The 71,523-nt window shown below is 46.4% G+C and overlaps 1 protein-coding gene across 2 annotated transcripts; it reads right to left on the bottom strand.

Annotated features, from left to right (window-relative positions):
* Positions 1-52,365: 52,365 nt before the first annotated feature.
* CXCL12 (C-X-C motif chemokine ligand 12) lies at positions 52,366-71,125 on the bottom strand. 2 transcript variants are annotated; one of them, XM_063338531.1, is made up of 5 exons: positions 70,967-71,125; positions 65,531-65,648; positions 62,027-62,113; positions 58,257-58,354; positions 52,366-56,456 (listed from the first exon to the last, which is right to left on the bottom strand). In XM_063338531.1, exons 1-5 carry the CDS (start codon positions 71,025-71,027, stop codon positions 56,425-56,427), a joined length of 396 nt encoding a protein of 131 aa, XP_063194601.1. In that variant the 5' UTR covers positions 71,028-71,125; the 3' UTR covers positions 52,366-56,424. The 2 variants fall into 2 exon arrangements, with proteins under 2 accessions (XP_063194601.1, XP_063194602.1); XM_063338532.1 differs by lacking the exon at positions 58,257-58,354.
* Between the last annotated feature and the right edge of the window lie 398 nt (positions 71,126-71,523).

The raw sequence follows: 71,523 nt of genomic DNA, 5'->3' as shown, positions 1-71,523 counted from the left end.
CAATACAGTGATGCTGAATCACAAAGCACCAGACTTCGCACTCCACCCTTCTCTCAGGGCTGTCGGGTATGGGAAAACAGAGGTGTACTGAAATGCTTACTTACATGCAGAGCGTTCAAAGACCCATGCTTTTAAAATTCATCATGCAGGGAATATTCCTGAAACCGGGGGCCGGTAGGCTGCTTATTTTCCAGGTTATTTTTGCAACCGTGAAGATTTTCAGGTAAGCTAAAACTGCTCTGCAGGCAGCAGAAGTGATGATGGCTGCTTTCCCACGGCTGCCTTAGCTGGGCAGGCAGGAGCACCAGGGGAGGACGGAGACACCTGCCTGTGTGCCCCGGCTGGGCAGGCAGCTGCCAACAAAAAGCACGGCTGACAACCCAGTCCTGCTCGTTCTTCCCTGGGGAGGGCTTTAACAAGATGCCTCACCTTCCCTTCCTTGCCCAGTGTCACAATGCTCATAGAAACTTAATAACTTTGAGTCACCGTCCCTTCTCTCCTGTCTGCTAAGAGGTTTGAAAGTCATTAGGGAGGGACTGAAAAGCAGATGGATAGGTATGCCAATCCTGCAAGCCTGGCTTCCTTAGGAAACTAAGTTAAGAAATGTAAACTGCTATTCTCAGTGGTACTCTAATTCTGGCAGCTGAGATTTTTAAAAAAACAGTGTTACAAGACTTGAGTGCTGGCAACTCTGCAGCAAGCAACCTATCCAAAAACCTCATCCTTTTTTTTTTTTTTTTTTCTTCTGAATCACAGGTGTTCGGAGACACCTCCACTTCTGGGTGCCAAACTTGTGACAACTTAAAGCTTATCAAGCCTTGAACATCGAGCACAAGGATCACACAACTCGTCCCCCTCGTGCTCCCCACAGCCAGAGGTTCGCCCCATGCATTTGCAGCACAAGCCCCAGCTCCTGCCCCCGCAGCCCCGGCACTGTCAGGCTCATGGTCTCCTGGAGCTGCTGGCCAGCCCTGCCAGGCACCAACACGTGGATGGGGAGCACCAGCTGCACTGCCCAGCAGCAGATATGCCTCTTCCAAATAGCGGCTGGTACCGTTTAAAAAAACCTTCTAGCACAGAGTGAACTCCTGAAAACACTCTGTGCTGGCTGCCCTTCTAACACCCATGTAGCCACCCCGCAGTGCCGCTAGGATGCACGCTGTAGCGCAACACTTCTCCTATGGAAAAAGAGTACATAGGTATAGGATAATTCTACTGCCTTTGTTTCTACCTTATCTCTTTTTCTCCAACTTCTGAACATCACAAATGGAGTCTGGGCCAGCCTGCAGCTCGCCAGAGCACTTGCTGGTGTTCCAGGACCTGGACCTGGTGCTTGGGCGCCTGGGAGTTACCTCACTGTTCCCTCCGGAACAGCCCCAGCTGACAGGGTGTGAATACCCTCGCCCTAACCAGAGGAGAGCACTGTCATAGAAGTGCTTGTGTTGCTGCCAAGTTTTTGGGGGGATAAATGAGGCCTTTTGCCTATGACCCCCAGCACTCTGGATGTCCTCTATCTGCCAGGGAAGCTGCTAGCAGGGTCCTTCAAACAATGCCTTGTCCTCCTGTTCCTCTGAGGCTTGCATGACACGACTGACCTCCTCCTGCTTTGGGTGCTCCCTCGACATTGGAGACCTCGTGCACAGCACAGGCATTGCCATGTTTCAGCCCCTCCTCAGGTGGTGAACCCCCTCGAGATGGTGCACTGAGTGCAAAAGCTCTAGGCCCCTCATCAAAGTGACACCCTGAGTGCCGTGGTGTTCCCTGGGCACAGTGCTTGTGCTCCGGGTACCAGAGGCCATCTGGCATACGTCTACCTGGGCACACTCGTGGCGGAGAGCAGCACTCACTCATATAGGTGCTCCTGGCAACAGCCAAAATAAAGCAACAGCAAAACTTTGCTGGCAAAGCCCAAGGTTTAAAAGTCTTTAGCAGAGGGACTAAGCATTCCCACTCTCCTTTTATGCCCAGGAAACTTATTAGGAGCACATAGACCATACAGTCAGTTAAGGTCACAGTATTCGCAGGGAAAAAGGAGACGGGGATGGGGGGAGGAAAGAGAATGAGAGACTGTGGAGAGAAAATGGTTTCAGGAGTCACTACGATCTGCGATGCATTGATTAAAGATACTCAATAAAAAGACACATGTTCCATTTGTACAGAAAAATTCAGTGAATTAATGCAAAAAAAAAAAAATTGCAATGCCCCAGAAAATTACTCTTTTAGAGTTCTAGACTGATATATCTGGTAAAATCTTTGTCATTAAACCTCGTGTGTCCTCTTTGTGTGTTTCCCACTACTGAGTGTTTTCACTCTGAGAGCAGCAAATGGGAGTGCTGGATAAGTTATATGAATGGATTCCTTCCCAGACTCACTGATATTGCCTGAAACTGAGGAATGCACAACACCAATCTCCAAAGCAGGATAGGAACATCTGTCCAAAACCATAGTTGGGATAGCTATGGCTTAGCTATGGTTTATGGTTTTGGATGACAATAGTTTGGATAGCAGAATTAAGGAGGCTGAATAACTTGTTTTCTGACTCTGCCAGCATGGTTTACAACTTTCTGCATCTGCAAAGGGCACCATAATATTGCTAAGAGCCAATATCCCACACTTAAAACCTTTATAGGATACCACTTCTGTACCACTATGTCAAAAATCTCTTCCTGACCAGAAACCTTACAGAACTGAGCAGATTTTTTTTCCAGTAAGTAGCCTTCAAAGTACAGCTGAAAATAATTAAGTTTCTTGAGAGAAAAAGCAATTAATCTTGCCATATTCAGCTGAAAACCTAACTTATTTGCATTCGTAGACACATTTTTTCCTAGCTTTACAACTGAAAAAAATTTGCCCTAGGCAGAGGCTTTATACAAATTCTCCAAATAACTGAGCCTTCTGTTTTCTTGAAAGACTTCCAGCTGGCCATAATGCAGGTCACCTCCATGGTGGGTGCAGCACATTTCTCTCCAGTGGCAACTCCAGACTCCTGGCCACTGCAGGATCAGGCTCATCGCTCGGTAGTAATTTGAAAAGGCGGGTGTCATTTACTGTGTCCTACCCACCGCTCCCTAGAGCACTTGGGACTGCCCAGCGACTGCAGGGCTGGCCTGACCCGAGCTGTCTCCGGAGACGTAAGGAGGCAGGAGCACAAAGCCATGCAGCCCAGGGGAAGGGGGTACTAATAAGTTATACAAATGATCCGTTGCTGCCTCCCTGAAATTTTAGAAGAGTAAAGGGAAGGTCTGGGAAGAGAAAAGTAAACACCCTCACCACTCCTTCTGCTGAGTCTTACTGGGAGAGCTTACCATAACAACAAACTAGGGTAACTTAGGGGTAAAACCTGTCCCTGGCACTTCAGGCACATTGCTCATGCCCAAGGTTCCCAAGGTCAACTCTTTGCACCACGCACAGGTGAATTAGTCTCCTGTGGTCTCATATCTTGTGGTTCTGATGCCTTCAGAGCAAAAGCTGTCTGTGGTTATGGGATAAACCAGACTTGTTGGGACATCTTGGTAGAGACTTCTGCTTCCCTCCACTTGCCTGTCCTTTGCACAGGCGCAGGGTGATAGTGGTACCCCACTGCATCACCTATCACCTCCCAGTGACAGCCAAGAAGCTCTGCCCCCAAGAAATGGCCTGATCCTGCCTCTGGGCTTAGCTCTGCCCAGCCCTGTCGTTTCCCCTGTGCGAGGCACCCATCCCCATCCCTCGCAGACACTGCTCACACACCCTCTCCTTGGGGAACACACTGCCCCAGCAGGGAAACAAAAAGACCATTTCAAAGTATTTTCTTTTCCTTAAAGCGCCGAGTCCTGAGAAATCGCAGCTGCTCCTGCCTTTGTGTCAGGGCATGCTCCGACGCCAGTCGCTGCCATTTAAGGCACAGGAGAAGTCCCTGGTGTGAGGCCGTCCTCATAGAGCCCTGACGGACAGCTAAACCTCTGTGGCAGCACCTATGAACAGTGAAAGAGAAACAAGCGTAGGAATTCCCTGGGGTGGAGAGGTGGTGTTTATCCAAGATCTCTGAGGGAAGCAAAGTGTGAAACAGCAGAGGCATTGGCAGGCCCTTTGAAACAGCAGAGAATAGACAGCTCACAAGTCCCCGTTGCCAAGCTGGGCTATTGCCTCCGCATCTGCCTGTGGAGAGGCTGCTGCAGACACGGAGATAGCCCTGCCTTCCCAGGAACAAGGCCTTGGAAGGGGGTTCTTCTGCTCTGGCTCCCATGCAAGATGGACCATGAAAACCACAGGGACATGTGTGAGGATTAAAGGCTCCGCTGGGGCAATTCGACACCAGTACCTGTGCTATCTGCACCTGCCTACCTCTGCACACAGAGGTACATGGTAAAGTCTGCTGGGACCTGTGTGAATCTGAGGCCATTGCATCTGAAGTTCAATATAGTGCTTCCCCCTCCCGTGTTTTACCCTTGTGGAATTTCACTCTTTTGCCCTAGTTTCTTCCCCCTCTGACCCATTCCTCGGCCTCTGAAAAAATCATAGCTGTGCTTTCTCACACGTTCACCAAATCACATCACACCTTCCTCAAGCCTGTACTCCAGACTCTCAGCCTGACCTCCAGGAGGTCCTCGTGGAAGCCTGCTTTGAAGTCCTGCCTGCAGACAACCCCGTGACTTATACAGGATATTTATGGTGCAGATATCCCTAGTGCGCCTATATTGTCAGTGGACTCTAAAGCTAAGCTCCACAGGTACCCTCAGTATCTGAGAAGCACTGTGACCACAGGCAGTCACAACCATCAAAGAACTTGGTGGTCAAGCTACTAATGGGGCACGCATAACATCATATCTGACTTTGTCATAAATCCTCCTCCACAGCCATAGAGAGACCAAGGATCTAACGTACCTTGCTAAGACTGGACAGGACAGGAGATAAGTATCTTGGTACTTTTGAGGTAGCATGAGCAAAAACGAGGTTGAGATCCTTCTTGCCCCATTTAAAGGCAACCAAGCCTGACTCGAGTTTTGCACAGCCATGCAAGTGTCCTCCTGCAATCCTGCCTGCTGGAGTCATCAAAAATCACATTGCTGACTTATAGCACCCACCTCAGCAATCCAGCAGCCAGCTAGTTAATGCAGGAAAACTCGCAACTCAGAGGCTTCCAGGAAGTGCCAAGTGTCTTGCAGGCTGTGTGGCTGCTCCTGGGGGGTGATCTATGCTCCACCATGACCCTGGCCTTTTCCGTTCCACGCTGCTGCGCTTTCAAGTTGCCTTAGGAGGTCCTTCATGCTGGCCTTTGAAGAGAGTGCCATGCTGCCCAGGTGGGATCTGCTCCCTGGCAGCTATGGAGCAGCATATCAGAGGCAAACAGCAGATCCTACTGTGCGAGGCTCTGCTCTCACTGCGTTTCATGGTAGATCAAGCTGTCACCTACAGGCTGACAGGCTAAAGCTGTTTATTGTGGTATTTTACAAAAGACTGGATTTTGTTAGGTGCATTAATAGCACTTATAAGTACAGAGCCCAGATAAGAGATACGTAAGGATTTGCCCACTGCTCCTAGGGAACCATTCCAAAATCTCTCTAGGTAAAATATTTTGCACTGCCAGCTGATATCTTTCATTCTCTCCCTTCCCTCCAGGGGAAGAGATTTTCTGGCAGTATCTGCCTTGATTTTCTGAATATTTTTCCTTATTAGAGACTGAGGCCCACTGGAAACACAGAGCATCTACTTACCTGGGCTTGGACTGGTAATATTACAAGTTGAATATGGTCATGATACCCATGAGCAAAATGTTTGCACTTTCTTTTTCTGCAAAGCTACCCATGGGAAACTGAGCGATGGGAAGCTCTCGGGGCACTGGTAGTTTGTTACACATCTCTAAACTCCATCGGCCAACAGAACCACAGGAAAATGGGAGCAGATGAGATAAGCAGGGATCCCTCTCAACTTGTTTCACCAAAATGTATTTGGACAAGGCAGTTTTGGTCAGGACTTGCAGACTAAGAATGGGAACTAAGTTTCTTCCTGAGAGCCTAAAAAGCCCAGGAGAAACACCATTACCAGCAGCAAGCTGCAGAGACCTGCTGCACATCTCCTTGAATTTAATCCCATCTAAATCCTGGTGTGCAGAAAACAATGGGAGTTTGTCACTATTAGGGCTTAAATCTCTAGCTGCTGACGTTAAAAGCCAGGAAGAAAGTTTTTGACATAACCTCTGAACTCCAAAGGGCTAAAGTTCAACTTGGATCAAAGGGGGGGTCTCTAAAGAGCTGCATGCTACACAAGAAGGGTAACATAAGGATGCCATGTACAAATTGCATTGCCTCTCAGGAATGCCTTGCTTTTTGTTATTGCTTTTGTCCTCAAATAGCAGCATCCAAAGCAGAGTGTTGCATTAAAATACTAACAGAGACTTTGCCAACTCCAACTTAATGGCCGTTTCAGAAATCCCCTCCCGTCTTGGGACGGGCAGGATTTAAAAGGGATTGTAAATGAAGTGGTGGTTACAAAAGTGGGAAGTCCCAGAGACCTGGGACTTGTCATAATTGACTTAGTCCTGAGCACATACTGGGAGGGCAAAGCCACCGGGTGGGCGAATGGATACGGCAGCTTCAATTGAACTGTTTGTGGCACCACCTGAATCCTCTTCCTAACACTCTAACCCCTTAACTCAACTGCTGGCTTCTTCAACACCCATGGGAACCCCCCAGAACTCAGCCGTGTGACAAGCAAGAAGGATGCACTGAACACAGTGTAAGATCCTTCTTTCCAATCCAATATCCTGTTCCAAAATGAAAGGATGGAAATGAGATTTTGATTCTTACTGAATTACTGAAACTGTGTAAAGCTTGGGCATTTATTTGAAACACTGAGAAACCTGAAAGTGGACAGTGAGCTCTAGAAATCCTGATTTCTGTGTGTTCGGGGGTTGTTAAAATATTAGTATGTTCTCAGCGTCATCAAGAAACATCAGTGGCTGCAGAAGCATCCCAGTGTGCAAGGAGCTGTACAGCTAGGGTTGGGGCTAAAAGGCTGTCACATTTATTTGTTCCTTGAGCTAATTGTTGCCTTTGAACCTAAGCCATATTATTATCTTGGAACACCACAGGCCTGTCATTCCCAACAGGACAGAATGCAAAACCAGATCAAAACAGTCATGCTTTACCCTGCAGTTTCCATCTTCTGAGTATTTTACCAGCCAGGGGTTTCTAGAAACAACATTTTTAGATCCCACCACTCCCCTGGAAATGTGCTCCATGAATGAATTACCAAAAGAGGAAGGAGGTTTGGATACCTGCGTAGCAGAAGGACAAAATTTGCACGCTCCAGGCTTCTCTGGGGATCATGATACGCTGCCTGCCAGGTGGCTCTGCACAGGGCCAGCTGGGGGACAACATTATTAGCTCCATCCGGTTCAGGGCCAGCTCTCCAGGATCCCAGCTGGCTATTGCTACATTGCTGCACTGCACTGAGGTCCTGGGGAGGTTTATTAGTGCTAGAACTGATCCAGCTGTGTGTACTCCCGCCTCGGCATCACTGGCACAGGTTCTGTGCAGTCCCAAAGATCCCTCCAAAGACAGTTGACAGCTAACTATGTACACATGGACAATTTATACACATTATGATGCATACATTATGTTATTTGTATAATAGCGTAAGTAAAATCAAGTGAAATGAAGTGCAGTTTAATGTGTCATTATTTTTAAAATATGACTCAGAAAACCCAAAAGACAGGTAATACTTGTATTCCTTTGTTCATATGTATACATTCCCTACCCAGATCAGGATTTAGAAATCAGGGCACCGCAACACATGCTTAAATTAACCTTAGATACCATTCAAGAAATGTGCTAGCGTTGCCAGGAGATCTTGCCCTCAGGTTATCATCACCGCATGGTACCCCCGGCTGGTGGCTCTGCGTACCAGGAAGGGTTGTAAAATATCTTTTGAGAGTAATACACATAGTAATAGCACTGTCCTTATGGCAGATATGGTCAAATAAAGCACATATAAAAACACATTTTTATACATCCTTTTTAAATCAAGCAAGCCTAGTTTAATCTCATTTAAAAATTGCTGCATATTTGGGAATGAAATTTCTTTTCAGGTGAGTTGTGACCAACAGATTAAGCATTTATTTGTCTTGCTTTCCTTTAGGTATAGAACCATAGAATGGTTCGGGTTGGAAGGGACCTTAAAGCCCACGTAGTTCCAACCCCCCTGCCCTGGGCAGGGACACCTCCCACCAGACCAGTTTGCTCAAAGCCTCATCCAGCCTGGCCTTGAACACTTCCAGGGAAGGGAAGTCCTTTGCTTCAGAATTGTTCTAGGGAACTGGCCATTTATAATCATGCTTGAATTGCTTGAAAAGTGGGGACCCTGTTTGCTGTCTACTCCCAACACTGGCCCAGAACTTTGTGCCAATTTATATTGAAATATAAAAAGTGAAATATAAAAATATGCATGTTACACCAAAAAAGCGAGTAAGGCTATCTAAGTTACAAAATGCAAATATACATAAGGGAAAAGAAAAATTAGTAACTACTCCCTTAATAAAAATAAATGGAATAAATGTGTCCTGACTTTGTTGTATTGATTTTAGTAGAGCTGCAGTAGGAGGGACCTCGCTCAGCCTCTCCTGCCTGCAGCTCTCCTGGACTTAACTGGTACAGGTGAACAGCTGAACAGAGGTTTGGGTTGATCTAGTAAGAAATTCTTCATTAGGATTACAAATGTGTATGAACTTGCTCGTGTCTCAGGAAGAAAGAACAGATGAAAAGTGCTTGAGAGGGGCAAGACAAAAGATAGTGTCAAAGTGCAGTAAGTAACTGGGGGCCTCATTAATGCATCTGGTAGGTCATATAGCATTACCTGCAAAATGTGGAGTTTTACAAAAAATCTTATATAAAATATAAGAAGACAACAGCAGAAAAACGTGTTGTCCATATTTATACACTATTTGTTTACACAATTTTTTTGGTACTCCATATCTAAACACTACGGAGACAGTGGCAGCCATAGGTGAGTGCATTTACTGTAAAAATAAGCAGAATGCAATGAAAACTGTAGGGAGGGTGTGTTCATGAGGGCACAGAGGACCCTCATGGAGCACGGAGTACACATGGAAGGTACAGAAGCTCAGGTGGCATCTCAGGGCGGTTGGAGTAGGCTCCTCTCTACTGCCTGGGAAACCTCAGGGAGACACGTGGGTGCACGCACATTGCAGACCACGCAGAACAGGCTGGAGGCATCGTGCCCGAGCGACAGGCACCTCCAGCTTCCCCTCAAACAGGCAGTGCGTGCGTGCTCAGAGGCCATCAGCCTGAGGCCTCTGTCCTTCAGACAGCCTGGCTGGGGACACCCTCCTGGCTGGACTGCTGGAAATCTCAGATACGGGCAGGTTCCTCTGCTCCTGCACAGGTAGATTTTCAGGTGGGAAAAAGGGGGTGTATCCAGGAAACTAAGATGCAGGTTAGACAAACGTCTCTCATGAATGGTTAGAGCTGATCTCTCCAGAAAATGCAGGGAGTGTCTAAACTGCATCTGAAGTGCATAGTGCAGACACATAGTGCATCTGAATTGTTTTATTTTGTTATAAATGAAAGGCTACACAAACTATCTGAGAGGAATCCCCCACTTCTATGCAGCATTACCACCACGCTTTTAATTTACTACTGGATGAAAATGAAACTACGTTCTGAGCACTCATTTGCCATGTTTAGTTTCCCCCAGCATGTTTTGGCACACATGACAGTGTATAGGGTGGTTGGCTATGGTTTTACAACAGGCTTTTTGCATTGCTTTCACAAACAGTCTCCTGATGCCTTGCAGAACAGAGGCGGGGAAACTCTGAACTAGACGATGCTTTGAGGTCCCTTCCCATCTTGCTTTTTATGAGCCCATCAATCTGTCACAACTGCTCAAATGCTTCATTTATTAACATGGAGTGCAGACTTTTGGCTGGGGTCAGTGCCCCACCATTTCAGGAGCTGCAGAAACACCTGGCAGCTAATGGGGTCAAACCTTGCTCCCTCCCTATTAGTATTACCCAGATTGGCAAGGCACAATAGCAGCCTCACGGTGTGACAGCCCTGTCCTTCCCCACCCAGACTGCAGCTGGATCCACTGGAGACAGGCATTCAGCTTTGGAGAGGCTTGCAAGACAAAGGTGCTCCCAGATGGAGTGGAAGGCAGCAGTTTTCATACTGCTTTCGCTGCACGAACTTCTTCATCATGCCCATGGCGAAGGCTGACCACCAAGTTCAAATCCAGAAGGAAATCCCTATTGTGGGCATTTGGCCTTTGCTTCTCAAGCAACTCGCTACGAGCTTGGGGTGTATCTCAAATGCTTCATTTGCCACTTGGCCATGAAGTCTTCTACTGCTTTCCCTGCTTCCCCTTGCTAGTGGAGAAGCCATAGAGCAAAACGGCAATGGAGCTGCATCTCCCCACTTGCCCTAAAATGGGCTGAACAGTCAGAGATGCCACAGCAGAAGTTTATCCTTCCCCTGTTGTGCTTTGCATGTTTCCCAATGAGCCTGCTGACAATGATGGAGACAGGGTTCCAGTGTTCACCTTCAATTCTAAGCAGCTTCAAAAAGAAGTACTATATGGAAAAGAGCCCCTTCCCTTCTGATCATTCATGATTTTGCCTCCCTTGCTTGGCACAAGTTATAATCTTTTTGAGACTTTATTAATAAAATATCAATTAGGACATTTGGGCCTCTGATGGCTGAAGCACTTAAAGCAAGCTATCCCTGTAAAGTCTTGAAATGGGCAGCTTTCCATTGCTTGAGTGGATGAAGTAATTGAACAGAGGAGTTATATTAAATCCAGACACATTGAGTATTTAATGCCAATTAAGTCCTACTGACAAGGGAGGGATATGCTAGAGATCTGGCTTATGTCATGCCCTTCCTTTATCCCTTTTTGACAAGATGAAGGTGGAATGACCTCAAATAATGGCATTGCCCTGCTGTTACTTTTGCTATAGCTGGCACATCATATTTTTTTGTTATTGATGGTTCACAGCTTTCATGTGTTGCAATCAAGGAGTTTTAAGGCTTTTCCCACCATCAGTATTGAATACAGCTTCCAGCTATCCCTTGCTATTTAATTCCAGATGGATCGAATCTTTCGTACCGCCTGCAGGCACATTACTAGCTAATGAGTTGCACTGGTCTGAGATCATCGCTACAAACATTATTTCCTTGGTAAATATTTTTGGTTCAGACCTGAGAAACGGCAGAGGTACATGCAGTCAAGATTTATAATCTGGCAAGGCGCTTGAAAGTTGAGTCGCAAATAACAATGGTTACATTTGTATTCTCTGTTTACAGTTTTCTTCCTGCAAATATGTTGAGGCTTAAATCAAACAATCAGCCCTGCCACAATGCTGGCAAATTCCCATTGCTAACTGCACAGAGATGCACGTCTCAGGGACTTCCATTACTTTCGCTGTTCCAGTATCTCAGCCCTTCGCACTCACGAATGCACTAATCCTAGCAACCACCCTGGCAAAGTGCAATTGTTTCTCTATCACTAATGCAAATGCTGCTGAAGAAGAAAGGGACAGGAGTGCCAAAAATACTTGGAGCCTAAAAATGCATCCAAATGCCTAGTGAGATTTTTCAGAAGCTCCTACATCCAGCCTAGGGCTGGATGCAGTCACAGGGAGGGTGTGCAGCTCTCGGCTCCTTTCCCATCGTCAGACCTTCATCATCAGTACTGGAAACTGGTCACTTGGGGGTGGGGGAGGCACAAAGTCCTTTCAACCATTCTTCCCAGTAAACCTGCACCTGCTTTTGATGCATGCCGAGGCATTCTTATAGATCCTATCAGGCAAGACCCTATTTCTCCAGCTCCTTTGAAAAGCTGAACTAAAGCCCCCAGTCCTCGGAGGCCTTTAAATACCTCGTGAAAAAATTGACGTCTTGCCCACGGTTGCTCAGAGATACTATGACAGAAACAGGAGCCCAGCTCGGGTCCCCTGACTCTCAGCTGGCTGACCAAACGCTGCTGGCAGCCACCCGCTGGCTTCAAGCCAAAGAGAGAGTCTCCAGTTCAAGGTATGTTTTTGTTACTATGCAATTCTATCTACATTTTGTATAAAGTCCCGATTCTTTTACTCAAAGAAATTATCTCAGCGGAGTCACTAGGCTAGAACCTGATCACAGTTAACCCAGAATCACTCCAGCAATGCTAAGGGTTATTCCAGTTTTAATCTGAAGACACATTTTGTGTTTGTATGGTATTACATCAGATTTACACGACTTTTCCAAGACCAGATCCCAGCCTGAAGAGACTAATCCAGAACAGTGGCAGGCCATTGTCAAAAAAGAGCTGAAAAAAATTAAAGCAAATAATTATGAAAACTGATTTAATAAACAAAACAATAAGAAACATGCCCCATCCAAAACTTCTTATGAAACACAGGTTTAATTGAATGCATACATAGGAAAACACTGGTTTTCATGTAATTATAGCACATACAGGAAGAACCAGATGATCTCAGGAACTAGAACAAGAGAAATGGGACAAAATTGCTTCACACAAATTTGTACGCATAGAGAATAGGCTCAAGAATTGCACCTTTAGTGGACAGCCCATCACTGGGAACTAACAATGCTCTGCAGCTCTCAGACACAGGATGTCTGAAAGTCACCACTACAATATTGACAGAGGAAAGGAAAAGTTTGCTGAGGTGAGATATTTCCACGTGAAGAGGGAAATATTCACGCCAGAAAGCAAAGGTCTAATCAGAACTCATCTGCACACTTCTGGTCATCCAGAATCCAGTACAGACAGGAGCTACAAAGATGCTCAGAAAATTGGACTCTGTCCTGTGCAAGAGAGCTAAAGTAGCCTGCCTGGTTCCCAAAGCCTAGTGAAACAGAGGTGAAGACACAGTGTGGTTACACCTTCCAATAGTACTGGGTGACAGTGGGCAGAAACTGTGTAGAAGGAAGAGCCAAACAGCAATACTGGTACAAGAGCTAATAAGCATAATTCTATTTTTACTAGAAATGAGAAGCAGTGGTATCCAGGACCAGGAATTCGAAATGTAACAAAATTGGAAAAGAAATCTCCTTTTAGACTGAGTTTTATATATTCAAGCAAATGCTGGCGTTACAGTGCACATGCCTGTGACAGAAGCACAGTGGAGTGAATGAGTCATCTGGCCCCACCAGCACTGTGCTCCTACCACATTCTCACATCAACCCTTTGAAATACCAAATGTTGCTCCTACTAGAGGTTTTGTCACATCAAAGCCATCAGCACTTCCCTATCCATAGAAAAGTAACATTTTTGAGGGTTCAGATTACATCTCTGAGGACTTCCCATCCCACAAAAATGTTAATTCTTGTGACTTTTCCTTCCTCTTAGTTCCTTTCCTCCTTTCATTTTTGTCTCAAGATTAAAAGAGAGGCTAAAATATCCACGCTTCCCATAGGATAGACATTCAGTGCTTTCACATGTCTCTCATTAAGGTTTGTGCACACTAACGCAGCTCTGAATACTGCTAATAGTCTGGCAGGAACGACAACAGGTCACTGAGAGCTGTCTCTGTCTGGTGGTTGTGGACTTGTCCAGGACAGGGACAGAAGGAAAAGATCCTTCTACTCTCTTCTTATCTAACCTTGCAGTGTGTCAGATAAGGGAGTAAAGTAGGATTTGCTCAACCTGACCTTTTTGAAGGGGAGTTTGCTCCTCTAGCCCATCACAGTACAGCTCCTTAAGAAGTTCGGCTCTGCTCCACCAGTGCTAGGCAGTGGCTGAAACTCATCCAGGAGGTGACACCTGGAAAACTCCTCCAACCTTTTATGAGAACAAGTGCTCACTTTCAAGTCAGACCCTACACTTAGAGGCAGGAAGGATGGAGCTGAAAGCTTAGGTGTTGGCACCTGCAAGGAGGGTTGGAAAACATCACTTTGACAAAAAGATCTTTTCTTGGCTGCTTTTACTCCCCTGCCCTCATTCAAGAGGCAACAGTAGAGTTGAACATCCCCTGAGCCTTTACATCAAATGCCAAGTGCTTTTCATCACTTCTCTACCCACTAGATACCAGAGCCCTGCCTACTGCAAAGGAATTATCTATCCCCTGGAATGGATCTGCATTCTAATGTTATGGGGCTGCTGGGACTATTCTGGGATTATGAAGGGATTATTCTACCTCTAGCTGTTTTATTAAATATCAAGTGATTGCCAGGGAAACCCTAAGGAACGGAATAATACTGGCCCACAGTTTTGAATTTCACGTGGCTCTGAGTCAATTGCTCTAACATGTAAATGAAGTAAGAAATGGATTAAAACCATTAAATCTAAACCTGGGATATTCTAGTAGAAGCTACGCTTCCCTGATCCAGCAGAAAGCCTGTTTGCTCAACAATTTCATTAACACAAAAAAGTTACCTTTCCTAGAATTAGTGGAGGTATTTCCCAAGCTGCCACTTCCATCAACATGACCTTTCTTGGGAGGTCTTGCAGAATTGACTCTGGACAGACCATGAGTGCTCCGTGGGTGTAATTCCAGGGGACAACCAATTACGATGGCATATGGCAGAAAGTGATATACAGCAGTCCAGTTGGTCCAACAAAGCTGTGGGAGAGCCAGATCCTCCCAACCCTACTTATCCTTCTGATGTCCTGCAGATCACCACTGAGCCACAGACTTCCACTAGAAAAAAAACAGTTTACATGTTACTATAAACCCCTTTTGGTTGTTTTTTTTTTCTTAAATGTAGCAAATGACACTTTTTTTTCAGCTTCTCAAAAGTCACATTCTTAATGCTGGGTACAAAAAAATAAATTATTAGAAGGAATTAGTATTCATCTTCAATTTTGAGTGAAGCTAACCATATTTATATATCAATAACAATCTCCAATATTTCCACTTGGTATTCATTAACTTCCCTAAAATCTACAGAGCTATATTCCTTTTAGATTTTTTTTCTTCCTTTTCCTGTTAATTCTTTTACCAGTACAGACTCTCATCTTGCAAAAGAAGTCCATGTATACCAGCCTTGGAACAATGTTCAGGCCATAACGGTCTGTTTGACAAGGGCTCTTTGCAGGATCACAGTCCTCAGCTGCAGTGTCTTCGTGGTAGATCTGGAAATGATTTGGGAAGAGGCTAGGAGAGAGGTGACAAAGTTTGCTGATGACACAGGGTTTCTCACAGACTGAGAAGAGGTGCAGGAGGATCCCAGGTTACTGAGCAAGAGATGAACAAGGTGAGTTTTATTTGCAAACTCAATCCTAATAAGTACAAAGTAATGTTCATGGAAAATAAATACCTCTAATTCCCCATACACAATGACGGGCTGTAAGTTAGGTATTGACACTCCTAGAAAAGAAATCTTGGAGTCATTACGCAGTCTGTGGAAACAGCTGCCTGCTCGGTAGTGATCAAGAAAACGTGATAAGCCTTCGGGTGCAGTTCCACGTTACATCCAGCAAATCTGAACAGGCTGGCTGCTGAAAGGGCAGTTGCCCCCTTCCCCTTGCTGTGTGCTCCCTCCCTCTCCTTTGCACCTCCCTGACACTTGTCTGCCTCCTCAGCAAGCAAACTTACCCAGGAGAAGCCCAGCTATTTGTACCATTTGTACCAGTTGTACCAAACTTACCCGGAAGAAGGAACAGCTGTTTGTACCAGAGGTGTTACAAATTATGAAGTTGAAATGCAACATGTTTTACAGGAATATGTTGAACGAGGTGTCCTCGCTGTGTACTTGAGGGCTGCAGTGGGGACGTGCCCAACGTGGCCTGTACATAATGTGGGTGCTTAAGTCCCTGGAGCAACACCCCTCTCCTTCACCCCTGCCTTCACCAGGCTCCTGATTTTGTGATTTCTGTTGCAGACTAACCCCTGGTGTCGCATGCCCCATCACAGTTTCTGTCCTGGGTTCCCACATGGTGGCCCCTCTGCACTAATGGGGACATTTGGCTCGTGGGGGGCCACGGCAGCCCAAGAAGTAGGAGACAGTGGTTTGCATGCCCAGGGCAGGGGCAGGAGGGCTTGTGCAGCCATGGAGGGTTTGCCTGCAACGGGACTGCAGCCTGGCAGTGCCTCCTAGCTCCTCTGTAATCAGATTTGGCAAAACGATGGGATTAGCTCCTGTCAATAACCTTTGGTCCAAACCTGATGTATCCCCATCAGGAATACACACCAGCATCCCGTCCCACTTCCCTATCTTCTGGGACCCATCTTCCCCGTTAGCTTGAGCACTCTGTGCCCATCCCATCCTCCCTCCCCTGCTCCGTGGCTCTGCTCTCCAGCCTGCTCTGAACCTCTGCGCCCTGCCAGGCTTTCCAACGTTTTCCTCCTGCGGTCACTACCCTGACGCATGCTGGAGTGGGTGCTGCCAGCTACAGAGCAGGTAATCCACCTGCCAGTCCATAAAATACAGTCCATTACACGGAGAGAGCAGAGGTCTGAAGTTAATCCATCTGCAGAAGGCGCGGTGTGCCACAGGATTACTGCTCCCCTGCATGGAGAAGGCAGCTGCTCTCTTCTCCAGATGACTATCCCTCCTGGGATGCTTTGGTCTTGAGAAAACTCAAACCAGACCCAATAAAGGCAGTTATACTAGTGCTGGCCAGGCAGCCTCCGTCATCTTGCAAATTACTGCCACACAGGCAGGGAAGGAGGGAAAGCAGGTAGGGTGGAAATGGTTTTGGCATGTCTCCCAACTTCAGTGAATCACTGAGCCAACTGGCAGTGGTATTATTAATTATTCAGTATTACTAAATATTTTGTTCATTATTACGTATAACAGTAACACTCTGTACTTCACATGAGGAATTTCATTTTTCTCTCATAGTGCTGAAAGGGACCTTGAGAAATCATCTAGTCTTTTCTCCTGCCCAAGGCAAGACCAGCTTCATCTAAAGCCTTCCTGACAGATGTCACATTAGTTTGTCACATCCCATTCCCTTTCTCAGGGTCTGTCCTTCGAAGTTTTTGACCTTCGTGATGCTATGGAGAAAGGTAATTGTGGATTCTGCCAAGATTTTAACACCGACAGGCAGGGCAGTGCCTGATGTGACATCAACTGTAATCTCTGGCAGCCTGCAGTAAGCGCATCCCCTGCACCTCCCCTGATTCGAGGGCTGGGAGAACGGTGTCCCTGGCAGCTACTGGGAGCCCAGTGAAGCCAGCCTGAACTAAGGAAAAGGTGTGAATTTGGATAGGCTCTATTAAACTGCATTAAGGTGAATCCACTTAGGGAAGAACAGTGCTACTGGAATTCTGCAGCTGCAGACAGCTGTGTGCCCTGACAGATGTGCACACTGCAAGCTGCTGTGTACCCTGAGGCAGCTGTGCGCCCTGAGACAGCTGTGCGCCTCGAGATAGCTGTGCCCCGGGCAGAGCCGCGTGCCATGCAGCCAGCTGTGTGCCATGCAGCCAGCTGTGTGCCATGCGAGCAGGGGGACGGCCTGCGGACAACTCTGCATGCTGCAGACAGCTGTGTGCCGTGAGGACAGCTGTGTGCCATACAGACAGCTGTGCTCCCTGCAGACAGCTGTGCGCACTGCAAGCAGCCAGGCTGCGGAGAAGCCTTCTGCTCACCACCGCCTTGCAGTGTGCCAGAGCACAGGCAAGCCAACAAAGTTGCCTGGCAAAGTCCTCTCCACCTCATTTCTGTCAGAATGAGCTGGGTTAGCAAGGTCCGATTATCAAATACCATATCAGACTAATAGCATGAGGTCATTTGGATGGAAATAGTTTAAGGAGCAGTCTCTGAAACTGCTCTGGCTGCAGATCAGGGAGGATGGTGACGTCTGGCAGAGATATCCCTGTGAAACAGTGCTTCTGCACAGGCTGAATAAGAGCATTTCAGACTAATATCCTCTTGCATGCAAGGGACACGCTCTCTGCACATCAAGGAATTTTAGTAGCACTCAAGGGCTTGAAGAGTGTTTCAAACACTTGAAGAGTGTTTCAAAAACCCATCAGCGGCACCCATTGAAAACTGCAGGTATCCTCACAAGTGCTGCTGCACACATGGTTTTGAACTGTGCATACTTGCTCCCAGTTGCTCTTCTAGCCATCTCTACTGAGCTCTGGGGCTTGGGAAGGGCAGGGAGGGGGAAAGTCATCATCTAGATCTTGCTTTCTGTTAAACTGTGTTTTTCACTTGGCTACCAGGAAGATCTTGTACCTGTTACTGGGCAGTGGCACTGATGCTGCTGGAGCTCTGGCCCAGGCAAGCATCTGTAACTATGCTCAAGATGACCCTTCAAGCCAAATTTTCTGTCAATCTCCATTCAGCCTTTACATTAGCCTTATAAGCTGTCACAGCCCAGGCAAATGAAAGGAAAGAAAACAGACCCAACCATTTTCTAGTCAGGGTAATGGCTCAGACAATGTTTATTTTGACCTGCTTTTCTCCCTGCCTTTCAGGGTCTTCTTAGCCCCCATAGGAGCTTGAAAATATGCCGTTTGCTAATGCAATCACTGACTCATCAGAAGTGTCTCTGTTGCTGAACTTGCACAAGGAAATGGCTTGCACAGAAGAGCCACAGAGATTCCTGTTAGCCAAATGTGCGCTGGGCTCATGGCCCTAAGCTAGCCAAAGCTGGAGACTATGTGTTTAAAAGGAAGAGGATTTGCAATCACTGTAAAATAATGAGCAGATATCCTCTCCTTTGAGACAAGACCCGGGATTTATTTACCCCCTGTAGATAGACGTTGAGAGAGAAAGCCAGCAATAATGTCAAGGAGCCATAAATATCCCTATTCAGTGAACTAAGCAAAAGGAGGGTTGCAGAGATGGGGGATGCTTTAACTGGAAATACACGGATCTCTCACGTGGCCAGTAATATCTTAAGCATGCTTGTTTCTTGCCACACATGCTCTGAAAGGGAGGGAATGATAGCGGGACTTCTGCAGATCAGGAGGATGAGATTCACATATGCATCGACTGGCTGCGGTACAGCTTCTGCAGGGATACTTACAGCCACAGACAAACCAATCAGTCATTTTTCAATACCGGAATAAAACTGGAGCGCACTGATCCACACGTCGGTCCTCTCAGTCTCCAAGGAGCTAACGAAGGGGCTAGTTTGTAATCTAGCAACGGACTGTTTGCAACAGCAAAGCAAAGAGGAGCCAAACAAGTCCAACTGAAAGAGGAAAAATCCCCATACTTTTAAATTTTCATTTGTAATTCTTTTCTGGGGAGAAGAAATAAAAGGTTTCTGGCATGCTTTGAATATTCATGTTCAGTGTGAAACACCCGACAGCTTTATCTGAAATCAGTCAATCGCCCTCCCACACAAAACCCACCAGAGCCCACTTAAAGTGTGGTAATGTCCTCTTACCACTCTGTTATCCTTTATTTGTACCTTTTAAAAGTCTTTCATTGTGATGCTTTTATGGCACAGCACTTTCTCAAGATAGTCTCTGGATCACAGATGCAGTAACAGCCACACAACCCAAATGTGATGCTGCGACAACTCCAACACCAAAGGTGCCATCACCATGCTCCAGCCAACTGTAGATTGTCTGTCAACAGATCCTGTAGTTGCTGCCACTACTTAAAGTCAAAGGTCTCAAAATTATGTGATTCCACAAAGAACTCAGCTTGCAGCTTTTTTCTGAGGAATTTTATACAGTCCTTGCATTGTAAAGGAAAAGCTTAGAAACATGAATTTAAAAGGCGCCAGAAGAGAAGATGCGGATAGACATATCCACCACTGTTTGCATTGCTGTTGTATAAGGTGTTGTGAGATACTGAAGGTCTGTCATAATTTCTGAGTACCTGCAGACAGCAGGACGGCATGCACCAGAGATCACTGTGCAGTGCTTAAGGATGGAAAACAGCTAGACGTCTTTCCTCTACGAGCCTGGACTGCAAAAATCTGTTCTTTGATTTCTGTCCTTTGCATTGCTTACAAATACTGATGAAAGGTATTGGCCCACACAGCCAGACTCCTCCTCATTCCCCGGACTTCTCTGTAGAGACATTAATAGAGGCAGGGAACAGGCTATTATTAATAACACACTTCATCAGTTTTCTGCACTTTCCTTTATTATCTAGCTACCTGTAACTACAGATATGTCTCTTACGTTACCTGCAAAAAAGTTATTAGGAAAATCATGAAGTCAAACTGACAGAAGTGAGGAAGTATCAAATCTTGTCTGACGGGTGGACTTATTCATTAGGATACAACCTTTCATTTCCAATTACTTCAGTCGCTGTTTCTCTGCCTCCCCTCCCCACACGCATATTAATTCTGATTTAAAATATATCCCTTTTGAATCCCTGTGAGGCCTCACGCGCCTGAGGTGAGCTGATGGGTCCGTGGTGCTCTGCACGGTGGGGAGAGGTCCTCCTCACAGCAGCAGCTCCGAGTGCTCCCTGCAGCTTGGAGAGACTGCCCATCTGCGCTCCACAGCCGTTTGATGGTCTCTCTGCCTGAATTTTTAACTTTTTAGTTATTCAGGTCCCTGGCCCTGGAGGGGGTGAGGAAAGTAAGACAGGGGAGGGCACGCGATATCTGCCAAATTTCCACGGGGAAAAAAACTCAACCTAGCTTAGATATCCAGCTGTGGGGAGAGGATCACAGCTGTGCTGCTGCTGATGCAGAGTTGAGTGAGTGTCCCTGCAGGGGAAGGCTGAGGTTCCCCCTCCCCTCTGCCTTTCCTGCTCGGTAGTTTAGGCAGCTCCCCCCACGATGTACCCTCTCCTGGGGTCCTCCCCAGGTGCCTGGCTCCCCCCGAACTGCTGCTGGGAACCCAGGTCTCCACCAGCACTTGTGGATGCTGCTGGGCAGCTGGGCTCACAGCTCCTGTTTCCCTCCCGCAAAAGTAGCTGGAAGCCTCTAGGAATGGGCTTGAGCAGCTCTCCCACAGTCTGAACACATCTCAGCATCTGGGCTGGGTTTAGTCCCTTGATCAAGTGCTTGCTGGGTCACTGACATGCCCTTGGGAAACGCTATCTTTAGATGTATTGTAAAGCGCACCTGAATTTGCTGTTTGCAGCTCTGTAGTGCATGTGACGCGTTATTGTACAAATTCAAATCTGTCTGCTTTTTCAATAGACCCTTCTCACGGTTATACTTGTGCAAATCTGGAGTAGCTCTTCTAATGTCACTTAAATTACTCTCAGTTTATACAGTGGGATCAAAATTTATTCCGCAAGGTTTTGCACTAGATCCAGTTACAAATGATGGAAATGCTGAATGCAAGAAACAATCCATTAAACATGAGAAGAATTTTACAAAGAGAGACCTTTTTAATGGGAAATAAGTGGAGTTCTAGATTATTTATTAGGAATGCTTTTAGATGTAGTCGAAGTTTTACTGCACTGGCAGTAAAGGGATTCAAACAAAACATACAAAAGCACTGTGAACCCAAGAAAAAACTGTAGCATATTAACAATAAATTAGACTGTTTAATGTGAGAAAGCTTAATAATGTTGGAATCCTTCCCTGTATACCTTTAAAAATCACACTGGATGACAAATCTCTGCCTACCCGCTGTGTGTGTATGGAGAAGAGGGAAGGAAGGGAAAATGTCCATGGGAATGGCAGGGATACCTGACACATGGGGAAAACAAGGTTATACAGAGGTGAAGCCGAATTCAGGAAGGAGAGGTCAGTAGAAAACTTTAAAAATCAGGGTAGTTTTCATGGCTCACCACAGACCTGTGGCCAGTGCTACGCTGCCCAGATGACACAGAAGTCACTTTCTGACCTTAAAAGCTAAAAATCTCTCAGTATTCCTCCCACCACCATGTAGTAGCTCCACCTTTTCAGTCCCTTTCCAGCCTCTACCAACAACCAACTTTTCCTTGCCAGCATTCACAGCTAAAAGTTTTCCATGCTGCTTTCCCCTGCAAAGGTCTTCTTCAGAAATATAAACCTAATATTGTAGAAATAAAGCCAGACAGGACCACGGTTCTCTTCCTGGTTTGGTGCAGACAGCCCTTGACGGACTCAGCATTCCCACCAATCCCTCTGGGATGAGCTGGCTTTTAGCCACATCCAGCCTGGTGAAACCCTCTGCACTTCTTGGGGCTGCTGTGAAAACCGATACGTAGCTGCTCAGCACCAAGGTCTGCTTTGTCCTCTTCCATCTAAAATTGGAAGCCTGTTTCCCCTAGCCTGGAGGCAAATGGTGGAGTGCTGTGAATGGGGCATCCCCCAAATCCTAGAGTCTCCAGACCTCAACCGAGAAAAGTGAGCTGGCAGAAAAGCAGCCAAGTGTCCACTGTCCCCGAGTTGTGGCAAAATCAAAGCCGATAAGCATCATGCTCGGTGCATACTCTACATGAGATGATGTTACAAATGTCTAGTTTCAGAAAGTTTAAGATTTACAAGTTTTCACAAAATAATGCCAGAAATATCCAAAGACTTGTCACGAATACAGAGATATTTTATTATTTTTTTATAAAAAACCACCATATTTAAATGCTTTTAATTTTAAACACAGACAGAAAGGTCCCTTAAAGCTTTCGTATGTACTTACCCAAATTTTTTCGGTAAGTATAATAAGTTTGGAGAGGAAATATTTTGTTTTCCTGCTAAATTCCAGGAGTCCCATTTTAATGGCATTTTTCAATTCAGCCAAATATACGTAGTTGTTAGTATGGCCTCTGTAATCTACTCAAGCCATCTAGCTATCTGACATGATGGATGGAAAGCAAGAATACTGTATTTACTTTCCCATTGAAGGGTAAGGGCCAAATTTTGCTCCCATTCACAGCACTGCAAATCCAGCCTACCCCTTGTTATGTTCCTCTTGCTGTACTTGAGAGTGGAATTTGGCCCTTAGGGTTAACGAATGCCAAAGGCAAATCATTTGCTTTGCTAATAAACCAACTAGCTTCCCTTCTTCACAGCTACACAAACAGCAATGACTTCATTACACTTTCAGATAGCTGCATTTTTCTAGAGAAAGAAAATATAATTAAGCATTGTGATTGTAATCGTGCCCTGGAATAGCTCAGCGCTTTTCATTAAATTACCTGTATCTGACACACTTTAAATCGGATTATTCCATTACTGGGCGCTGTGTAGACAAGAGGCCTCTGCCTAAGATCAGGGTTAAGTCAGAAAGTTTCCTAACAAAGACTACTTTATATCTGAAAGCCATATGTATACATATATACACGCATGTGTGTGTATATATATGGCTTCTGAAATATATATATATATATGTATATAAAAGACTGCTTTTGGGTATCATTCATCAAAACAAATTTAGCTGAAAGATTTTTTCTGGAAACTTACATTTTTCTGTTCTTTCACCTTTGCTATATATATTACTTTTCCACCCAAACGAAAGTACACATGCAAACAAAAAAATGGACCAGTTTCAAATCTCTTGATGCAATACATCTTTATTTTGTTGGGCAAGATATATCCCAGTACACTCAGCTAAATCCACGGTCGAGCTTTTCTCAAATACATTATTAAGACGTAGCATTTGGCAGTAAAAATCACTTTTAGACATACAAGACAGTCTTTCTGAATTTCACTGAAGTCTAAGATTGCTTACCACACATGGTATTAAGATCCGAATAATATTTATAGCTAAATATTACTGAGAGCTCCATGCTCCAAATCCCTTTTGGGAAGCATCTTAGCTTAAGTGTCTGATCATTATGAATTCCTGAGCCATTGAAAACCTTCACGCTGCCCTCGCCAGAGCTGACTGCTTTCCAGAGCTCTCTGAAATAAACCCAGTTTTCATAAAGGGACTTTTCAGAGGACAGTTCATATTCTTTAATGAGAGAATCGTTAACTAAGAGAAGGCAGTTCCTTCTATAGGGAAAAATTTCAGAAGCTGGTTTTAACATTTTACTTAGGTGAGAAACTCCAAAATGAAATAGTTCAAAAGTCCTGAAACATTCTTAATTGAATGATACCTGTTCAGAGAAAAAATCATTTTTCTTTTTGAAAATAAATTTTCAGACCGTCTTTTCTTTAAAAACGTATAAACACATTTTAGGTCTTAAAAAATCAAAAGCAAAATGGAATTTTCTGAGTCCTTTTACAAGTAACGCTTAAGCAATCCCCAATTTGTCTTTACTTATTTCATTTTAGAATAGAAATGTTTTTGACATCTCATGCTGAATTCCCCATAAGACACAAAAGCCAGATCCTAACTCATTCATGGACTTAGATCGAACAGTATATGGTTTCTAATGAATGAAATCTAGCTTTTGGCACTGATTCACCAAGAATACTCGAGTGACACAGTGTAATACTAGAAGTTACTTCCTTGAGCTATTTTTTCCTCCGCTAGCACTAGGTATTTTCCTCAAAGAAAACCTCTTTTAATGGAATGCACGCCTGTCTAATCTCATATGTGTTTAAACAGGCAAAGCGCATCTCATTTTCTTACTAACTGAAGACTGTTTTTCTGTCACTTGATCTGTTTTTCGATAGAGCGATTAAAAAACCACCACAGATTCTTCATGAAAAAAACTCTCATTCGACTGCTTGCCATGATTATACAGTAGGATCCATCCCTTCAGACAGCGGGGAAAAAAAAAAAAAGGATGCCCAGAGACGGGCGCACTGTTTTGCAAGTCTTCACTGCTCTGGATGGATCGGTGCTCAGCACAGCCCTGTGCCAGCGGCACCCACGTCCCTTCCCTCAGCAAAGCTCCCTGGGGCACAGCTGGAGGGGGGGCTCTGGGAGCCCAGCTGTGCTCCACGGCTCTGAATGTGGCCTCTGCGCGGCAGTCGACCTCCAGGTACATCCTCGCCTCAGAGGGCTGTCTGAAGATCACAGGCGTTGGAAGTGTTCAAGTTACGGTCCCCCTCCCTTGCCCTGGGCATTTAGCAGTGCTCAAGGTGTCGAGTGTTATTTCTGGCAGAAGGGGAAAAAAACCAGCGCTGTTTTGAGTTACATTTTTTGCTGCATTTTGCCCATTTGCAAAGAACAAGCGAAACCTCTTTCGCTGAACACGGCAGGATGGAGTCTCTCCACTCACAGCTCCACTCTCCTTCCAAGCCGACCTGTGCATAGGTGGTCCTGCCTTTTTGGCTATTCTCCAGGCCACGACCCAAAGCTTAGGTATTGAGATATATCCTTGTTTTGTTCACTCTCAGCTTCTCTCATTCATTCTATGCTCATGCACGTTATATCCACACAACGAAAAGGGCCAGGAGGACCTAACCACGTTGGTGCAAGCTGTGCACTTCAAACAGCACGGCAACACCGAGTAGGTGTACAAAATAATTTCCCCCTGATATTTGCAGAATTTGCCTATGCCCATATAAGAAAGGTGGCAATCCCTGGTATAGAGGCAGGAATCCTGTCTCCAGGACTTATCAGTACGTTTCTTCAATAAGGCTTTTGTTGCTCAATGTACCCTGCTCACAGGCCCTCTGGTGAAGTTACCAACATGTGTAAGTTACACAGACGGTTACATTCTTCTCCAGACGGCATCACCAAGCTAAACCTGGGCAGCAAGTATGCCTCCATTTCATAAGGGCTGCCTGCAGAGCTCAACCCACGGATCAGGGTGATGCCTTCGCTCCACATGTGTGTGGATTCAGTCCTCGCTGCTGATTACTCATCTAGTAGCATCATATTTGTAGCTGGCCTCGATCCAGCAAAGTACTTAACCACATGCCTAGCTTTAAGTAGACAAGTGACTATTGCTTGTATTACAATTTCAGGCTAAGCACATGCCTCAGTGTTTTGCTGAATTAAAGTCACAGGCAACACTTAGGAGACTCCTATATTTGCTCTCTGCTTTACCCACTGTAACCCCTGCCTCAGATGCTGGCATATGTTCATCTGTTACGGATGCCTGCAGTTTACAGAAAGACCATGAAAGGGCTGTATTTACCCAATGGACTCATGAATGACCAGATTATTTATTCCCTGGAAATGATCCCTCAGAGGTGAAAACAGAAAGGTCAGGTATGGATATGAATTTTTCAAGCGAGCTCTATTGCCCTTGCAATAGTATATGCCTCCTGATTGGCCCTGCTCTCAAGACGAGCAGCATTTTCCAGGTTGGAATAATAAAATGATTCTCTGTAAAGAAATTCCTGTGCTTAATGACCTTCTTGAAGCTTCCACACCTAGAGCAACAGACATGTCCTGCTATCATCAACAGAAGGATCCTGGTGACCTTCTTTTTATGGTGTGGCTGAGAGAGCAGAACAGAATTGTAATTGCAATTCCATGCTCCTGACAGCTTCCAGATTTCATGTTGCAAAATATTTTTTAGCCATAATTTGTTTTATCTTCACGTCATCCTTGGGAAAGCAAATCTCTGTTTGGCTCTGTGCTGGGGTTAGTATCACTCTTCTCTGAGCAGACCCACCCACGCAAAATCTGCTGTAAATTGCACCCTCATGAGCAGAGCTTGGCTGAGGGGAACTAAAGAGCAAAGTTTTCTGGACTCCAGGAAGGGCCTGATGCAAGGCAGTAACTAAATTTGGTTCTCCATCTACCTCCAGGATACTCTGCCCCTGCCAAGAGGCATCTCAAGGCTCTCCCTGTGGATGTGAGAGCAATTAAACACCCATTCGCTCCCTGGGAGCATTTCCCAACAAAGACTGGACAAGGTAATGTAGCATGCCAGCCACACTCCTTCCTAGAAGGGCAGTGGAAAGGATCACGTGTTGACCATGGTTGACTGAGAGCCAAATCCCAAATGAATCCAGCTAAGGGATGGAAACTGTTAGACCTACGCAGCCCTAGCATGAGATCTCACAGACCAAGTCCAGCTGCTGTTAGCGCCCTTAAGTGTGTCACTATCAGCAGTGTAAACATTACCGGATCCTGAGCATCGGGATTTTGCCTTCCTGCCTTTTCCCGAGCAGCCCAATATCTCTGTTCTCAAGCTGGCTGGTGGACCCTCCATCACCTCTGTCTGCCCCGTAATCCTTTTCTACCTGGAAGTGTGAAGAGTCTTCTACAAAGTACATTCGGTGGTTAGGCACTTCCCTGGCTGGCAAAGGCAGGAGAGCCAAAGAAGAAAATAATTGCCCTCTGTTACCTCTCAATAGGAAAGCATTCACGGGGTCAACAGCTCCTGTCTCTCCAGCATCTAATATCCTTAATACAGACAACTCTTTCAGTGATGTTTCTCAGGTGTTCCCCGTCTGCACCAAAATTCAAGTCCTTCACACGTGAAGTGTTAGGAAACCTTCTGGATTTATTTTAGAAGCAGTCATTTATCAGGTCACTTCTTGAAAGGAAAGGCTGTTTTTACATAGACTAGCTACTCAAGTATTTGTCCATATATACAGGGATATATGCATACATAGTGCACTATAAAAAAATCAGGACTATTTTCAGATGTGTCTAAACTGATTACAGTCCTAAGTGTGTAGGAGCTCTGCAGCCTTGAGGTTTGAGGGCAATGCCTGCAGGCACTGCTGGGACCAGCTAGATGAGGGGCTGATGGTAGGGCAGGAACCACACACAGTCTTAAAGCCCAAGAGGCACAAACCTATCCAGGACCTTGTAAAAAAGCTCAAATCCGTTTCCACACTTCAGGTGCCACTGGAATGTAAATATACAGTAACCATCATAGAGTAAAATGCAGGTCATGGCGATGTGAATGGGATCTCCTGAGAAAATCCCAGCTTCCCAAGGAAAGAAAAAGAGATTTGTCTAATCCGTATGACCTCTTGAATGAAAGCAGCTCTGCCTTAAGTCAGGAAATGTCATTCTGATTTGATTCCGGACAATACAAGCAGAAGCATCATGGAGCTGTCTCTACATATCTTTGCAGTGCATTGTGCGTGACTGTATAGATATAGATATAGATATAGATACAGCTGATGTATACGGGCATCTATGCGTGTCTGTCTCTACATATGTCTGTATGTATGTAAATGAATGGGGATATTTCGCAGCAGGTCTGTCTGGAATAAATCTTTCTCTTCCAGGAACCATTTGGATCTCATCCACTGTCTAAATGAAGACAAAAGCGATTTCTTCTCAGAATTCAGATAAAAGAGGTATTCAGACCTTAGGGGGAAAGAAACCCCATGACTTTTAATAGAATTCAAACGGTGACTTAGAGATGACAGCAAGCATGCAAAAATGAATGATATTGTCCCAGGCTAGGGTTGAGGGACAATGGCTGGGAGCCAGCGAGGAGGCGCTTACAGCTTGCAGGGCTGCTGCACCTCTGCAGGAGATGGAGAGGGCTCCAGAGCAGCCACACCGGTGCTGGAGATGGCTGTGAAAAGTGTGATTTAAGTTCTGATGCTCATTCCGTTTGTTTACCATCAGCACAAAAATTAAATGAGGTGCAACAGCAAGGCATCGTAAAAATACCAGTGACGAGGCTCCTAATTTTTCTTCCAAGCAGGCATCTGGATTAGCATGTGTCTCTGCAGAGCGCAAAGCCACACTGCTTGTGCGTGGGGACTGGGTAATCCCAATACAACTGGCTAGTGACCAGGAATGATGCGGGAATGATTAGAAAACATCTGCTCCCCTGTCGTATCCTGCACTATCTGCATTCCATCTGGTTTGGCTGGACATAACTTTTACTGTAAATGTCTTGTGAATTGGTCCCTTTGGGAGTCAGCTTGGTTTTAAAAGTATATGACAAGTGATGGAGGGAAAATGGATAAATAAATCTGTTGTGGTGATTGCGTTCCGAATTACTAGCACTTCTTGAACCCTTTGGAGGGAAAACATTTCTTTGCTGAGTTACCTTACTGAATGAAATAATTTCATCTGTTTGGGGAATTAAGATTTTTTTATCTCAAATAATGCAAAAGGTCGTTCTTCATTGGGCCTATAAACTGGATCATTCTTTTGGCAGCAGCTGCTGCTGAGCTATTAATGTCACTGGTAACATGAGAAAATAAAGAAATAGAAATGTCCTCAAAAAAGCTAGGAGAACTACAGACATGGATGTAAATTAATGTGTGTGAAGATGTAATCTCATCTCCTGCAGCCCAGCCCAGGATTTATACTCCAGTATTCTCAGTGTCCAAGGGTAACAGTCTCACCTGAAACAGGCAGGTCTGCTGCCCAAGCCTCGGGGGATGCCTTAGTGCAACCAAGCCAGCCTGAGCAGTGCCCTGGGATGCCCACCTTGCACTTTGTAAATCCAGGGGCTCTAACTTGTGCCTGCAAGAGCCCAGGGCTCCTCAGAGCCAGCCCCTGGCCCAGGAGTGCAGGGAACAGGGATGAGCTGACAGCACCGCAAGGCAACTCAAGGTAGAGACAGGGGAGGAAGCAGGAGGCAAAGAGGGGAGGTGAGACTGCTGGGTCTGCAGTCCCAGACCCTGGGGTGGGCTGGGTGGCCGTGCCTCCAGAGGTCTGGCTCTAAGGACGGCGTGGGGAAAGCCCACCAGAGATCAGGGAGCGGGAGGGCTGGAGTGCCACTTGTTTTCCCAGCACAGCAGCACATCTGCTGTGTGAGTTTTAGCAGCAAGCCGTGTATCAGAGCTAATCCCATTAGCCCTCCTCCTTTCCCTATCTTCTCCAAAAGCATGTGTTCGGAGAGGACAGACCCTGCATGGATCAAGTACTTTCCTGCCTCCCTTGCTGCTAGGTAGCTGGGCATGAACACAGCTGCGTGAACTTTCAGATTTCAGAGTTTTATTCTGAATAATATTCTGAATAATCTGAATAATATTTCAGACTATTATTCTGAAATAAACTGTTAGGTAAATACTCCATTCCTTTCCCTTGCCCAGGCAGATGATCAGTCTTCTTCAGATGTTTATGCCTGCCTGACTGCCGAGTTTTCCCTTGGGAAGTCTGCGCTGATCTGGGAGCTGTACCTTAGCCCAAGGTGATTTCTAAAGAACAGTCCAGAAAAGCTATGTGATTTCTTCAGTGCTGACTGTTGCCTTAGCTCAAGATTGTGTCTACACCTTAGGTTTTTCTGTTTGGAATCAAGACCAAAAATATAGGGAGGCTCAAATACGTGCTTTTTTCTAGCTAGGTAAAAAGATAAAATGAATGGGAATGCTAAATCCATTCTAAATCTCATATTCAATCCAAACCAAAAATGCCCCATTTGATGAATTGCAAAACCAAACATTTCCAAATAAAAGTTAATCCTTTTGGGAAAGTGAACAAGGAATGTTGCCACATATTCAAAATTTTCTGTGCATTTTTTTAATTGGAAACTTTCCCTCATCTGAAGAAAACTCCTGACTTAATTTTGTTCCCACCGTAAACCTAAAATTTGCCGAATTTAACAGGCTCACCAAAAATCCGTGACACCCCAGCACCCATTCAGAAGCTAACTCCTCCAGCCGCGTCTTCGTTTCTCTCATAAATGTCACCATCTCACACACTTCACAGTGCTATCGGGGAGTGAAATTCAAGAGTGAATACTTCAGTGGCTTACAAGAGGTGATTATCCCAGGCTATCTGTGCTCTTCAGAAGTCACGCTTCCTCAGCTCGCTATCTCGCCAGCTGGGCTGGAAGTCAGGCTGGCTCTGGCGAGCCCCTCCAAGCATCAGCCCCCGGGCGCGAGCAGCAGCCCCAGCTGCCTGCACTCTCACACATAAGAAAATTTTTCTGAATCAACTTTGCTTCTCTCTGTGTTATCAGGAAGCGGGAATGTTTGTGATTATGTCTGGCGAAAACTAGTGCTGGGGGAATAGTGAGGAGTAGGCAGTCTGGGTTTGTTGCAGATAAGCAGGAGGAGTTGTAGTGATTAACCAATGTTTATCCAAGTTATTCCAACTTCTACGGTGAGCAAAATGAAGCTGCAAATCTCTTGAGCCCCGACTTCCTCTAGAGGTTTGGGATTGGTCTGGAAATGCCACAAGAGAAACCCAGTCTTGGCTAAAACCGAAAACACGTATGAAAATATCCTTCATCTTTCTACAAAACTTAGACTCCACAGGTCATAGTCGCGTGGATGCTGGTTAGAGGGCCCCGGCGCGCTAACACCAGCCTTGTTTGTGTGAGTAAGGAAAGCAGCAACAGATATTGAGAAAATGCAGAGGAGGGAAGACAGAAAACTGAGCATTTTGAACCTTAGCTGACTTATAGGAGTAAATTCAGTAGGGAAGAACCTCAGGCTTGCCAAATTGCCTGAGACATCTGGGCCAATCTCCCAGCTCCGGTTATATTCAAAACCAGGTGCTCCTAAGGAAGAGAGAAACTGCCCGCTGGGGAAGTTGCTTACTAATTTACTTTATTAGCAGTTGTCTGCCAATATGTTTTATAACTTTCCCCAAACTCTTGTTTTTGAAACTGTATTAATACCATTGCGAATATTCCCATGGCTTTGAGGAACGTCCTATTTCACTCTGAACCTCTCTAATCTCCAGGCATCAAAAGCCTCGTATTTATTTGCAATGTGTGGAGAAGCCATTCCTCTAGTTGCATTCAAATGTTATGACTCAGCTTCACGGAGTATCCGTGCACGTCCAGGATATTCCTGCATTAGGAGACACAGCAACAGAAGCTCTGTGATGATCTGGCTTCTATACATCCCCGATAGTACTGTCTACTTCCATAACGTCTCTAGTTTTTTATCTCCAGTGTAAAGCAAGTCCCACTATTTTCAGTATCTTCTTGCACAGCATGTTTTCCTAGGCTGTAATCTCTCTTCCTGCGGCTAATCACACTTCTGATTCCAGAGCTTCCTTTTGGGATAGGGTCCCCACTGATACAAGCAATAGCATTATGCTATTGACTGGATTATTCTCCTATCAACAGTGCTGAAAGGAGCAATCCAACAGGCTCTGCAAATCAAGCAGCCCTTTCTTGGCACTGTGTTGGTACTATCTGCATGATAGCTTTCCTTTCACCAGAAGAAATACGTTTTGGCCTAAAAGCTTTCCCGCTGTAACTATGGGAGAGAGGAGTGTGAAGCCAGTGTAGCAAAACCCTTGGCACAGGCAAAATTATCAACTAAAAGTGTGCTTTCCCTTTTGGTAGTCTTGCTCCATTCAGAAATGGCTTGAAGGCCTTGGAGGAGACCTCAGAGAATACTAGTTTTTTGTAGCAAAGGTAACTCGGCAGCTCTGTATCCCCACAACAGCTTTGGTCAGGAATATGATTTTTCCACCTGTGGATGAGCTGTGCAACCATCGATGTGAATGAGATTATGTCAAAATAAAGACGCCTTCCTTAGGCCCAGTGTATCCCCATCTGTCTACTGGAATGAACAATCCAGCTAGAAGGTGCATTTCAACAAGGAAAGCCACGTCCAGCAATTGCGTGAGATGTGAACTGCTTCCACGTTCTCTTAAAGCAACACCGTTGTATGTAGACAAATCCTGTGCTAAAAAAGGTTTGGTTTATTTCCGTGTTTGGGAGGGTAATGATGGGCAGAGGGATTGGTTGCATGATGCTTGCTGTTTAAACTAGATTTTGACTTTGGGCAAAAATGGATGTGAGTTTCCTTCTCCCCTGCATCCTCTCTCTCCAATATTTCTTTCGTTTTTATTTTACTGCTTTAGGGTTGTTTTTTCTTTTTGAAAACTGAAATACCAAACCTGAAACTCTATTTAAAACACTTTTTAAAAAGCACACTCATTTTTTCGTTCCCTTTCCACGAATCTTCTTGAAAAACAGAAGAGGGGAAGAAGACTGCAAAATTTTTTTACAAAACCAGTTGATATTTTTATGATACATGATTGACGTTTCCCTGCAGATCCAATGGAATATTTCAAAGACAACAGACAGAGAGGAGAGGGGGGAGCTCTGAAATATTTTCTAACCATTCAGCAAAGGAACGAGGAGGTCCCAGATCGCGTCATCCCTACATCGTCTATCCACAAGTTACCCCTGACCTGAACTCATCAAACACAGGGAGCAGGGGTGGGGAGTGCAGACCCTGCCAAAGCTGAGTGGTCTCACTTGCCAATCCCTGCATAACTTAACCCTTGCCTTCTGGGGTCACCTACCAGAAATACATGAATAAGTAAAATAAAATAATTTGCAGGGGAAGAAGGAATAGTCTTAAATCAAAGCAGAATTTTGCAGTAAGGAAAAAGAGCACTTCTAGCCTGGGAATCGACGTGCTGAAATCAGGCAAAAAAGATTAGGTTAGAGACTGGAAGCAGGATTTGCGTTCTACCCTTGGCTGCAGCTTTTGCTGTGGCCGGTGAAACCCCTCCGAAGGCTGTTTCCAGCCGGCTGGAAGGCGGGCGAAGCCCATGCCGAGGGCGGGGGCTCCCCTGCCGCGGGCAACTGACTCCTTTCAGGTGGCACACCAAGCCAGAGGTCCCCTCACAGGCAGCCACAGCTGGTGGGGTACAGAGTCCACATGCCAGATGAGAGAAGGGGGTTGCAGACAATGTGTGTATCACCCACCCATTCGCGCTGTCACCTCCGTCTGGCTCTGCCGGCTGGAGGGGAAGGCTGCCCTCCGGCACCGTGGGGACTGCAACTGCTTTAAAGTCCTGGTTAAAGGTAACTGTGTCACCACCTGCTTGATTTCCCCAGGGTGTAAAATGATATGCAACCAGCGCAGATTATTTCCATCTGCTGGGGCTGCAGGGAGCAGCAGGCCTTTATGCCTTATTTACAAGCCTGTGTACTGGGGGGGAACCAAGTGGCCGGAGAAGTTCTCCGTGAATGGAGACGTTGCGTTGAGTTACAGCTTGTTCCCAGACAGCTCCGTGTCCATTCTCACAAAGACTGAAATGTGGGTTTTTTGCCCAAAAAGTTTTTCTATCAGAAAATGTGGTTTCAAGTGAAAGCAATATTTGTGGGGACCTGGGGGATCATGACAGATGTTTTTCAATATTCCAGGGAGACGAAATGAAGCAAAAAGAAAACTTGCCTCTACTTGAGCTTTGGAGCAAAATAAAGTTATTTTGTTTCAAAACATTCATTCGAGATGGAAAAAGCTGTTCTCATCAATTTTGACGTTGTTTTTTTAATCTTTGCTGAGAATGCCTCAAAAAATGCTGTTTGCATACTGCTAATTCAATTCTCCTGAAATTCTTTGCCTTTAAAATGGTTTAGTAATTTGGTCTTCTGGTTTTGTTCAAACAGGAAGCAAATTGTAAAGCAATTACATTTCCTGCAACAGAACCAGTCTTCCTCTCAGCCACCACTAGCAGAAGGACATGGAGGTGGGTGGCCCAGGATGAGACAGTGGCTCTAAGAAGACCCTCCAGGTCAAGCTCTGCTGAGGCTCTCCTTGGCTCTGGCCTCCAGCTCTTAGCCCTCAGACAGACAAACTAACAAATACCTTGTGTGTTACTTTTAGAGGGTGCAAGACAGCCCAGCTCCAAATTGCTCGTGGTCCGTTGCTCTGCCTGCTTTTCATGATAGGAACCAAACTAAACTCCAAGCCCATCTTCAGTCCCGAGCTTCATTTCAGAACTGTTTGGAATTCAAAGTTTGGTTTAGACCTGAATCTAATTTGCAACCTCCACCTGCTTTATCAGAAATGCCTGCACGTCCCTGCAGCCCCAAGGCAGTCCACTCCTTTCTGGTGCCAGCTAGGAAATCAAACTCAGACCCAGCCCTTGTCAGGGCTTCAGGGATGATGAATGGGCTTGCTATATGAAACGTGAAAAAGAGAAGGATCTGGGATCATGGAGGCTGACAGGCAGAGTGGAGCAAACCACCTGGAGGATGTGGTAAGGGCCTTGGTAACAGGAAGAGTTCTGTTGCCTTCATTCCCAGATCGAGAAAGAAAAACTATTGGAACAGGTGATGGAGAAGGGAGCAGCTGACGGCCACCGTGGGGAAGTGGTGGAGCCAGCTGCAAAGGAAAGGAGACACTGCTGGTGCTTCTTTGCAAGGAAGCCCAGCCCAGCTCCGGTGGGACAAGGATCCACTATCCATGGAAGAGCTGCACTTGGGAGGAGAGGCAGAGCTCACCCTGTGGGCTGAAAGGGATCCACTCAGCGGCACAAAGTAACTCCCAGCTTTGCTTCTGCTCTCTTGCAAGCATGTGATGAAGTCTGAAAGCTCATTGCACATCTTAGCAGGGGAGGACCCCCGTCTTCTTGTGCTGGGCCCTATGGGGTGGTGACATTAATGTCACTTGGCTGTGATGCTGATGACAAGCACTGCCAGTGAGCTAGTGATACCCTGCCTTTCGCTAGCCATACACCAGTCCCAGTCAGGATCGTCTGTGTACCTTAGTGGTACAAATCCCCCTGCTTGGGAACCTTTGCCCTTGGGCCATGCACAGCCCCTTGGGACAATGGTGTGGGAAGGGACCTTGGGGGAGGAGAGGGCAGTCAGACTCCCTCCCGGTGCCATCCATCTGCATCCATCTCCATCTGCATCTCCATCACTCACCTGCCTCAGGGAAGAGTGTAGCCTCCTCTGCCCCTGCAATACAAAGGCTTGAAAAGACAGAGTGAAGGAAAGGAGAAGAAAGCAACCTGGACAGGTATTTGTTGTTGCTTGATCTGATTTCGCTGGCTAGCTGGCTTGAGTGGTTTGGATGCCTGTCCTGTGCTGCGGGAACACCTGTGGAGGCAGATGCAAGGATGCAGTGCTCTGCGGCTGTGCTTTGCGCTGTTCATCAGAGGGAAGCCACTCTTGTTCAAATCAGTGTTACCACTGGGAGTAAAACCCAAACCGTTTGTATCTCCCAGCTTCCATGGCCCATCTCGCCTGTGACTATGGATTATCCAGAGGTGTATCCTTAAATAGAGAATCCTTAAAATCCTGTTGTGTGTCCTTCTCTTACCCCAAACCCTTTCCCCCGTTAAGCATCAGTTTGAAAGCCGTTGCCAGTAGCATTATTTCCCAGCACATTATTTTGCTGGCACTCCAAGTATCAACCAACCACCAGAGCTGGCCGCTAAAGGAACTGTGATTTGTTTTCACCTGCTCCTTCCATAACCAGAATAAAATGAGAAAATGATTGCTCTGAAAGAAGCAGGCAGTGGAAACAGATGCAAAGCTGGAAGTGCTAACTCCTCTGTCAAGTTAATTGTCAGCCTCTTGCAACTCAGTGCAGCTCAGTTTTGAAAGCTTTTATAGAAATCCAATTATGTGTTGGCTGTGGAATTTTTATTGATAAATAACTTACCAGAGCAATGCAAACTGGGGAGAAGGGAGGGTGGTGGAGGGGTGTTATTCCTACAGAAAAGGGGGAAAAAAAGCTTAAAGTCATGATTGATTTTTAGGCTTTCAAAACTACTCCCATGTGAATTTCACTAGTAAACCCTGCCCTGGCAACAAGCCATCAGGAATAAAAGCAGACCCCAGAAAAAGAAAGATATGTACAGATGCAAGCTTTGTGCAGAGCTTTCAGAGAGAACCTGCTTGCTTGTGCAGTGAGTTATTCATTTAACAGGTCCCTGGATACAGGATTTCTTTATGGAGGGCAGTACTAGGCAAAGCTAGTACAGCCTGGTATCTAGACGCTGAGAGCTCTATGCCCCATCCTGCCTTTTGTACACTTTTAAAAGTCAGCCCGTGTTCCGAACAGGATAGCTGAAATCTGAATCTCCCTTTAATTCTGAATTTTGCAGTTTCGTTTCAGTGAAGATGCTGAGGTCAGTAGGAATTGCGGATGCTCTGGGAACTCAGGGATCATATGCTCATCCCTGGGCCAGCAATGGAAATCTCTGTGTGGGGAAGCAAAGAAATTCTGTTGGCAAGGCAAACATAAAGGTTTCAACACAAAAAGTACTAAGGCTGCCTAAGAAGAGGAAAAGAAAGGCATCAAATGAAATCAGCAACCGGAAGGAAAAATTAAGTTTAACCCTGATAATTTTATAGCAAATAAAAGGTCACAGAAGATGCATGGCAGTTATTTCCGTTTTCCTTTTTGAAAACTGGCATTTTGAAACTGAAACGTTTGGCCAAAATGTATCATCAGGAACTTTTATGTCTAGAAAAACTGCATTGGACCGTCTTTCCTTTTCAGTATTTCTTTTCTTCTGCTTGTTTGTTTTGGCTTTTGCTCCATTTCAGAATGCAGAAATAAAAGGCGAATTATGTCGAACCTGGAAAATCTGGCCTCTTCCCACCTACGCCGTAAGCGAAGCTGTGGACTGGGTGAGGGCTACGGCCGCTTTGAGTTCATTTCAGAGGCAGTTTGTCAGGTAAAAAAACCCATCCACAGTTCCCTGAGACTATTTATTTCCATTCCTTATTGTTTCAGCCCTAAGAGACATCATTCAGACAAAAGATAGGGTGTCTTTTCATGTGATGGAGTAGACCTTGCTGAGATCAATTTGCATGAAAGACTTAGCAGATTGGATGATCGTTGGGAATTGATCCAGGTTTCGGGAGTCTGTAAATGAATGCTGGAAGTCTTTCAAACACATCTAGACTTTTTAGCCGCTTCCCCTTCTGGTCTGACTGGTGGGAGCTGAAGAATGACCTCCTTTGCAGTATTTCTGCATTTCTTTTTTCATATCTGGCATACAGACAGAAACTAAGTAGTGCATGAAAATTAAAAGTAAAAAACTAACAAAGTTTTCTCAAGTTCAAGGTCTGGATTTAGTCTGAACCAGAATTGGGTCATGCCCTGGGCTATTTGCATCCAAGTTTTAGCCTTGAATTCATTTGGCATTGGGGCAAAGGTCTGGGCTGGTTCTGAGCACTGCATTTGCATTTAGTCTAATGACATTCTCCCGGCCTCACCGGCCTCATTAATTCTGAATGTGACATTGTGTCACCCGTGAGCTGACATAAAACAGGGAAACCCTTTCAAATGGGCAGTAAACACAGAGAAAAGAGGGCTTGGATTTCATGTGCTGATAGGAAAATGAGGGTGCCCGTGTCTGAACCCCTCTTAAGTCACTCCCTTTTTCTTTTCTTTCACCCCTGGAAGTGGTGCGTGGTGAGGAGGAGGAGGTGTGGGTGCTGGCGGAGGTGTGCTGGTGGTTGCAGGGGCTCAGGAGAGTCTTGGCAGGGAAGAGCTCTCCCTTAGACACCCTCACTGCCGCGGGGGCACGTGCAGCCCCCTGGCCAGAGGCGTCCCACCACAGCGCCTGCCAGCCAGCTGCGAGGCCACCGAGGCTGAGGGAGAGCCTGCAGGCACTGCAGCCCTGGGCTACCCACAGCAGGCATCCCTGAAGAGTTCCCGTGGCTAGCGGTCATTTTCTGATAAAGCATTTTTATGAATTATTTTTTCTTTTATGGATTTTTCCCCTTCTCCCAAGAAAATAATTATCCAAATTCTATTGAAAATACTACTTACTTTGAAGCTTCCTCTCTACAGTTTCTTCCTGGTGAAGAAAGGGCCACTGAGGGCTAACCAAGCAGGGAAATATTCTGTCTTCTCTCACTGCTATTTACCTTTTTCCACCTCCTTCTTGTTTAAACAAAATTGTCAGAAGAAAAAATTGTTGGGATGGATTTTACCCATCAAAAGGAACAGGAAAAACAAAAGCAAAAATTTAAAAACTGGCTTTGTGCATTTAAAAGACATCCACAGGATTTTCATGTCTTGCTTAATTGGATCTCAGCAGAAGCAGCATCTATTTGAAGTATTCACATGGGCTTTAGCATTCTCGCATTAGGACATTTATCTTCCTAATACTTTTGTGAGGTGAGGACATGCTGTCATCCCTATTTTACCCAGGAGGTAAAGAGAAGGACTGCAGACAGGCCCTGGGAGGCATCCTGGTGTGTACCAGTAGCTGTGGAGTGAGTGAGTGCTGGACACTTGTCGGCACCGGTGGGTGACACCATCACAACTTGCCATATAAGCTCAGCCGCTGCCAGCAGGAGGATGAGCACAGTCCTCCCCAGCCCGCAGGACCGCACTGCAAGTGAGATGCCATTCATCGAGCCAGGAGAGAGTCACTAGTGCCTATTCCCTCCCTGACTGGGAGCACCATTCGCACGGTCATGCCTCTGTTGGAGTGCTTTGTGTCCCACAGCCGGTGGAGAACCTCAGTGGTGGGAGGCTCAGGGGTTTATCTCTCTCTGCTCCTTGAATGCAGATGTGTTTAGACTTCTGCAGGAATAAGCATCCTGCTTCCCAGAAAGGAATTGCATTTCTGAGCACAGGGGAAAGCAGAGAGCCTAACACAGCTCATACATCATCTCTGGTCCTGGAGGCAAGTTTAAGACATTCATATGAGGGTATTGGTTCCTCAGGTTTGTAACGATTCCTGACAGCCCAGCAGTGAAATATTTTCCAGAGTGGGAGTACAGATGTGGGGTGATGTGTATCTTATTTCTCACATAGCCCCAATCATGTAAATATGTGGATTGAAATACACCAGGTGATGAAGAGCAGATTACCCAAATAGGAGGCTTGCAAGAGGTTTGGCTGTAAGGAAACCAAGTCTAATAAAAGTGATAGACATAACAGAACGAAGCTGGTTACACATCAGCCACAGGCAAAGTGACCCTTAGCTCTCCCTCTGTAAAGTATCTTGTGGTCTTTCTGGATGAACCATCTCTTCAGGGGAACATAAAACACCTCAGACCCATGTGAAGGTATCGGGGCTGTTCCAGCTTACAGCAGTTGAGGACCTGGTCATTATCATACTCACAATAAAGGACCTTCTGTGAATGACCAGTCCTGAAGACACACTCTGCCCTAGCATGGGCTCTTACACGTGCTTGATGTCTGACTTAGAGCAGGGATACTGAAAAGGCTTGAGCCTTAGAAACAATCATTGGAGGAAAGCAAGGAGGTTGATGGTGAAGGAACACATTCATCAAAGAAGGAAAAAAGCGGTCCAGTCATTCAGCCTTGATAAACAGTAAATGGTAAGATCAGGAAGAGGCTGAGCATATGGATGACTGAGACTGAGAGTGTGGATGAAAAGGAGCTGGGAAGAGACTGACTTTTTGGTAGGTGAGTTAGGAAACTTAGGGAAGGAATGAGACAATTGATTTGGACTGAGCTGAACTTCTTTAATAGAACAATAAAAAAAGAGGAAAAGAATGGATTATCAACACAGAATCATTTGTTTGTCTTGAATTATCTTACTGAGTCAATTAACTTTTAGACAAGGAACGTTCCTTTAAAAGGAAAAATCAAAGCACTTTAATTTTAAAATGGCACTGAAATGCTGGAGTACTTTTGAGGCTTGCTTCATTTTTTTCATCTGAAACTGTTGACTGGATTCAGCCAACATGTGGCTAATTTCAATCCCTCTGTGCTTTGGTAGCGTTCATTAAAAAAAAAAGACAACTGTCACCCTGCAGCACTGAGGGACAGATGTAGAGGGGCTGTTGCCAACACGTAGTGACCCCAGAGGAGAAGAAATCACAGACAGTGACTGGGGGTGACACAGCAGAGCCCTGGCTGTTACACGTCATGTCCCAGCCCACTTGGCAGCATCTATACGACAGCAGGTTTGTAAGTATGTGTTACATGCTATAACTCTCTCTCCAGCTCCTTCTCTCCTCCTTTCTCTTGCAGAGCAGCCTGCAGTCCAAAATGGAAGGAGAATGTCAGGGAGATGAAGGGTTTCAGAGCAGTTGGGGTGATCCTGTAACAGAGGAAGGATGAAGGAATGGTAGAAAGATGGCAAGCAATGCTATTTAGCACACAAGTGGGGCAGGCCAGAGCTGGAAGTAGAATATAGTCTGCTGAGCACCTCTTTGGTCCGGCTGTACTGAAACTGTGCCTGAATCTGGTTCTGCTGGTGTGAACTTCATCAGGATGACCAGGCTAACCTGGGAAACAACAACTGAGTGCAGCTTAGCCAAAATATGGCAACAGCTCAGTAGTTCTTTGCTCACACAGAGTCCTGCTGGTAGGTGGTGCTTGCTCCTTAAACACAAACTATCTCAGAGTCTAATTAGTACGTTTGCTAGCAATTCAGGGCTCACGGGTTTGTAAAACAATGGCCTCCTGTAACACCTGTTTATTTCTAAACTAAGTAAGTGAGCCTTTCCCCAAAAAATATTCTTGCATGGATAACACAATTCTTCCAAATGCCTTATCAGCTAGAGCCTAACTGAGAAATGCAAACTCCCTCAGGCAATTCTGGTATTTTCCACACTGTTTCATCCACAACCGTGAGGAAAAGCAATGATGGAGAATGAGAGGTCAACTGAAGAGCCCTTTTCAGCAACGGGGAGCTATTTGCTGTTGGCTGACAAGATGCTCTCTGCCTGTTCTGCAGCAAGACCTGGCGATGATTTGCAGTTCCCCAGCCCCGCTCATACTGAATTCAGTCTCAGGCAGCCTCCCCCTCCCGGTCCGCAGTGTAATCCCCCCATCACAGCCTCGGCGCAATGTCTCTCGAGAGAGAAAGCTGCGTGAGGCACTGAATGACTGGCGTGGATGGGATACGCCTGCCGATTCCAAGCAAGCCATTTCACTTCACTTTTCCCAAAGGCGAGACGCTGCCAAAATCAATCTGTTTCCTCAAAAGGCTTCGATCTTCACACAACTCCATTTCCCAATGAGAAAAAGCGTTGATTTCCAACAGATCCCTAGCACGGCTCTGCCTGGGCGTTTACAGTCTCCTCTATGCTCCCGCTGGAGGGGCTAATATTCATCTCATGTGTCTCTTCCAAGGACTGGAAACTTCCAAACACTCTCAAATTTCTCTGCAGTGCCATTTCTTGATTAATATTATGGGTAGTACTAGGTAGAGGGTTGATTTACATGCCAAGCTCAATAGCAGATTTAATAAAATTCTCTCTGCTTTCTAGCTGGAGCACCCAGGGTGCAATTTTATTGCCCTGTTAGGTTGCTGGCTGCCTTTTACACACACCTTCTGTACACATGTAAAATGGATTATATGTATGACTATATACACATGCAAATATATGTATACACGCACATTTATGTATGTATGGATACACATATGGCTCTTATACACACATTTTACTTAGGAAAAATGTTTGGCATAATTATGGCTTCCTGTTTCTTTGCAACTGAGTGGGCAGCAAGTGTTGAAGCATGCAGTGGCCTTGCTTAAATTTACATACATATGTGCGAATTTCAGAGCAGTAAACTCAGGCCTGCTTCTTGATTAGGTTTGTTTTCTTAACATTCATAGCGTGCCAGCTGGCTGAATCAAGAATGAACTGAACCGAAGCTACAGGGTGACTTGAAAACCGAAGCACCAAATGAAAAGGCAGGTGATTTCAGTTCATGTGTCTGCTTCAACCAGCTCGGCTCTTTGCTCTCCCACTTCTCTCTCATCATCTCCCACTCATGGTGCAGCACCTGCTAACTGGGTTCCCCTCTGAATTTGCTGCAGCTGTCACAGTCTCACCGCTGTGTGGGTTGTGGCTATGCAGGGGAGCAGATGGAAGGGGAGTTTTGGGTGGCTCCTCATCCCAGGTTGGGTCTCAGAGGGAGATGCCTGTTGTGAGAAACTGAGGCACCTGGGCCTGCGCTGAAATCTGCACAGGAACTCGGACCTCACCAGGAACGATCACCAGCACCTGGAAGCCAGATGCAAGTCTTGCAAGTGTTGCTCCCTGCAGACAGTGCAATAGAAGAGGAGGTCCAGAGTCCCCAGGCCTCCACTCATTGCAGTGGGAAGCTTCTCCGCTTTCGCTGCTCCTTGTTCTTCTCAGGAAAGTCCAAGTTCTGGGAATTCCTCACCTTTGTGTTTCGTTTTGTTTTGTTTTGCATACCTAAGGTGCTGCCCTCTCTGGGCTGCTGTATCCTTTGCTCTGCAGTGCTTAGTTTGGGCTCCCTGCAGGGATGCTTGCACTCATGATAGCAAAGAGAGGGGCTGGCCTCCATTTTTGTGCCCTGGACCCAATCCTGCACCTTTAATTTGCCTCCTGGTTTGAATCTGGGCCCCTTCTGGTATGGCAGCACTTGCAAGCAGGTGACATTACAAATAAATTTTAGCAGAGCAACCAACCACACTGTTGTAACGTTGTTCAGTTTTTTTGCTGCTTGGGAAAAAAAAAAAAACAAAAAACAACACAAAGTTGTAAATATTCCCTGGCTTTCAGCAAGCAGGAAATGGACTGTCCCCAGCTGATGGGCTGTGCTGAGTGTGTCAGTTCCTGACTCGTTTCAAATTCAACAGCCACTTCATAACACAAGCATTTGGGTAGTTCTTTAAAAGGAAAGGGAAGCGTCGTTCCATCCCACTGGAAATAAGTAAAGGAGACTTTCAGAGCTTACTAACTGTGTGGTGACTCAGCAAAGAAAGGAGTCTCGTCAGCTCACCTGGCCCTGCCAGCTAGCTCAACTGACTGCCGCTCCTGCAGCATCACCCTTTTGCAGCAACACCTCCTGGTGACAGGGAATGGTCCAGAAGGAGTTGGTGGGTAAGCCTCCAGTAGGAGACCTCTCTTGGATTGCAGCTGCAATCTGCCCCCTCTGAAGCAGGGTGCTTTGGTCTCTACCAAAGGCAGCTTTGCTGATTTATCTCTGCACAGTTGTGAAGGATCGGCAGAAACCTTGCCAAAAGGCCCTGGCTGCTCCTACCCAGTTCTTGGCCAGCTTCCAGGAGAAGACATCTCTGAGGGGAGCACAGTCTTCCGCTGCCCTGCAGCACTGGGGAGTGCTGGTCACTGAAGGGGTCACGCAACACTTCATTTCTATCGGAATTTTCCTAAATAGCTTCCTTAAACAATTCTTTAAAGTGATTTGCTCATGCAAGTTTGGACAAAGCATTAGAAAAACAGATCCCATCTTCTCTAGAAACTCTTGTGAGCAGAGCAATAAGGGTAATTAGAATTAATGAGGCAAAGCAGAGAGATTTAGCACCTAACTTACCATTTTACTGAAGATGCAGCCTCTGAGAGAAACAGGGTGAGAGCAAAGTGCTCTTGTACATCCCGGATGGCTTGGGCTATCCACCTAAGCAAATTCCATCCCCTCAGAAGTGAGTCTTCTGTAACTGCAGTCCAGCAGCACCTGCCTAGAAATTCCTCCTTTCTATATCAAAATGCTCCCTTATTTTAAAAAAAAAAAAAAAAAAAGAACCGAAACAAACAAAAAACCCCACCAAAATATACAACCTCCCCCTCACAATCTTCCAGGCATTGGGATATTTTGCTGTACAATCTACCGAGGAAGTTTCAGGACCGAGCACTGCTCCTACTGCTGAGGGAGGTGTGTGGCAGCACATACCTGACCCACGGACAACAGGCACATCTCTGCGTTTGGGAAACAGCAAGCCTTCCAGCTCTGATGGTTTGGTTTGTTACTCGTTATGGTGTATTAGCATGGGTTTTGTCTCAGCCTTCTCTGCATTTCTGTCCCAAAGGTTGCTCCTCAGTAGGACATTTGCCAAAGTCTGAGCAACTGGGACTGCAGGATGAAAGCTACCAATAATCTAATTTAATTCCTCTGAAGGCAAATGTTCAAAGAGTTAGGATCCACAGGTCCTAAGTAACTAGTAAAATGAAATGATGAGAAGTCCAAGGGGAGGATACTTGGCCAAGTTCTAGTACTGGTTATACAGTAAAAATCCAAAATAACTCCACAGACTTTGTTCTTCATGTTATTAAATCCACATACCTGAAACTATTTAGCCCCCCCTTTTTTAATCTTTTTTTCTAGGTGGACAAAATAACTTGCAGTCATTTGGACCTGATCCTGCTTTTACAGAGACAGGTGTGTGCAATGAGCAAAAGCACGCAGTTGTGCTAGAGACAGCTCTCTGTGTTAAAAAGTCAAGAATTAGATCGATTTCTTATACAGATATGACGCTTTCAAAGCAGTTTCACAGATATATCTGATTCAGGAGACAGGTAAGGTAAAAGAATAGATTGTTCTCAGTTTGGAATAAAATTGCATTAAAAACTCTATCTTCACCTTTGGTTGTGGTGAAATTTTGTGCCAGAGATGGGGGAAAAAAACCCAACCCACCTACCAGGGACTGGAATGTCTGTCTTCTTGCGCAGTACTTGCTTCTGTGGTGGTCTGGGTCCTGATTGTACAGACCAAGAAGGACTAGAGGTCACGGGTGTACTGTGCACATCTGAACATGGACTCCTGCCCCAGACCCAGAGAAAACCAGAAATCGTCTCTCTCATTTTTCGTCTGTAAGATGCTCTTCCTTATTTCTAACATGGACAAGATTTAGAATCTGAGATTTTGCCTTTTTCCTCAGATTAACATCTCTCTGCTCTTTCAGTTCACCCACCACTGAGGCCCCAAATATTGTGCCGGTAGGAAAAGGTCGCACCTTTGCTCTCCTCCCCTGACTCTCCTACTTTTTTTTTGGGTGATGTTGAGGCAGTGCTCTGCACCCTGCACAGCTGCTAAAGCGAAAAAAAAGAGAAAGAGGCAAGCTGCAGAGGTTTAATATGAAACAGGCAGCATGACCAAAAATACCACATTTATAGATTCATATCTTGAGCCTAATTCAAATCCATTGCACAACAGCCCCCAAAGGGAAACGTACATAAAAGACTCGTCCAGGTTGGCTGCTGCACACGCTGCTTTCCACGGTTTTCAGGCACTGATGTTGCCAGAGCATCATTGTTGGGCACCCCCACACCTCCACCTTCTAACCACTAAGGCTCCCTGCTGCTGGGGACAGGGGCCAGCAGCACGGCAATGCTATGGTATGGCTGGGTGCAAAAATTCTTCTTCTGTTCCCCTTAAGCTCCTCTCTCCCAAACCAAGGTCTTGAGAGGCTGCTAGGAGCGGGGGAAAAAAAAAAAAAAAAAAGAAATCTCTTTTTCCTGAGAACTGCTGATGTTTTGCCATTTGTTTCCATTACTGGTTGGCTCAGGGGAAGTAAGAATATCATAACTTCTTGCAGGAAGACCTTTTCCACAAAAATTATTTGATTTGGGATTATATTTAATTTCAAAAAGATAAAACCATCTACTTTTGATGTTGCCCTGTTGTGTTACATTATTAGATCATATTTGAAATAGTGAAGTCAAAACAAGCCATTTTACCTTATCAGGACGACAGGTTTCAATATTAAGAAAATGAAACAATTGAGCACTATTGAGAGTGAATGAAAAAGTCACCTCAGAGCATTTGGACTTTCCCACTAAAGTTTAACCAGCATGGCCATGTTCCCACTGAATGTTTGGATTCCAAGAAAATCAGTCTGACAAAAAAATTTTTATCCAGATCTGTTTGTTAGAGAACAGGCAAGAATAATCCCCCCTCTCCTCTTTCTGCTACCTGCCCTCACAAGGACGGTGGGATTCCTGTTTGGGGTGAGCCTGTGCAGACCCACAGAATAAGCACATGCAGGTGCCGTGGGACAGAGGTGGAAGAGTGGGACAGGCCCCAGGAGTGATTTCTTCATGTGGAGTGTGCACTTCATATGAAGTTTGGGAAGCCCTCCAAGGGGAAGGAGGCGCTTGAGAAGAAATAACGCTGGCAGGACTTGGGATTGTTTATCTCCCGATCAATAGCCGAGAATGATTTCCCAGTGAAGTTGAATAAGCTGAAGAGTGGCAAATAAAATAAGGAATAGCAGCTAAGTGATAACTTGTCAGAAAATTTAGAGGCAATTGAGAATTTTCTGCCAGAGTATTTGCGCACTTAAAAGTAGTTTTCATGAAACTGGGTCCATCAAGAAGAGTGTGGCCAGCAGGTCGAGGGAGGTCATCCTCCCCCTTTACTCTGCCTTGGTGAGGCCGCACCTGGAGTACTGTGTCCAGCTGTGGGCTCCCCAGTTCAAGAGGGACAGGGAACTCCTGGAGAGGGTGCAGCAGAGAGCTACCAAGATGATTAGGGGACTGGAACACCTCTCTTATGAAGAAAGACTGAGGGATTTGGGTCTCTTCAGTCTGGAAAAAAGACGACTGAGGGGGGATCTCATCAACACTTATAAATACTTAAAGGGTGGGTGTCAGGAGGATGGGGCCAGGCTCCTTTCAGTGGTGCCGAGGACAGGACAAGAGGTAATGGGCACAAACTTGAGCATAGGAAGTTCCACCTAAACATGAGGAGGAACTTCTTTACTTTGAGGGTGGCAGAGCACTGAACAGGCTGCCCAGAGAGGTGGTGGAGTGTCCAGCTCTGGAGACATTCAAAACCCACCTGGACATGTTCCTGTGCAACCTGCTGTAGGTGACCCTGCTCTGGCAGGGGGGTTGGACTAGATGATCTCCAGAGGTCCCTTCCACCCCTATGATTCTATGAAACTGAAGTTTTTCAGGGGAAGTTTGCAGAAATTTTTGTACTCTCTGCTGGGGGCAAAAATCCTGATGAAAAGATTTCAACCTGCTCAGTGTTTGTCCAAGTTCCCAGACTCTTCCTCATGCTCTCAGTATCTTTTATAATTTAGGTGCTATGGAGAAACAATAAACCTCATGAAACCCCTTTGGCTGAGATGTTCCAATAAGTCATAGATGGGCCACAACAGCAATGCAGCACAGGAGATGTAGACTAGCCTGGAAAACCCAGGATGGTGTGGCCTGCTGGAACTACAACTCCTATGAGTCAGTATGATATGTAAGCAAATCCAAGCCTCTGTCGATTTGAGCAGAACAAATGACTTTGTCATTTCCTGATTGAATCCTTTCCAAACTGTCCATTCCATTAGAAAACATGATATTCAGACTTTTTCTGTCCTGCTTATAATAAAAAAAATGTCAGAGTATTGGGAATCTCTCCCTCTTTCTCCTCATTGAAATTCTAATTCTCAAGCAGCTCTGGGTGCTGGGCAGAGGAGCGTCTGTGCGCGGCATGTGAGCCACACGCTTCCAGCCTGATGCCCTGCTCCGTATGCCTCTCTCTGGCTGTCCTTGTCACGGAGCCATGGTCCCTTTGTGGGTTTCAGAGAGAGGCAGAAAAGGAGTGGAAACGTTGTGCCGTTCGCTTCTGTGCTCTGTGAGGATTTTCTGAAGAGCGTCCAAGTTGCTCATTGCAATCAACTACCCTTTATTCATTGACGTTAAGGGAAAGCAGACATTTGAGATATTCACGTCACGAGCATCGTGTGGCTTTCATGCCTTCTCTTCCAAGGCAGCTAGATTGCTGAAGGCCAGAAGGCACTCTGAGACACACTGCTGTAAATCACGAGCATTTCCCTACTCCCGCAGTGCAGAGCGAGCAGAATCAGGCCCTCCCACTGAAGACGCAGTATTGCTGGGGACATAGCTGGGGACTTTCATTTGTTTGCAATTAGGTGCTGGCACCAGGAAATCCCTGAAGTCACCATGGTCTCTGGGCAACAGATAAAGCTTTTGTCTTTGCACAAACGGAAGGCAGAGCAGGCCAAGCCAACGCACAGTGTGTGAGCACTGGGAAGCCTGATGAAAGGCAGTAAAGAATGTCCAAAGTCAGCAACAAATAATATGGCAGCAGGAAAGAGAAATCTTTAAGTAGTTAAAAGTGAGGAAGGAGGGAGGGGAAGCGGAGGGGAGGGAGAGGAGGAGCCAGGATGGCTGGGTGCCCAAAGCAGTGATACACGGGGTGAGGGCTGCTAAGACTCACATGGGAGCCGGCCACGTGGGAACCGTGCAGAGCGAGCTGCGCAGCTCCGACCTACCCATCTCCTGCCCGCAGAGCATCCCTCTCCGGGCTTTATCTCTTGTAACTGAATGACTGGGAGGCCTTGCTTCTCCTTGTCACTTCTGCATTATCTTTTTACACTACTCCGCCCTTCCAAGGAACTGAAATACTTTCTGTTAACCGAATCTTGCATATGGTGAAAGAGGAGAATGTGACATTAGATGATCTGTTCTTCTTTACTTGCTTGACAAGACATCCCGTGTCTGGTGTGATGCTTCTCCAACACCCAATGAAGAGATAGAGATTTGCATTCCTTGCAGCATGTATATTCGCTTCAGAGCCCAGCAGAGCAGATCTTCAACCATGAAATCTATCAGGTAGGGACTTGTCTTTATCACTTTGTGTTTGTGCAACTCCTGCACAGTGGGGCCTTGTCCCAGTGATAATAACGGTGGACAGAGAGAAAATCAAACTGGGAGATGGGATGCAAGAGTAAGGGAGTGCAGGCTTGTACAATAGTTACGTTCTGGAAATGCCCCTGAAATCTCCCCCCTTTCTTGGCACCACCAGATGTCTGCTCTGGAGATCCCAAGGGGCTGGGGAGGGTACCAGTCCCTCAGTAACAGGGCCGGGGTAGTTTGCTTAGCAGGCAATAAGGCAGATAGAAGGAATAGTGGGACAACCAAGCTGAGGAAAGCACTGAAAGTTACTATGAGGACCTTAATTTTGAATGTGGGTACTTCGCGTGATGGTAGCCACCCAGCTGCTTTTGTGGCTGTAGATCTGGCATACAAGGTTTGATTCCTGTTTGCATTCATAGTATTTATCTTTTGAAAGAAAGAAGTATTTCCTCTCTTTTTCCTCCTTCTTTTCAAAATATTTTGTGCAGAACTATTTTACTAGTGCTCTGCCCTGTGGGAAGGCTCATAATTTAGAAAACATGGGCCAGGCTATGCAATGGGGCTTGGCATTTGCTCATGTAAGTAGTCTTCCCTTTGCGTAGGAATTGTACAGCGTAGTCTGAAGTATTTTAAGTGTCTCTCTGGTGCCCAGAGGCAATCAGATAGCGTGTGCTAGATGTTAAACTTATATTGATTTTATGTATTGCTGTGGTACTGTGTATGGAAGGACTTGGCGATTTGGGTTTTGTTACACACTCTGAACCACATCCAGAGAGTCTTTCCTTCAGATTTGCTGTTTTTACAGGCAACGTACAAACACATTTCAGCACAGCCAAAATCTTCTTCCAGGCACTGCAATAAATCATGCGGCATGCTAGGCAGCTGGAAGTGATTGCAGATCTTTAGGGTGGAAGAATCACACACGTTTTGGAGGTTTCAGTCAGCTACAGCAGCATTTTAAACCTCTCTCCTTCTGTTCTTAGGTTGTGTTCTTCCACCTCTCCACAGACTGTGCTAAACTTCAAGCCGTGGTGGTCTGGCTTGGGTTTGCTGAAAGCCTAAAGCACCCTCTTCTTTCTGACAGCTCACAACACCAGCGCATGTTTCAGGTCACTCTTTGCTGGCAGTGGGAAGGAAGCAGTAACAGGTCACCGTTTTTCCTCTGCAGCTACGGTGCGGATCGGCTGGCTGTAGAGGGAGGCGCTGGAAGGCATGAGAGCTGAGGACACGCTGATGAGCCAAAGGGTGGTGTCGTGTCAGGCAGGGGACGACAGATCAGACTTCACAGGTGGGAATGAGTCCAAGAGCATAAGCCAAAGAGCTCCACAGCAGCATTCAGGTGGCTCCTCTCCTAAAGGGCCCTGGGTCCTGCTCTGATACAGTGGCTGCAAAGGACAGAAAATAAATGTCCTACCGCCTCTTTCAGACCCTGGAAATAGACCACTGGCCCTAATCAGAGCACACCACAAGTGTGAGGAAGCCGGAAGGTGCTGATGACTTGTCACTTGAGCTTTGGCAACTGGGGTTGAGAGGAAAGAGGAGGTCCTCAAAGAGACAGGTGAGAATGAGGGACAAATAAGGGTCGGGGTAAAAGGGGACAAAAGAAGTCACTCAGGGAGTTCCTATGAGAAAAGATCACCAGTGTGAGCACTCCTGCCAGAGAGGACCTATGTGAGCAGACACCCCCCTCCAGAGTCAAGGGGGTGCATGGAGCAGGGACAGGGTTGCAGCCTTCTCTCGCTGCTATGCCTCCGTCCCTCCAACTGAAGGGCAACCTTTGTGACCAGAAATAGAGGCCTTTTACCCCAAATCTGTCTCCTGTGTAACAGCAGGAGCCATCCTCAGCCTTGGTCCAAGCAGTGCTGGGATGGCTGATGATGTACTGGTGTTATTAATCACAGATGGACTGAGGAATGCTCCCTTGGAACTGGGGCTTTCTCCATATGGATTGCTGAAGCCAGAGGGATCATTAGCTCATCTCATCTGACCCTATTGGTAACAGAGGAAAGAGAACCTCACCCCACGTCTCCTGAGAGCCCAGCAAGCTGTATGTTGCTAGCACCACGGCATTCAGCCCCTATCTAAAGGCATAGGAAGGATCGGGGCTTTCCCCCCCTCTCTTGGGGAATGTGTTCCAAAGGCTAATCAGTTCCACACTTGGAAATCTGTTTTCAGTTTGAATTTCTCTGGCTTCAGCTTCTAGACCTTGTTAGTTTTGGGGTTTTTTGTTTGGTTTTTTTTTTTTTTTCATTTTGCCTTTGCTAGTCTCAAAGCTACATATTTGTTTTGTCTGAGGGACTCTCAGGATGACTTGGGAGCAAGTAGCTTTATAAAACAGGAAGATACTCACCAGAAGCTAGTACTGAACCTGGTCTTGTAGCATCACAGCAGCTCCTAGATAACATCCTCAGTGGCAACATCCCCACCCAGTCCCAAGAAGCAGGGGCATTTCCCATACTGTCTTCTGACCTATACCACACCAGGGCCTAATAAATCCAGACCATAATGAGTGTCAGGATGGCTGAGGCCACAAATGCAGCTGATTTCCTTCAGCTTGCTAATATGGGAAAGCTGCCTATGAAGAGAGCCAGATGTGCTAATAAGGTGGGTTCACCTCTAATTCCTAGGCAGTTAGTGGCTACATCACATTGACGTTTTGCTGAGGAACTAAGAACCCAAACTTTCACATTCAAGAGAAAAGACCTGATGAAAGGAACAGCAAAGTGCTCCAAAGATTATGGGGCCTTTCCTTAATATTAATGTGTAATTTTGTAGCTAATTACTCCCAACGCTTTTCCCAGTGGCCTGGGAATCTCTCACTGACCATCTGCGCTCACAATTACCTGCTCAGTTTTTCATTATCTCTCACTAAATCATTCCTGGATTTGCAAAGGGATCATCAGTCGTCTGGGTTTCCTTTTTTGCAAGTCTTTTGCTTTGCATCAGTTTGGTCAAGCAATATTTATTGAATAAGAAGCTCAGTAAGGCTCAAGCACTGTGTCATTGCTCTGTTAAATTATCCCTAACCTTTGCTCCAGCCAGAGGTCTACGTGGTGCTGGGATTCAACTGTGTTGTGGATGTGGCTGAAGGGAGGAGGACTGGCATACTGGAGCAGGGCAGCAGTGGAGGGAGCAGGATGATCTGAGGAAATATTTTGCCCCTGCCTTGGGGGCTCGGAGGTGGGGGAAGGCACTAACAAAAGCCAGTTTTCAACTCATGGTTGTGAAACTCACAGCAAATTCCCTACGACGTCATCCAAGTTAGGATTATACCTCCAGGATCTCAGGTCAGTCCCAAAAGCCTCTAAAACCATTCCCCACTCCAAAACTGTGGGAAATGTGCGTGCCCTGGGAAAGCCATCCCCAAGGTGGGTGATGTTCACAACATCTGCTCTTTTGTCAAACGCATCCCCTGACACCCCTCAGGCTCTTCACAGAAACCCTCAGATGATGATGGCATCCCTGTTGCTGGAGCAAAAACAGCTCACGGTTTTCAGTTCCACTGAAGTCAACCTGCTGCAGGAGGTTGACTGTTGGGGAAAAAAAATAATTAAAAAGAAGTCTGGGCTTCTGTGTAAGGAGTAAATGGTTAAGCCGTTCCTTTGAAGATGGCACATTTCAATCTGCTGGGCTGCTGCTCCCTGCCAAACCCCGTGGGCACTTTGCCTCGTGTTCCCTGCAGAGTCTGAGCCCATGGGGCTACACGGAAGCATCCTTGGAATTGCACACTTAAACTACACCTGGATGTTTTTTCTGATGGGAAGCTTTTAGCTCTTTGTATGTGAGGAAAACAAATTAGAAGCAAATAATAATTTCATTTGGATAGACATTTTTATTAAGAAAATTTTAAGTGCATACAGATTTATGGGAGAAATTACAACAATATAAAAGTGATTCTTTTCAAAATATTCTATGAAAGGAGTAATTTCAAAAGCATAATACAACTCCTCCATAAAAGCTGCCTTACAGGAACACAAATACAAAACCCTTTTCACATTATTTGGGAAGATATTTCTTTTTACTTAATAAAAATATAAAGTACAGTATTTACCACATTCTGACAATACTGAGTTCTTAAGGAGTGGAAGATGGGAGGTTCATGCAGCCCTTTCACGATGATACGTTTTCTTCTCTGTGGCCACCAGAGTTTCATGTTTGCAGACAAAGCTTGTCTTGGTGGGATGTTAATAATGAAAAAATAACAGATTTTAGGTGACGAGTTCTCAGAAAACCCTGGTTACTGTAAATCACGTCACTCAAAACAAGTTGCCAGAGAAAAGAAGGCTCCTCTAGGTGCTAACAAAGAGAAAATAGCAACAAAAACTTCTATAGGAACTGCATTTTCAATGAAATGTGTATATTTAACCTCTAATGTAGCCTTCATTGCAAAACGATCAGTCACCTTTGCTCAAACAACTTAGTTAAAAACACATCAGAAAGTCACCCTTCATCCTTCCTCAGGCAGAATTCAGATAAGATATTCATACATACAAGTCTAAAGCTAGTATAAATAAAAAATTGGCACAGCAATAAATACCATCGATTCTTTAAAAAAAATAATAATCCAACCTTATGATTCAAGAGCTGCACTTTGAAAATACCACACGAGACGATTTCACATTTACGGAAGCTGCTTTTTCAGCACCGGTTCGGCGTCATCTCTTTTCCCGCCTCTTCACGTGTGGTCCCTACATCACTCCCATCTCCCCACGCTTCCTTTCCCTGATTTGGTCTTTGGTCAACGGTTAAAGGCAGAAAGGAAAACCGAGTGCTCTCCCCAAGTGGGTTTCTGCTACGTGTGCACAGGAGGAGCGGCGTGTGATGCGCAGGGTGGCGCAGGGAGCCTGGGGCAGCCGCGGCATTGATTTCTCTAGCGCCAAGGGCACGGCTGCCCTCCCTGGTGCACCATGCAAATAATGCCAGGCAAAGAGCAATGCTTCCCACTCAAGGTTGAATTTTGGTCTAAAGCAAGAGAAAGCTCTTGTTAGGTTCTCACTTAAGTCCTCAGTTACTCCTGGATGGGCCTGTGCCAACCCTGCGTTCATGCTGTGCTCATCAAGGGAGGGACATGGTGCTGGCCCCCAAGAGCATCCCTGTGCCCTGAGTGGTCACACGAGTAGTGAATCGGCACCAGCGCAGCAGTGTCAGGGCCCAGGCCACAGCGTGAATCTCAAGAAATGTCAGAGGCAGATGGCCCACAAGGCACCCAGACAACCACCACCTGGCTGTAGGTGTTCCCTAGCCTTGCAGGGAGCCCCTTTCCTTCCTGCTGCTACTCACGCATTTCTCCCAGAAGCAAATGCCCTTCCTTTAGCACAGTCTACCCCTGCAACACTCACTAGTTTGCCCTCAGAGAAGGTTGACTGGTGACCCCATTATCTCTTCTTCCTGGATATACTGTCCAGAGCTGGGACCCTGGGGTTTGGCCGGGGTGCTCCAGCACTACCCATCTCAGCGCTTCTGGCAAAGTAGTCCATTTGCATTACAGCCCCAGCTGTAATGTGAGGCTGGCATGTGCCCAGAGACCTTTCCCTGCAGGCGCTGACCCCAGATGCACTCCCTGTTAACGAGGACCGCAGCAGAGCACCAACGAGGCTGTACAGTCACATCTACCCACCCCATCTTTTCACTGGAAAGCCTATGTTTCCCCTAGCAACAAAATCTTTATGGCCCCTATCATCATTAGCAAGGTATGCTATTGAATCAAAACCAGAGGATTGTTTAATTCTTTATTTACTCCAATGGGAAGGAATCAGACAAACTGTCCTTGGATGGGAAGCATGTTTGAAGAATGCACTTTCCTGGGTGAGAAGGGCAAGCTCCATGTCTGTGTCAGAACCAAGATTCTTCCACACTTCCCCCAAAGTCATTCTTGGCTTTGACACTCACATGTCCACCTCTGGCAAACCACTAGTAATTGAGATGTTCATGTGGGGACAGGACACGGATCTTAGGATATAAAGTACTGCCCAGGGAAGATACATGAAGCTCTAGTTTTCTCATAGAAGTTCTATCTTTACCTTTACAACAGAGGATCTGATCCTACTCACATTGAAATCAACACTCCAATTCTCATCAAGTACAGTGGTACCAGCCCTTTCAAAATGGAGATACAATATACTCAAAGCACCAGGTTGGTAAATATAACAATAGAAGGAATGTCAAAATCACACACACATACATTTTAGGCACAGCAGTTGGTTTCTACGTCAAGGTAAATGAGGTGATGTGGTCCCAGCTGAAGCACTCTCTGTAATAGCATTGTTTTGCAGAGAGGAAAATACTTACAAGGTTTTTACTTGAATCCACATGGAAATAAGATAATCCCTGGCTAGCCAAAGTGCCTCTTTGGCACTAAAAGATGCCTGCCACAGAAGGGAGTGCTTAGTAAAACACCGCTCTCGGTGTCCCCGGTACAGGCTGCAGGGAAGAGGGAAGATTTCTTTTGAAGCAACCCGCTCAAAAAAAAAAATACATTCTTACAACATTTTTTTGTTTACAATACACACACAGATACATACAAACACAAGCATTGTGCTGCACAAATGTGCTTCCCCCCCGGATCCCAGTGCGCAGCGTAAAGGTACTGCGTATACAGGTGGGAACCGGGAGAAAGGAATTTCTGGCTGAGAGAGGGTATTGGTGCAAGAAGTGGTCCCTGTCTCTGGGTGGACTTTCCAAAGGAAATTCCAGAGATCACCCTGTTCACCAGCAAACCAGGGCCATAACCACTGGTGAACAGCGAGTGTTGGCCTTCATTTCCACACACAAGAAACACCACTCCTTCCACAAACTGGGCAGACCCTCTCGTGCCTCAGGCATCTCTTTTCTCCAAAGATATGGCCAGACATCCTCTTCTAGGTATCTCCAGAGCAATCAAAGATGTTACTGCCCTCAGGTATGTATGATTGTTCAGTAGCCGAGGCTACGGCATCGTTGGTGAAGGGTCATGTGAATGCATCTCCGCCTACTTCAGTGCAAAGCTAGCCAGGCCAGCTGAAGCCACCTCCTGTGGATGGGTGGGAAGAGACACCTGGTGCGTGGCAGCATATCCGACTTCTCCAGCAACTTGCAACATGATCGTGTGGTTAGACACTTAATAACTCATTGCTTTTTGTGCTAAAATTTGTCATCAGAAACACAGGAACATAGGAAATGCCAGGTGACATCAGATCAGTGTTGCGGCTCCTAACACACACAACTACTACAAACTAAGTACTAGGACCTTGCAATACCAGATGTGCGTTGACCCAGCTGCTCATAGCTGTCACCAAGGTCTCTGATCTTCAGAGAAGAGCTTTAGCCCCGTGGCCCTGAGTTTAATCCCTCACCCAAAACACCTATAAATACCACGCATGGTAATGCTGTTCACTTTCATCAATGTCTGATGCTTTTTAGCCTTCCTATGTTCTTGGCCTCAATGACTGCTGGAGGCAAGAAGTTCCTCCACTACTTACACAACATCATTGCACTGTACAGTTCATGTCCTTCTAGGTTTAAAACTCCAGGAGACTTGCATGAACCAAAAGAAAGTTAAATAAAGCAAGACCTCTACATAGCAAAGGAAATAAAATATTATATAATAACGTAGGGTTAGTTTAAATTCATATCTGCCCTCAGTGCTAGGTAATAAACCAACCTGTATAAAAACATATTTTTCTCAAATAGTTACATCTTACTATATAAAAATAGCACTGTGAAAGCAAGCTAACCTGTGCAAAAAAAAAAAAAAAAACACACACCAAAAAAAAAACCAAACAAAAAAACCTTTGGAAATGCATGAAGCGTTGCTTTGTGCTGCATGATAACAGTGAAATGTATTCATTCCCTAATACTGGTTATCTGCTCTCTGGGTCCTACAGTAAGAAATCCTGTAGACGGCTTACAATGCTTGACTCTTACATCTTGAACCTCCTGTTGATGAAGAACAGAGTGAAACACTATTAAGGTTTATTTCAATTGCAAAAGCTTTGTTATCAGGCCTAGTCAAACAGCAAATCTGTGTCTGGACTAACCCAAAGGCATTTCTTTTGCAGCCCCTCCAACCAGTGTTTGCCAAACATTTTGGGGGAAGTTCTCCACAAGGAGCTACTGGGACCCAGCAGGGCAAACCCAGCAATGGGAGTTATTTGGGCAGGTTGTGCTCATCACAGTTAGTAAGGTGTTCAGAGCTAACATAGGAGGAAGGCTGGCTAGGAAGCTTGTTCTGGACTTGAAAGCCAGAGGAAAGCATTATCGGTGGGCAAAGAGACTTGACAATAAAAACAGCAGGGAAAGGCGGGATTAATCATTTGTGAGCAGCCCCAGTAGTGGAGCAAGTGGCACTGGGAATGTCTCCTCTACCTGCCCCTACTCCACAGCCCTGCTGAAGATCAGGGACTGCAGCTCCGCAGGGTGCCGGCTCGCTGTGAGGATGGAGGAACACAGAGGGAAGCCCATGCTCTGCTTTTGTTGGTGTTCAGCTCCCACCATGGGGTGGCTGGAGAGCAGAGGCACCCGAGTGTGCTGCCCAGCCAGGAACCACCCCCATGGCCTCCCTGCTCCGGGACCCCACCTGCTGTGAGCAGCTGGGCAGCATGTCGCTGCTCGTGGTGACCAGCTGCCCAGTGAAGGTGGGGTGACGGGGAGGGTGAGCAGTGCAGAGGTAGGGAGCTCAGGGTAGGAGACAGAAAAATCAAGTCTCCCATGCTCAGTGTGAGCATGGTACCCAGGAGGAGTCGTGGGTTAGGTATCACAGTAAAGTGCAAGGGTATTGTGTGCAGGGTTCACTCAGAACAAGGAGCAAGTCTGTGCTGGTGGCCTCCAGGTTTTTCTGGTGGCCCCTTCTCCTGCTCCAGGCTGATCGTCCTTTTGCAATCTAGACGAGGTCACTAAGGCTGAGTTACAAGTGCCAGAGGGTAAACACCAGGTATTCAAAAGCCCTGATGTCCCAGCATGTCTTGTCTAGCCTACAGGATCTGAACAAGGTCTGCTGGACAACTGACTGTGTGACCAGAGCTAGAGACACTCTCAGTGAAGGTAGCCTTGGCAAACTCATCCAGGCATAAAGAGGATGACTAAACTATGAGCAAAATTCTTCTCTTTAAAGATGTCTTTTCCAATATCCCACACCAGTAACCCTATTTATTTTGGTGCAGAAAAGCAGGACATACCTCTCTGATGGGAAAAAAACAACTGGGACATCCAGAGCATTGGCATATGGAACACCGTTCTCTGGGACTTGCCTAGCGTCTCCCATAGGAGAGGTGTCAACCAGTCACCAATGGACCAAATCAGGTTGTCACCACCCAGTGCTGCATTTGTCATTAAAAAATGCCAGTGACAAATTCACAGCGGTTTTTTGTAGTGTAACTCCATCAGTTTAGTATTGGACGAATATGGCCAGCTAAAAGAAATAGGGCTTCCAAACCTTTACCCTGCCTTTGACTTTGGCTTTGTTCAGGGTTACTTTGGCCTCTTTGGATGTCCATTTTGCATCTCTAAAATGGGAAAATTTTCCCACCTCTGTCACGGCCGAACTTTCCCCCTCTTTTAAATGTTTTATCTATATAAAATGCCTTTGCAGGGAGGGTACAGATGTTATGCTCAGCAAATATGGGGAAAAATGGAGGTCTGTATAACTTAATGTATTTGCTCAAGGTCATATAGGATGGTCAGTGGAAGAGCAGGGACTTGAACCTGAGGTATCCCAGCTCAGAAACTAATGTCTCCTACCATTCTTTCTCCCTGGAGACTTTAGTGGTGTTGCACGGGAAGGGCAGAGTGGGCCCCGTTTCTTCTGTTGCTTTTTTTTATGAGTGCGATGACGTGGTCTAAATTAAAAGAAAAATACAAAAAGACTGCCATAAATTATCCATATACAAAGGCCTTATTCACACTTATTCTATGGTCCCTTCACATCTTGCTGGCAGGGTGCAAATGACGATAACATCCCCTTTCATATACGCTCTGCCTCAGAGCAACGCTAGGCAAATGAAAGTGCCCTGGAGACAGGACATTTGCAAATTCTGAGGCCATAACAACATTTTCCCCCAAAACACCGAAGCCTCCCAGAACTTGTCAGCCAGGAGCCTCACCATCCACACGGTATCACCTGAGGTACAATGAAAGCAGAGGGGAGGGCTGGATCTCTGGCTTTCCACCCAGCATTCCCACTGACATCAACAAGAACCGGTGGCTATTCTATGGGATTTGTGGGCATTCAGTGCCTTAAAATGAGTCTGTGAAGATGTTCGCCTACGTTGTCCCCCACCATGTGGGTTATTCACCCAGTACACACTTGGTGGAGTACTGGGAGGTAGTTGTTCTGGAGTCTTGTACTTTAGCCCTTATTTACAGATGAGGTCAGAAATTAGGAAGAGCTGCCACACTATGAAGTAAGGCAGCAGCAGGGCTTGGCTTCCATCACAGCCAGCCCCTAGAAGTTGGGAGTTTCCTTTCCTTTCTTCCAGCAGGGCTCAAGGAAAGGTTTTTCCTATTTTGTTATCTTCTCCAGATCCATCATCTCTCTCATCTGTGCCAGCAGTAGTCACTGAGCTTAATGCACTCCAGCACCGAAGGCTGAGGGGAAGTTCTGAGGTGGGACTGTATTAACGTGACAGCGGACAAGCAAGGATCGTTCTCTCATTTCTGTTTACTCTACAAGCGACTGATTTTGCATATCCTTGTGTGAAGGGAGAAGGGAAAGGCAGTCAGTGTACTGTAAATGATGACTGGGATTGCCTGGAAGTGATAAAGGACTTGTTAGCTATTTCAAGAAAGGACGGATTTGCCCCTTGTCTATAAAATGGATGAATGTTGAATGATGTTGGCCACAGCAGCTGCACGAGGATTTTTAAAGCCAGTTAAGGAATTTGGTTTCCTGACAGCCTGAATGTATTTTACGGATGTTTCATAAGTGTGTATATTACATGGAGATGTGATGAATATAAAGCAATAATAAAGGCTAAGCAGAAGTCGTGAGCAAAATAATTCCCTACCAAAAAACATCTCTGGTTTTACAATGAACTGCATTGGACTACTGTATTCTATGAACTTTTCCTTGCCTTTAGCTGCAGATTTTAACATAGAAGATACACTTATATTGAAGTGCTTGTATAGATTAAGATGGTTGACACTTTGGATTTTTCTTAAGCAATTACAAGAGCCCTTTCTACAAAACGTATTGATTTTATTCCAGAAAAATAAATTCCCATGTACAATTGGGTTTTCATAACATGAAACAATTAGCCATTTTATTGCTAGTGCATATAGGGTAATGTCACATTTCATACAATTTCAGTACAAGTGAAAAAATATAATATATGGCTGATTGAAATTGATAGCTACATTAACATTTATAGATCTATATAGATTTATTTTACAAGCTGTTAGTAGTTTAGAGGGATATCGGTGTTTTAAACTACCAACATTCATATGGCTCCAATTCAAATATATGAATTGTTTGATGCGCTATAAATATATTCCGAAGTACATTTCATTGAAGAAGTCAAAGCTGTGCACTAAAATATATCAAAAACATGCCTTGTGAAAATGCTACAGACAGAACCCTGACTGTCTGTGGAGCACGAAAATGCCACTGGTGCTAGCATTACTAGTTGGAAAATGAAAATAATGCCATGATTACAGGATTAGGTGATGGAGATATATGCTTTCTGTCATCTTATTTCATAGAGCTGGGACCAAATTCTCTTCTGTTGCTCAGTCTAAACCAGGATGAAATCCACCAAATTAGCAGAATAGCTTCTGGATTAGTGCTAGGTAAACAAAACCCAGAATCTGGCTAGAGATCGAGCACAAGCTTTACTGGTTTCAGTAGAGCTGGCTCTGGATCTTCACCAGTGGAAGTGAGAGCAGATCGTGTTCCAGCTGAGTTGTTCCCCTAAATCAGGCAGGCAGGATCTGAGCACATAATCACATTTGCCCAAACCCTACAAATTTCTTCAGTGTCTCCTAAGTTTCAGGTCTTATGAAGAGCACCAAGGGCTTCACTGGGGATGACAGCAAACGGAAACTTAGGCAGGGGCTTGAGAATTTTCTCCGAGTTGGAAAACAAACTACCACAAGCCCCTAGGATAGTCAGCATGGGCCACATCTTACTCGTAGGTTCAGTTGTGCCTAAATCCAAAGCCATCCTGGCAGCGTTAACCTGGATTACCTCTGCAGAGAATTTGCCCAGAGGACAAGAGGGCTGAGTGGTGGCAGCAAAGAAGGCACTGAGCATCGGATGAGATGGGAAGAGCTGTCAGGGCTGGAATCACAGTCAGTTTGTTAGCTAGCTTCCTCCCCTCCTCCTCCTCACTCTTGGCCCACTGGGGTCCCAAAAAGACCGCATGGAAGAATCTCTCTACCTCTGGCAGCATTTCTCCCCTTGCTAATTGTAAAAATTCAGGGGAACAAAGACTTTTTCTTTCTAACTCTACCCCTTGTTTGGCAGATGCCTTTGCAAAGCAAACAGTGGAGGGCATTCAGCTACCTGTACTGCCTCACATCTGCCCTGGGGCCATACCCTTCCCAACATTTCTCCAAGAACGGATCGCTTTTGCAAATGACTGGATTCCAGCCCTGCCTTTACCCTACAGATGCAGGGGGGGGGAAGGTTCAGCACGGTTACAGCGGTTACTGAGGGGTGGGAATGTGGTGGCGAGGGTGGGAGGGATACTGAGTGCACAGGTAGGCTTGCTGGCCAAAATGCCACTGCTGGATCAATCTGGATCAATCGCAGGGGCCTGGGCAAACAAGGAAATGCTTTGTACCATCGTTTGTCTCATCTTCCATCCCAGGAAGGCTGGAGACCCTCCCTTGCAACTCAGCACAGATACGTTCTCTGTGCTGCTCTTGCTCACCATAAATACGAACTGAAATAGTGTGTGTCCATCTCAGGGTAGCCATGATCACCCGCTTTCAAGGGGAATAAAAATAGATTTAAAAAGTCTGAATTTGCCAAGTGTGGCTGTTTTTTTCTTGGCCTTTTGGGAGAACCTTATTCATGGCAGCACATCTCGCTTTGGCTGATATTAATAGCACTCCACACTGGCCAGCAGAGAAACAATTTTTAACACCAAGACCTCCTAGGCCTCAGCTGCCTGTGCAAACAGACCCCAGTGTGACATGGAAAAGGGGCTCCAAAGAAACTGGAACAATATAGATTTTGAAGTAACTGTAGTTCGGCTTGGGGAAGTGGGGGCATAAAGGAAGCATTTTCCTTGGGAGAACGGCTTTTTTTAAAAAGGATGAGTTGGGGACCCCAGAACAGATTCATTAGGATAGATTTTGCCTCAAACCCTGGCAAAACTCTCAGTTTAACATTTAGGATATACTAGAAGGTGTTGTTTTAATACAGACTAGGTCAACTCCAAACCCATCTTCAAAACAATATCTGATTCCACGAGTACTTTGTCCACATGGTAAAAGCCAGCCCTTAATGTTCTACCCTTTAATAACTCAGGATGTTAGCTGTTAAGTCCATTTGTCTCTTGCCTTACTTGTTTAAAGCTTTCTCCAGATATTCCTGGATCCACTTTAACTTGGGATCAATGCACACTTGCTTGCTGTTGCTCTTGAGCCTTGCACTGCCAAAGGAGAAAAGTCAGAGTGAGTCTAGTGCGAGACGCTCCTCAGCCCACCCCCACGCGCCTTATTTCGCACAGAGGTTTGCGATTCCACTACAGGCAGTACCTCGGGTGCCAGTGCTGCTCTCAGTTAAACCAGGAAGAGGATGGGTTATCCCTGCCATCCTCAAGGCAGCTACTATAAATATCCCCGGGCTCAAAGCACAATTTGTCTCCTCTGATGCTGATTCTTGTGGTCTGTACTGGTACGCATGTGGGGGTGGGACAGATACAGGATTTAAGTCGAAGTTTTCCAACTCATACCTGTGCTGCTATGAGTTCAGTGCTGGGAACAGCTAAATTTCATTTGGAAATAATGGTATGGTCATTTTTGCAAGGAAGTAATTAAGAACAGCTTTCAGATTCAATGCAAAATTGAAATTTCATGTGTTTTGAGGGCAGACACCAAACCGTACCTCTTGGATGTTCTGAAAGGGTCTGCTCACTCATTAGCTTTTTGTTGTGTACAAGACTGGACAAACAGGTGGCAGGCAGGAAGACAACTGGAAGTACCATAGTGCCAGAGGCAAGTTTTCCCTCATATGTTCACTCAGCATTGGAAACAAAAGCAGAAACCTCCTGAGGGGTTTCTCCTGGATGTCCAAGCTGCACTTTCCAAACCAAACTGCTTAGCTAATCAGAATTCCCTGGGAATTTGGCATTTGGGCTATCTGCACCTTTCATACAAAAGCAGTACAAATAACTTTTCACCCGCATCAGCGGGTCTCGCCCTGCCTCCAGGGATCTCGGGGCCTCTTGAGAGCACTGTGATCACCCAGGTCCCCCAAAGCGCCCTGCCTCTGTCCCAGCTGCCCAGAAATTTCCCCTTAAACAGCCTGCCTGCCACGCGAAAGTGCCAAGAACAGCAATTTCATGGAAATGCCCATAGGAATAAGTTCAGTACTTGTTTAAGCATTTTGCTGGATGGAAGCCAAAATATCCCCTGCTCTATAAAATGAAATGTGCAGGATATAAAACTATGGTGTAAGAAATAACAGGTCAAAAAGGCTCCTCGGCCTGAAGTTATGCAACAGCATAGTTGTAACATAAACACATCGAAGATCCAGTCTTGCAAGCCCTGCGCCAATAAAGAGATGAATGGGCCTAATTCATATTTCCCTTATAGCGGTGCCAAGCTGGAGTATTTCCAGCAAAGTGATACCAACAGAGAGTAAGAATGGATTTGCTGATGCTAGCAATGCCTGGGAACTCTTGGTCTGGCCTCGCAGGGTACAGAAGCAAACGCACATGTAAACAGCCTCCAGGCACATGCAATTCAGTTCCTCTCACCTAATATTAAGACATTGATTTTTTTAGACATTTATTTCTCAGCCCGTCAGCCCCTGCTCCTTGTACAGTCATGGCAGAGACCTAGGCAATGGTATGGAGTGTTAACCTAAGCTGGTTTAGGTGTCTACTTTAGAATGCAATTACTTGCATGCTAAAAATGCCTATTTCCCTGTACTGAAAAGCAAGGAATTTAGGATGGGCTTTGCAGAAGTAGACACTGACAGAGGAGATTTCTGGATTTGGGGAGATGACTTCCCACAGAACCAAAGACAAAAGCCTGCCCTTAGGCCTTTTGTTCAGGTACAACTCCGCTCAGCCATAAAGGGGGAAAAAATACAAGATCTTTCCTTGAAATGTTGTGATTTCACTGAGGTTCTCTATTCCTGGAAATGGTAGCTTTTAAGTTACTCACACCGTCACTGTATAATGCATATCCGCTAAATTCAGAGTGTGGATAAAACCACCAAGATGAGAAATTTATGTGTTAGTTTTGATTCGGTTTCAGCTTCTGCTGCAATAAAGACCTAGTTCGTACTCATGATGTTTCAGGGGTATTTGGAGGCAAGTTTTTAAGTACCTTGCTTTTTAAACAAAAGATAGTGAACTATAGATTCATGTGTTCTGTGTGCCACTGAATCACATTCAAACAAACACATTTAGGTCAAGAATGGACAAGAACATGAGTTGTTTGTGTTTCTGCATTTCACGCTCTTATCTACCTCTAATGACTATGATCCCACTTTAATTAAGAGATAAATGTACACTCTATCCTGTCTTAAATGCCTGTCATTTTCTTGAAACTACTCCAGAAAATTCCTAATCCTCTACAAAGCCCTAGTGCTGGGACCCTTCTGACATCCACTGACAGTCCCAGAGCACAAATCCATACACTATTGCGTTTTGGATGCTTGCCTCCAAAATTGTTTATAGGTAGAGATCACAGCTGGTTTTGCCATTTTTGTGAAAGGAAATTATTTCTCAGCTGAGGCTTACATTTTTCTCACTGTCCTCCAGCAAATCCTGAGGCAGAGGCACACATGAGAACATGTGTAAGATCTACCCAGAGTGGTTTAAGAAAGGAAAAAAAAAACCTATGAATAAAAAATCGTTCATGAATGGATACAGGCTTTTCAATATATCTGTACGTTCCTGAGAAATCTCATGAAAACACATTAATTTTCTGAGTGCAGAAATGTTTTGGATGACAAAAGAATGGGCTTCTACAGCATTTAAGTTGCAACTGGAGAAGCTCAACATGGATCGAAGACAGAACTGGTGATGGAAGCACGGCACAGAAACCCTGTCTAGTGACTGAGACCTTCTTACAGATGTCAACAGATGTCGATGGTAGTAGGGCTCCATTGCAATGAAAAGATGAATGGTAATTTTCTTCTTTTGAAGATTTTGAATTTTGGGAGAGGAGGGAGGAGGTCACTCATGAACAAATGAACCAAAAAGACCTTCCTAAAAACACACATGCACACACAGATCTACAACCCCATTTTTCCCGAAAATCAGTGTTTCTTTTTCAGCAAAAATGAAGAGGTTATTTTCCATTGGGATCCCACCATCTCTGTCCTGCTGTGATCTGTGGTTTACCAGAGTCAGTCACTGCCTGGCGTGTCCCTAGCTCAGACCAGCACATGTTTAGGGTCTTTACCTCCTGTGGAGGCTACACGAAATCCAGGAATTCCTTTTGCTTGTTTAGCTCCTCTCTGTGGAGAAGTGGAGCATTAGAAAACTCAGAACACTGCAAAGTCTTTCCCCCAAGGTGTGAAGCTCCACAGCCAAGGCAATGGACAGCCTGTCTGATGTTCCTGCTCACATACCCATGGGCAAACAGGACATACGATCACAGAGTCACGGGACAATCAAAGGGGTAAAACACAGCTGGGAAACATCTACCTGTAACTTTGTGTGGGGTAAAGAAGGTTCCAGCTGTACCTCACACATGGGGTGAAGAGATGAATTGGAAATCACGGTGTGGAACACAGACCAAACTGCAGCTACCAAAGCACGAACCAGCTCTGTGACTCTTCTTTTTGACACCTGAGACTTGCACCCAGCTGAAAAGAGTAAGAGACTTACACAATCTGAAGTGAGCAGTTGGGTGTGGACAGGATTTTGAGGTGCTTAATGTTGGCTCTTGCCACGTTGCTCTCGTAGAATCGACAGGGGCATCGGTAAGTCAGGCTGACGGGTTTCTCTGCGGGACACAGGGAGAGAAAGGACACATTACTCCCTCTTGCTCCCAGTCGGCAGCACAGATACACAGAGCAGGGCTGACAGAAACTCCCTCCAAATATGCAGGTGAAAAAAAAAGCAGTAGAAAAGCTATAGCTTTGGGAGTGCATTTGCCCACAGCTCACAGCACAATCCTTTTACCCCAGTATCCAGCCTTTCAATCCTGGTGCGTGGGATTTTGGAAGACAAAAGAAGAAGGAGAGAAAATGGAGATAAGTAAAGAAGAAGAGATTAGAATAAGGGGCCGCTCCATTGTGCAGGGATGCTCCTGGTAATTAGACAAGATAAAGGCCAAAAGAGGGGGCACTTGTCCTCAGTGTTGTTCTTGCCAAATGATTTTGACCTGGGGCCAAATTAGAAGGTAGCCAGAAGAAAGCGATGAATTCCAAAGAGTTCAGATCAAAACGGCTGGGCTCAGGTGCAGGCTTTTCACGGGGGACTTACTGGCTAGGGAAAAAAAACGAGTCTTTCAGGCTTTCCCAGGGCCCAGCAGCTGACCTTTCCCCACTACAGCCAACCGCTACTCCCAGTCGAGATATTCACACGAGGAGGTGCGACTCGGAGATGCGAGATCACAGCGGTTTTGCGGGAGAGATTTGGAGTCTTTTCAATTCCCAGCCTGTGGCGAAGTAACGGCAATCCAGGAGACAGTTACCAGGCAGTGTGCTCCCCATATACTAATCAGGGACCACCAGACTGGATGGGAGTCTTGACACTGGCATCAATAGGGACAGAATTAAGTTTAGCCCCCTAGGCTAAAAATTAGCAATGAATATGCATGCAGAACTGAGAAAAGCAGCCTGGCTCTCACTACAGCCTCTGACGCCGTCCTTCTGCTACCTAATTTCTCCACAGAAGAGCTTAATTACTGGCAAACAAGTGCACATAAATAAGGTCCTCACTCTGTGTGTAAGCTTCAAAGCTCCATGCATGCAAAAATACAAAACACAGAAGCCTTGCCTGGAAGTCTAGAAGGCGCTACCTAGTATTTTAAACAATTTCCCTACTGGAGCACTTTTCAGCCTCTGGGAAGAATTAAATTCAGCCACCTAACCCATAAGGTCTGGCTCACAGTGTAGATCTATATCTGACAGGGCTTTAGATGCCACATGGCAATCTGCTGCCCTGTTTATTTAGCCACACAGGAGCACTCGCATCACACAAACCCGGTTCCCTTAAAGGCAGATGGAGAGCTAAGGAGCAGAGAAAGGCTTGGAATCCCTAAACCGCCGTCTAGAAAGGTGAGAAAAGAGACAGCTTTTCAAAGCGCAGCTGATCTGCATATATTGCTTATTTACCAGTGCCTGTCTCTAGCACATATAACCACAGGCAAGACAGTGAAATTACCCTGGCCTCAGGAGGGAAAACCCTTTTTTCCAAGTGCCTCTACCAAGAGATGAGCCAGAATCAGATCCCACAGGCAGATGGGCAAATGGAGAGGAATTCACCAGTAGGAGCACAGTTCCTCCAGGTTCACCCCAGGACCTGGACTATAGGTTAACAAAATTGGAGGACACTTTCTATCAGTTTTATGCCAGACCAAGCAGTGATATCATCTATGAGTTAATAAGCAGGAGGAGAAGCTCCCATCTGGAGGGGGAAGAGGAAGGAGGGCTGCGGGGTGAGCCTCAAGAACATGCACTAGAGCAACTAGTGCTAATGTGGAAGGGAGGGAGAAAGGCAGGAGGATTTCCCACTGCAAATCTGTGCCTGATAGCTACACATCAGTGAGTTTGTACTGGAAAGGGAGGCTGAAATTGAATGCAGTCACACAACAACGCTCAGCACAGCTGCAGTGGAAGCATCTCTGCAAGCTTGTACCAATGAAGTTTAAGCAAGCTTTATCCAAAACAACCCACAAGAGATGAACTGTTCAGATGTAAGATTTGAGAGTGCAATCATGACCTCTCTGAGAATGGGACAGGGACTTTCGATCCCATCCCACTTGAAATCAGGAGCAGAGAAAGCTTAACCATGTCCATAAGTTCCAAAGTTGTTTCCTGCCCAAGAAAGGGCATTCAGCCCAGCAAGGAGGAGGGTAAACCCCAGCATTCGGTGTTCTTCTGTCACCCCAATGCAAAGCAGAATGACAACTCCCCTCCCAGCAGAAGGATCCCTTTGGCAATTCTGTGCCCCTTGCTTGGTGATCCACTACAGGCACCGAGCACCAGGGAGCAGCAGCACAGACAGCGGGTCAGCTCTTAGCATCACTAACAGGGAACCAACATCTCCTGCCACTGCCCCTCCAGTGCTCTGGCTCTGAGAGCTTGGCTGTGGCTCCCTCTGCTCTCAGGAAGGCTGAAAACCAGGGAAAACTAGTGCACATGGCATTTCCCGACACGTGAACCCCTATCATCCTGAAGGAGGAGGGGGAAGGGGCCATAATTTGGGAAGGGAAGATTGCTGGTCTCACCCCGAGGCTGACAAATACATCTTCCTTATCACATTTCAAAATTTGAAACAAATTGTTCCATGCACAGTACAGCTGATTTAGCCAGTTATTCTACAGGTTTACACTGCAAAAGTGGATGCTCTGTGGATTCTCTGATGTCTAGTAAACACTGAGCGCAAGCCGAAGCCATTCTCTCGGTAAAACAAATCAGTACAGTCTATCAATTGCACAGTTCCATGAAAATACCAGTTTTCATGAAACTGATCATACATAAAGCTTTTGAGACCTTTATCTGGCACGTTTGGTTAAAACGGTTCAATATAGTCAAAAGTTACAGAAGGGCCAGACGCTATTTAGGTATTTGATAGCCCAATATGCCATTCCTTCTGCCTTATTTCCTTAGACAAAAAGAAAAAGAAAACATATATTCTGGTCGCAACTAGAAGGGTTCTTGAGTTTGGGTGTTGATTTTTCTTTAATGATAAATAGTTTTACTGTTTTCTAACTCAAAGCTAATTTTTGCTGGCTCTGAACACCCGCTTCTGCTCGCATATACAGACAAAGCACTTACAAAAATCTCCCTCACAGAGCGGCCACTAGTCAAGGTTGGACAGTAGCTATTTCATCCCGTAGGGATCTGCCTTGCCTCACCCGCACTGGAACTGGACATTAAGGGAACAAATGAATTGCCAGTTCTGCTGCAAAGTTATCATCAGTGACTTGCTGTATGGGCTGGAAAGCTCTGGGCACTTGAACAGAGAGGGAAGCTATATCCAGGCAAGCAGGCTGGCCATGAACAGGCAAAATATTTGATAGAAGCATCATTTTATTCCTATTCATCCAAAGGTGCATTTGTGAATATCGGGAGAGGGCTGGCGACTTTTTAAGACAAGAACAGCTCCATTTCCCTGGGGAGTGAGGCTGTGATATGTGACAGGCAGATAGAGCTTTACCAGGGTGGCTCGGAAGAATTCAGAGCTCACCTGCCCTCCAGGACAAGGAAGCCATGCAAGCCCTCATCTGGATCAGGGTTGAGAGCACTACATGACATGCAAAGAAGTAGGAAAAAAAACTTTGTTCTTATCAATGCAAGGTTGGGGCACTTTCTCCTTCTGCTAGTTTTTCTCCAACCCTTTAAAGCCACTTCCTTACACAAGTAGCCAGGTCCCGGACAGGCTTACGCTGCCATAAAGACACCCGCTGCAGTTTGCTGCCAGCTAAGGAGCGCTGCCGGGCAGAGAGAAAAGCGAGGTGCAGCCGGGCAGCTCTGCCACCGCCCCCAGTCCTGTGCTAAGCGGGAAGGCGAGGAGATGGAGAGCCCCTGAGCCCCTGGTGGTCCCCAGTCCCCCACTCCCGCGCCTCCCGTCCGGGTTGCAGCCCCGGTGTGGGCCGGCAGCGCTCCCCCAGCTCGCTCAGACCCACCCTGGAGGGCGAGGGGAGCCGCTCCGGGTACCCGGGCACCGGCCGGGGGCGAGGGGCTGGCCCCACCACCCGCGGCCCCCGGGGTTTGCCTTCGCTACCTTCGCACTCGCTTCCCAGCCCGCAGCCCCAGCGCGGCGGGTCCCGGCGTGAGCGGCGGGGGCCGGAGCCCACCCGGCCGGGTCTGCCTGCTGGAGTCTCCCTGGGGCAGCGCTTGCTCCGTGCTGGCTTTTTAAAACGTGCCTCGAAGGGACGGGGTTGCTGCTGGGACAGTACTGGGGAAAAGGCATCGGCGAAATTATCGGGAGCAATTACCTCTCTCAGGCTAAACAAAGAGGGCACCGGAGGGCAGCCTCTGCCGCCCTGGGTGGAGAACACCCAAGTTTCGGTCGGTAGAATGGGAGAATGAGAGGGGAGCGGAGGACTGAAAGGGCGCTCGTTACCTAGCCTGCAAGCTTTCGATGAGGGGACAAAAGGTGACAAATCTCTGCCAGGCGAGCAGCCAGCCGCGGGAGGAGCGCCCGGGAGATGCCCAGAGGCTACGGGCTCCCCTCGCCCCGGCACGCGTGGGGAATGCGGCTGCCCCGAGCGATCCCCGCTCCCCGCGGCACCGGGCTCCCCGCTGCCCGCGGGATGCGCGGCAAGAGGCGCAGGTTGCCGCGGTCTCCGGGGCTGTCCGCAGCCGGCGGCTGCCACGGGGGCAGCTGGCGAGAGCAAGCCGGCCAGCTGCCGCTGGGCTCCGCTGGTGACACGCGGGACGCGGCGTGGGGCGGGCGGGCTGCGGGACGGCGCTGCGGCGCCGTGCGGTGAGGACAGCCGCCGTGTCGCTTGCCTTGGCGACAAATGCTCGCCGGCTGTCAGACCCCGTTCCCCCAGACCTCTCGTCAGCGCACCTCCCCGCGCCCCCCCCCCCCCCCGCCCCCGAAACCTCTCCGTGCACCCTCGCCGCGGGTGCGGTGAATTCCTGCTGAGTGACCACTTTGGCTCAGCTCTGCCCTGATGGAGGGAAGATAGATCACGACAGAGGACAGAAAAGGAACCGAACAACCGTCTGTTTCTCATTTCTTCTGACTTTTAGGGTTGGTTTTGTTGGTTTTTTTTAAAGGGGAAATCGATATGCATATTTTGCAAGCAAACCACCTCCCTGCAGACCGAGCGCTGTTGAAAGTCTTCCCCCAGCCGATTTCAATCTGGGATAAGTTTGGCAACGAGGGACCGCTTTGACCAGACGCCTTTTGAAAAAAGCGAGCCACGGAAGGGGTCGACCCTGCCGTCTTCCAGCTCACCACAGCTATCGCTCGGGGCTCGCCAGACGCCCACATCTGAGCTGCGGCAGCAGCCAGAGAGAGCGGGCGAGCTGCGGGGAGAAGGGGGAAGAGCGGAGATTTCGGCGGGACCGTAACTCCCGACCGGGCTCCCCGGCGCCGGCAGCAGGAGCGGTGCGAGTGGCGAGTAGGCAGCTCACTTACCCTCCGAGAGGGAGATGATCGCCAGGGCGAAGGCGAGCAGAGCAAGGGCTCGGAGGTCCATGCTGGGGCGGCTGGCGGGGCGCGGGGCGAGCGCTGGAGTGCTCGTCCCGGCGGCTGCGGCTCTCTGCTGGAGTCCCCTCCTCCCCTCCCTCTATAGAGGGGCCGGGACCGCCGGGGCTGGGGGAGGGGAGCCAGGGGGAGTAGCTAGCCTATGATTTATTGCCCGTGGCATGTTATTACATCCTTCCTCTGTTAAAAATGCTTGGAAAGGAACCAAAAGTACGAGGGCTCCTCTCTTCGCTCCGTCAGCCCGGCAGTCTTCCCCCAGGCAAAGCGCTTGCCCCACCAGCCCCGAGTCCCCCGTGGGGCGGCACCGGCGGTGCGCTCCCCCCGAGGGTCCTGTCCGCAACGCTGCCCGGGGCTGCGGCGGGGAGCCGGGGTCGCGGTCACCCCATCCAGCCCGGGCCGCCGGGGAAGCGGCATCACGGTCACCCCATCCGGCCTGGGCCGGGGGGAGAAAGTTTTGTCCCCAAAGTATGCCAGCCCCGGCCCCTTCT

The sequence above is a fragment of the Chroicocephalus ridibundus genome, chromosome 6 (genome assembly GCF_963924245.1).
Source record: "Chroicocephalus ridibundus chromosome 6, bChrRid1.1, whole genome shotgun sequence".
In the NCBI taxonomy this organism is placed as follows: domain Eukaryota; kingdom Metazoa; phylum Chordata; class Aves; order Charadriiformes; family Laridae; genus Chroicocephalus; species Chroicocephalus ridibundus.
The sequence above is the reverse complement of the archived record's forward strand: the minus strand, read 5'-3'. Positions and strand labels throughout refer to the sequence as shown.

Bases quoted from the DNA above. Each gene is read 5' to 3' on its own strand.
- CXCL12 (XM_063338531.1), bottom strand. From the start codon at position 71,027: ATGGACCTCCGAGCCCTTGCTCTGCTCGCCTTCGCCCTGGCGATCATC. The intron at 65,649-70,966 runs GTAAGTGAGCTG...TGTGTCCCGCAG, and splicing joins GATCATCTCCCTCTCGGAGG to AGAAACCCGTCAGCCTGACT. The intron at 62,114-65,530 runs GTAAGTCTCTTA...CTCCTTTGGCAG, and splicing joins AACTGCTCACTTCAGATTGT to TGCAAGGCTCAAGAGCAACA.